Source organism: Mytilus trossulus, chromosome 10, assembly GCF_036588685.1.
Source record: "Mytilus trossulus isolate FHL-02 chromosome 10, PNRI_Mtr1.1.1.hap1, whole genome shotgun sequence".
Classification (NCBI taxonomy): Eukaryota; Metazoa; Mollusca; class Bivalvia; order Mytilida; family Mytilidae; genus Mytilus; species Mytilus trossulus.
In genome coordinates, this window is record NC_086382.1 from 46427210 (window position 1) to 46499298 (window position 72089).

General features: G+C 31.9%; 3 protein-coding genes across 3 annotated transcripts in view; 2 read left to right on the plus strand and 1 right to left on the minus strand.

Moving 5' to 3' along the window:
- The first annotated feature begins 13634 nt into the window (after positions 1-13634).
- On the plus strand, positions 13635-56842 carry LOC134687941 (protein mono-ADP-ribosyltransferase PARP14-like). The gene is made up of 21 exons (XM_063548403.1): positions 13635-13850; positions 21608-21683; positions 22685-22855; positions 23774-24037; positions 25965-26207; positions 27174-27410; positions 28666-30405; positions 31389-31865; positions 32416-32510; positions 33199-33429; positions 34061-34282; positions 36906-36993; positions 38508-38669; positions 39223-39288; positions 41274-41447; positions 42806-43021; positions 47498-47709; positions 48021-48444; positions 48817-48965; positions 50885-51062; positions 51803-56842. Exons 2-21 carry the CDS (start codon positions 21653-21655, stop codon positions 52081-52083), a joined length of 5661 nt encoding a protein of 1886 aa, XP_063404473.1. The 5' UTR covers positions 13635-13850; positions 21608-21652; the 3' UTR covers positions 52084-56842.
- Positions 56843-60762: 3920 nt separating this feature from the next.
- Positions 60763-64877, minus strand: LOC134687474 (short-chain collagen C4-like). Its single transcript, XM_063547804.1, has 3 exons — positions 64434-64877; positions 63073-63135; positions 60763-61815 (listed from the first exon to the last, which is right to left on the minus strand). The coding sequence occupies exons 1-3, from the start codon at positions 64828-64830 to the stop codon at positions 61358-61360; spliced, it is 918 nt and encodes a 305-aa protein (XP_063403874.1). The 5' UTR covers positions 64831-64877; the 3' UTR covers positions 60763-61357.
- Positions 64878-68550: 3673 nt separating this feature from the next.
- LOC134687475 (uncharacterized) overlaps positions 68551-72089 on the plus strand; it is a 5158-nt gene continuing 1619 nt past the window's right edge. The window contains exons 1-3 of the mRNA XM_063547805.1: positions 68551-68728; positions 69911-70067; positions 71815-71947. Coding sequence (XP_063403875.1) covers positions 68620-68728; positions 69911-70067; positions 71815-71947 — 399 coding nt within the window. The 5' untranslated portion in view covers positions 68551-68619. The remainder of the gene's footprint in view (positions 68729-69910; positions 70068-71814; positions 71948-72089) is intronic.

Consider the following 72089-nt stretch of genomic DNA (forward strand, 5'->3'; position numbering starts at 1 on the left):
GATAAATCTCTACAATAGACCAAATGACGCAAACACATAGATAGGTCTTCAACAATGAATCTAGCCGTTTTTGATTTCGGATCTGCCAGAAACGAAATACTTTTTCGACTGCAGTCCATCAGCTGACACAGGAACACTCAGTTCAGCTCCTTCTGGGGTTAAAGCAATTGTAATTTATGTTTTTCTGTGTTACCTTGATTTTTCGCCAATCGATTTATGAGATTTGAACTTCTGTACAATAGTGCTGCATAAATTTATGAACTTTTGCCCAGGTATTCATTCGGCGTTTTCTCCTGGTATAATCAGACTAGTAGTGATTTGTTCACTCATTAAACATCCGATGTAGAAAAAATCTTGTCTTGTATGTGCTCACATAACCCTTTCAGTTTTCGGTCTTTCCATTTATTAATGTACTTTAAAGAGCTGGTAAATTTACAGTGATTATTTCTTTTCATTATTCATTAAAATAATGACAACGCGTTCGTTAAAGAGTAATTGGAAATTCAATTAAACATCATCATCTCGAGCCAGCTGCAGATTGAGATATTATTACTTCCTGTTGCATGCAAATGTGACTGCAGTTTGATATTTGGAATGAAGCCTTGATTTGAAACCAAGAAATTAACTTCATTATATTTTCTGTCAAGACATTTTCGGAATGAGGTGTTGATATTTTAAATGACATCATAGAATGAAAGTACTTTTCAAGTTAAATAAAAAGTTGAGAAACAGTAGAACGGACATTTTTATTTTATTTAAAAAAAAATATAAATGAACGTTTTCACTGTGCTGTTAGTAAATTAGTATCAGTTCACTTTTTTACTAGTATTTATTTTTAATTTTTGGGATTTGTGCATCACTGGACAGATATTAATTGTTGAAAATCGCATCTTAATTTGTTTTGTTTCCCTTCTTAACTTTTCTATTTAAGCTTTTCACACGAACGTGCGTCTGGCGTAAGAACTGCAAAGCCTGGTAAAATTGTATGCTGAGTTTAAAACACAAAACAAAATTATTTAGAATGTTTGAACTAAGAATTTTTAGAATTTTGTATACATACTTATTGTATAAGAAATGATAATGTTTAGTTTGAAATAATTTTCCGAGCTCACACATGAATGTTACCCGATTTTTAATAACATGTCAAGAGGAACAACTCAAGTTTTACTTATAATTTGAAATGATTTCCTTCTTTTCATAAAAGACTGCAGATAGCTAGACGATTATTTTAAATGTGACACAGGTATTTTAGAAATCTCTTCATCGGCTTTCTTTCTGAATTATATTGTTGCTACAAATGCATATAGAACGTGACAAAGAGACAAACTGTTCATAGCCTTACAATAATTTTTTTCTCGGAAAAGACATCGTATAGCGATAAATCTTTCTTTAAATGAAGCACATCTGATCTGCATACATCACAATATTTGCTTTCTTTCTGAATTATTTTTTTCACAATAAAAGTTCCATCCCGCTCTAAAAATGTAAAATTAAAAAAAAAAATACTGATCTCCAAGTAAAATTCAAAATGGAAAATGGACAACAACTGTAATATACCTAACTTGGTACAGACATTTTCTTATTTGGATTAAACCTGGTTTTTATAGCTAGCTAAACCTCTCACTTATATGAAAGTTGCATACAATTCGACCATATTGACAAAATGTGTGAACAAAACAAACAGACATACTAAAAATGCAATTGTTCATGACCAACTGAAAGGTCTTTCCTTTTTTCTTTTATTAATTGCCTTTTTAGTTAAAAAATATATGATTTCTAAGGACTTTCATGTTCATAACAAGTGGTTGCTAAGGACAAAAATAATTCCTAAGGATAAAAATACCAGTATTAAAATATCATATGTACTATTCATAGTATTTGAAGTTTAAAAAAAATAAGTGATTGCTAAGGACTTATATGTCGTTGCTAGGAACAAAAATGTCATTTCCAATATTAAAAACTTCATATTTATATTACAAAAATGTATTCATAGCCTTCTAAGTTAAAAAATATATTGTTGCTAAGGTGTTTTATGTCGTTGCTAGGGACTTGACCTCTGACCTTGACCTAATTTTGTAGATCTTATTATGCTGAACATTTTTGCGTTTTAAAGTTTCTTTCTTTCTCTAACCACTTTTGAGTTATAAGCAAACAATCATCATGTCGAACCCCAAAAACAGTTTTGGTGCCCTAGTTCAATAGCGGCTGGTCCAATAATTTTGAATGGACATAACAAATATAGATCGCAACAAGACACACATTTTCTCCGTTACATTTATAAGCAATCTTTTACGGTTATTGAGTAAATCCGATAACAAGCTAAGGTCAAAATCTAGGTCATGACTCTGACCTTTGATCTTAGGTCAATTTTCATGGTCACGTGAATTGATGAGCATTGGTGATGATCCTAACTGGCTACAACTTAAGGTTTCTGAGTTTAAGTGGCAAACCGACATTGGTTAATTTTCGAAGGGACATAACCCTACCAATGAGTCGTTTAATCTTTTCAATCCAAATGTAACGAAGAACCAGGGTCTGTTCCTGAACAAAATCCACCCTTTGTTTTTCTACCTATTATGGTTATGGAGTTAGAATGGTAATAAGGTTTTCGGTGTTAGGGGAGATAACCGCTATAAAGGAAATGTTACAGGGTCGTTCCCTTACCACAAGATAGCTTTTGGTCAACCGATACTTGATACCTAATATCATTTCAACGTGTCGCGAACTTTTTTGGGGGAAATTTCGTTAAAGTTTGGCGGAAATAATATTAATAATCAGAAGAAATACAGTAAGGTCTCTCCTTATAGAAAAGGGAAAGATCTTAATTTATTAAAAATGTAAAAGAAAAAAGGTACAACAGTCAACATTGTGTTATTGTCTAAACATTATAAAAACAAACAAATATCTAAAAAAACTTTACCATGCTAATAAATACCTATGAAGGGATTTATTATAAGTAAAGCGCCACGACATATATTAGAAGAAAAAAACCGCAAAAAGGCATTTAGGCAAAGCATATTGGCAAAATTGAAAGACAAGAAAACACAATGTCGGTATGTATAAGAATAGTACAACGTGAAATGAATACTACCAAAAAACAGTTTAGCAGTGAAAGTAATATTCATAAAGACACAAAAATAATACTGAAGCATGTTATTAAGATGATTAACCCAGAATCTATACCATCTAGACCATCGTGTATATATGCATATAAAACTAGACAAAGACGCCAACTATCAACACCCTCAGAATAAGAACCCGAAATCACTTCTGAGTTCCTCTTCGATTCTGAATTTAGAAATGGAATCGTTAGAACAATAACATCACTTAATGAAATATCATATGAATTGACTTTGGATATAAACAAATGGTAACCAATAAAAGCATAATAACAAGTATATATAGAATTAATAACTTGAGCATATATATAGTTGTACATTGATATTTGTGGTTCTATTCTTGTCTCTCTAAAAGATGACAATTTATTCAGATATAAACATAAGGATATAAACTAATGATTCAGGTTTCGGACCATCAATTCACATCAATAAAGGCATAGTATACCGCTGTTCAAAATTCATAAATCGATTGAAAAAATTTGGGTAACACACCAAAACTGAGAGAAACACATCAAATATAAGAGGGGAACAACGACACAACACTTAAATGAAGCACACATATAAACGAACTATAATATAATAGTGGCTTTTTTCCTGACTTTGTACAGGACATTTAAAGAAAATATGGTGGTTATGTTGGTACCCAAACCTCACATTTTTATAGCAACGTTAAATATAACATTAAAATGACAACATTACATGACAGGACTACAAGACTAAAATATTACTTCCATGACAAAAAATTGCTTGTTTACATAAACATCCAACAAAATGGCAGAAAACGTTTATTAAAAGAAAAATATACGTAGGCCGTTCTGAGCAAAACATTAACTTGTTCGTGAGTTTGTATTAAAAGAAAATTATTGCGCACCATAGTATACTTCTTCAAGATTTCCAGCAAACCAAGGGTTAATTTTAACAGTACTTGTCTATCGGGCGTTAGTTTTTCACTACAGGACTTTTTGCATAGGTTTAAAATTGGCACGTAGAACCCTGTTTTCTATGAAGTTCAGATTAAGGTAGACTACAAACACATTGATCTGAAGGTTTATCGGAATACTGCAACTCAGTATATACAGGCCTATGGTAGTCAGCACTTCTGTGTTGACATAATTTATCATTGAAATGGTCATAATTATAAATCAACTGTTTACAAAAATTTGAGTTTTTAAAATAATAAGGCTTTCTACCTCAGGAACAGATTACCATAGCTGTATTTGACAAACTTTTAGGAATTTTGTTATCCTCAATGCTTTTCAACTTCATACTTTTTTAAATTCGAGTATCACTGATGAGTCTTTTGTAGACGAAACACGATTCTGGTGCAAATGAAAAATTCCGATCCTGGTATCTATTATGAGTTTATTCACTTGGTTTGCTAAAGTGTAACAATATCTTGTGTTTCGGTTTTTCGCATCAACCTATTTATTTTTGGTTGTACCTATTCCTTTACCATAATAAACTTTCGATATTATCGTAAAAATATTTACATATTGAAGAACCCTATATATAATCTAATTCCAACTCATATGCAAAAAAAACGAAATTAAATATCAATCCATATGTCCTGTATGTTTACCATGTTAATAGGTGTGTGACCTACCTTCATTATCATTCCAAAGTCTTATCTGTGTTTCTTGTGAAACAATGTATATACAAGTAAACACGTAGATACCTGTGTCACATAATCAATTTTATCGACACTTAGTATGAAAATAACTATTGCTTTTCTTCTAGCTCTTGCAGGTATGTATTTCTGTGGGTTTTCCACAAAATTACATTTATTCTAAAATATCGATATTTCTTGAGATTTCATTTTCCTCTTAAATTATATGCATCTTTAATTATTTTAGCACACTTTATAAAATCGAATAATAAAATTCATGATTGGATTTATTGTGTTACAGCTGTTGCTTTTGGCAAGCATTGCTCAACTAATCATGATTGCACACATGTATGTCATGGTGGTTACCATGGACACTGTAAAATAACTGATGGTCTTGGCAAATGTAATTGTCCAGAACGTAAGTTTACGTAAATATTTTCTAGTTAGGAATGGATCTTACATAAAAAAAAATACATTTAATTGTAAATATTCATTTATTCATTTTGATTTTGTATTGAACAAGCAGTGCTACATGTCAAAAACACAAACAAACCCGTTATGGTTGCATTCATAAAATGGTATATGTAAACCGTATGTATTCTTCACTAACATTAAAAATATCAAGAATACCAAGTAATAACTTTGTACTGACAGTCTAGCAGTTCATAAGACCCTCGAAATCATTCATATTGTTTACGCATCGTGTATTTATTTTGGCCACGAGCATCACTGAAGAGATATGTATTGTCGAAATGCGCATCTGGTGCAACAAAATTGGTACCGTTGATTTTTTTACTACCACTGGGTCGATGCCTCTGCTGGTGGACTATTAGTCCCCGAGGGTATCACCAGCCCAGTAGCCAGTACTTCGGTACTGGCATGAAAATATGGATTTTTTGTGTTATTAAAATTTGCTGTTACAAAATATTAGAAATAATTATAAATTAAGGAATTTATCTCCCTCATGCAAAGCTCTGATTCCTTTCACGAATTTGGTTATACTTTTTGGACCTTTTGGATTATAGCTCTTCATTTTTATATATGCTTTGAATTTCAAATATTTTGGCCACGAGCATCACTGAAGAGACATGTATTGTCGAAATGCGCATCTGGTGCAACAAAATTGGTACCGTTGATTTTTTACTACCACTGGGTCGATGCCTCTGCTGGTGGACTATTAGTCCCCGAGGGTATCACCAGCCCAGTAGCCAGTACTTCGGTACTGGCATGAAAATATGGATTTTTTGTGTTATTAAAATTTGCTGTTACAAAATATTAGAAATAATTATAAATTAAGGAATTTATCTCCCTCATGCAAAGCTCTGATTCCTTTCACGAATTTGGTTATACTTTTTGGACCTTTTGGATTATAGCTCTTCATTTTTATATATGCTTTGGATTTCAAATATTTTGGCCACGAGCATCACTGAAGAGACATATATTGTCGAAATGCGCATCTGGTGCAACAAAATTGGTACCGTTGATTTTTTTAGTAGCACATTACATTATAATATTTGTAATATTGATATTTACACAACTCACGTGCAATACTGCCTTTCAACGAACTAATAAAGGAAGTAGAATATGTTTATGGTAAATGGAACATACTTTTAATGTGTCATGTCACTGGTATTCCAGTGAACAAACAAAACCATCCAAAAATGATGGATTATATCATTTGGAAGAATTTAGATATATTTAATTCCGAAAAAGTAGTAAGCATTAAGAACAAAAGGAAAACGACAAAAACAAAATAAAAGACAGAGTACCCTCAATATTAATGTAAAGACCTGATGAAAAATTATGATTTAGAAGATTGTTCATTCCTGCTTTTTTTGGTAGAACCAATAGTATTACTTAATTTTCACACGAAAATCCAGGTAACGTGTAACATTTTGGTAATTTAAGGTAGATGGGGTGTCTTAATCATAGTCCATGGAAATTTTTTATAATTTGCCAAAACGTAGTTTATGTCATATAACATTTTTTAACAATGCTTTTCCTATCTCTTTTAGATAAATGTCAGCAGAAAAGCGACTGTCCAACAGGTCATGGTGTTGGATGTCCTGATGGTCATGCCGACTGCATAAACTTTGTCTGCCAGTGCAATAATTGAAATAAATTATTTATGATATTCAAATCAACCATATAAAAAACACACATTAACATGTAAAAAGGATATTATTACTATTTTGTTCATGCTTTTTACTTCCTTACACAATCTGCATATGGTTTTGTTGAACTGATGTCAATATGAATTGAAGCAGAAATAAAAATATGACTGATTGAAATTGAAATATCTTGGACTGTCGGTCTTAGTTGTATCCGTCAAACAGTGCAGCAACAAAACAAAAATTTAACCAAAAAAGAAGTTTCTGTAATTCTAAATACAACTTTTAACAATAGATCAATGTCTACAAAGTATTTCAAGTTGCTGTGTTGGTTATGCCGATAACGTCTTGTTAGCCTTAAACTATTACATTTAAGATTGAATAACGGTATTATAAAACTCCCTGTGTTGTTTCCATCTAAATCATGATTTTTCGGTCATTAGCGTATCAGCGTCTCAAGTCATTCATCCCACTTCTTCTATATTTTAAAACAAATTGACCACCAACATAAATTCATTATAAAGATACAAATCAAGGTAAGACAAAAACTGCGGGAATTGCAAAAACTCTAAAACGCGAAAGATTGGGTGCGAGGCCGGCTCAGCAATTTTGGTTATGCAAGGATCACCGTCATGCGAATCCCTACTCAATCAAAATGTCGCATGAATATGAAATATTCTGAAAATTGTAGAACTGGTGACAACTTTTGTATTCTTGTATTTAGATTTCAAAGACCGCGAAAGCATTAACCAATGGTTTATATTATAATTCGTAAATAAAGGCAACAGTAGTATACCGCTGTTCGAAATTCATAAATTGTTTGAGGAAAAATAACGAATTCGGGTCCATCAAATTATCCAGTGCACGTACCGGTTCATGAAGTTTGTATAGTGTAACATGAACATCGTAACATATGAATTGAGATATTTAAAGACACGTTGTGCCAAAGGGTATGTAACGAATGAGAAACGAACAGTTCACAATTAAAAACGTTGAAATCATCACGTTTGTAACAGAGTGTTCAAAGTTGAAATTATTTGACACCTGGAGAAGATCAAGATATGGAGCAGACCGTCTTGCTCCAGCAGTAGTTTTAATATCAGGTTCACTCATATACATAAATGTAAGCACTTATGCATGAATAAAATGCTCTTTAACTTCGTACTTTATTTGGCATTTTAAACTTTTTTGGATTCGAGCGCCACTGATGAGTCTTTTATAGACGAAACGCGCGTCTGGGGTATATACAAAATTTAGTCCTGGTACCTATGATGAGTTTATTTAAAACCACTGGGTCGACGCCACTGCTGGTGGAGATTTATTTTCCCGAGGGTATCAGAAGCCCAGTAGTCAGCACTTTTTGTGCTGACATGAATTGTCATTGATATGGTTATATTTAAAAATTTACTGTTAACAAATTTTTGAATTTTTTGAAATACTCAGGCTTTTCTACCTCAGGCAAAGATTACCTTTAAGTTAGCTGTATTTGGCAAAATTTTTGGGAATTTTGGTCCTCAACGCTCTTCAACTTTGTACTTTATTTGGCCTTTTTATAAACAAAAAAAAAGGGGGTAGAAAAGCCTTAGTATTTCAAACATTCAAAATTTGGTAAACAATATAACCATAATCAATGATAATTCATGTCAGCACAAAAGTGCTGACTACGGGGCTAATAATACCCTCGGTGAAATAAATCTCCACCAGCAGTGGCATCGACCCAGTGGTTGTTAATAAACTCATCATAGATACCAGGACTAAATTTTGTATATACGCCAGACGCGCGTTTCGTCTTCAAAAGACTTATCAGTGACGTTCGAATCAAAAAAAGTTTAAAAGGCCAAAGGAAGTACGAAGTTGATGAGCATTGAGGACCGAAATTAAACTAAGGTTACAAATTCTTTCAGGCAAAGTTTATCTTAGATGGATTTGGCTACATTTTAAAGTCCTTTTTGGTTAGAAAAAAAGTTCGATAAGTGCTTCTGACGTTTAAAATTTATATCATGTTGCTTGCATTTTTGGAGAAATTGGCAATGGAAACAGGCAACGTTTCAAAGGTAAATAACCCGGCCAAAGAGCAGAAAACAGAACATGGCCACCAATCGGTCTCCTGCAACACACAACCGAAGGTTGGATGCAGTTTGTCCCTTGACAAAAATGTACACTTGTTCAGCGAAACTGGATGTCACAATTAACTCCGAAACATGTACTAGTAAATGAATCAACATTTATGAAATATACAAGACTAAAGAAGGACAGAGGTGGAACAGGCGCAAACATGTGGTTGTGTTAAGCACGTTTTGTAAGACATCAAACCCTCCCCTATTCCTCTATCCAAAGTGAAATAAATAAACACATAGCAATTAGCACGGTAAACCTTAGCTTTAAATGAGCAAAAGGACATTGATACATAAAATAACAAGGGACTTCTAGACGTTAGGCTACGCGTCTCTGGGAAAATTCAATTTGCGACGGTAAAATCTACGTTCTTCTTCTTCCAATACAGTGCAGTCCTCTAATTGATTATTATCGCACTATTGCCCATTCTGGGTGTGACAACACAATTGCAATAAAATATTTACGGGTGCAGGTTAAAAACAGTTTGATGGTGCGATTAAGGGATATTGCAGCTCAGTATCCCCTTCTTGAAAGCATCTTGTGAGGTACTGTCCACCAAAGGTTGTGGAAGGCTGTTCCATATCCGTATGCTCTCTGGAAAGAATTAATGCCTGTATGTTGAAGTTCTGGCATACGGTATGGGAAATCGTGCTGTGTGTCCTCTAGCTACGGACGATGTATTGCTCTTGCGTTGGTATTGCTACAAGGTTACAAGTATGTTCTATTCTGTACATCATTACTCTTTGCAGTTGGTTCTCCTCTCGGCTAGTGGTTTCCACTGTAGATTTTTAGCATTGATGTTACACTGCTGGTTTGTTTGTAGTTGTTCAATACAAACCGGGCTGATTTTCTTTGTACACTTTCTAATATCTGTGTGTCAATGTTGGTGAACGGGTCCCAGACTGGGAATGCATACTCAAGCATTGTCTTGCTAGCGTTGTGTAGCATACAGCTTTTCTTGTTGGGGACAGTGCTGAAGATTCCTTTGGATGAAGGCTCTGGTTGAGTTAGCCTATTTAGCTATGCTCTCTACGTGGTTGTTCCAAATAGTTTAGCGGAGTGTTACGCCTAGATATTTTGACGAGTCAACTAGTTCTATATTGTGCCCACGAATGTTGTTGCTTTTGAGATGTAGTTTGCGCTTGTTGGTTACGCGTAGCAGTTTGCATTTGTTGGGATGAAATTCCATTTGCCAATCAGATTCCTATCTTACCAAGTTGTTCGTGTCTTCTTACAGTAGCTGTGAGTCTGTAGGGTACCATTTTGAATCCTTCTGTACAGTACGCAGTCATCTGCAAATAAACGAACTGTTGATAACTGTACATAGTCTGGTAGGTCGTTAATGAACAAAAGGATCATGAGTGGTCCAATTAAGCTGCCCTGTGATACTCCTGATTGAACTGGTGCAGTGTGAGATGTTTACCATCCACACCGACTCTCTGATTTCTGGAGCTTAGGGAGTCCCTGATCACCTAGAGTTTTGGTCCGTTGATACCATCGTACTTTGCTTTGTATAAAAATCTCTCATGGGGGACTTTATCGAATGCCTCGGAAAAAAGCAAGATAAGGTCAATTTGTTCACCGAGATCTAGGTTTTTAGCCAGGTCCTGTATTGTAAGTAAAAATTGTAACTCGCAGGAACGGTTCTTTCTGAATCCATGTTGAGTGTCGTTTAGGATGCCGTGGATATCAAGATGTGTTGGAATACTACTGCATAGTATGTGCTCTATGATCTTGCATGTGACAACAGTCAATGAAACTGGACGGTAGTTTCTGGCACGTAATTTATCTCCTTTCTTGAAAATTGTAACAACGAAGGCTTCTTTCCATTCTGGAGGTATGGTACCTTGATTAATTGATGCTTGAAAGAAAGTAGTAAATGTTTCTGTTAGGTATGGTGCAAGCTCCTAGAGAAGTCTTTTTTTTTTATCTAATCTGGACCAGCTGCTTTGTGGATATGGAAGTTGCTTAACAATTTTTGTACCCCATTTTCAGTTACATGTATTTTGTTCATTTTTGGATGTAGACTCTGTCCTTTATTATATATGGTTTTGATATCCTCACTGGTGTTGAATACAGATAAAAATTAATCATTCAGAACATTTTCCTTCTTTTCACTTTCTGAGTAATTGAGTCCATCTGTATCTTTGAAAGGTGAAACTCCAACTGAATCGCCTTCTTTTCACTTTCTGAGTAATTGAGTCTATCTGTATCTTTGAGAGGCGAAATTCCAACTGATTCGCATTTCTTACCTTTAACAAATCCCCAGAATCTTTTAGGGTTTGTTTACAATTTAGGATTACTGTCGTTAATGTATTCTCTATAATGATAATCCTTCCTACATTCTTTCTCATCTGTGTTGAGGTTTTTAATCGATGGTATCTGTCAATATGAGATTTTCTTTTTGTCTTTCTTGCTTTTTCGAATCTCCTTTATTCTGTCTTTTTATTTTTTTATTTTCTGGTTGATCCATGGTTGATTGGATCTTGAGGATGACATTTTTTATGGTACTGTTTGTTCAAGTATGGTAAGTAAGTTGAATTTTATAAATTCCCACATTACGATTATAGAGTTGTCCAGGTTAAATTTCTTCTCAAAGTCTGCATTTAATTTCATAGCCTTTTCAAATTGTTCCTTGTCATCCGCCTTTTTTCTCTTTACAGGTTTGTTTATTTTAGCTGTTATGTCAGTGTCGATGTATACGATGTCATGGTCACCAATGCCTGGTAATGGCTCGCATCGATTCACTAAATAATGAAGGCCGATTTAATGAAATATGTCTAACATGTGTTTTGTTCTTGTCAAAAAAGAGTCTATCTGTTCCAGGTGTTTGTCTTGTACTAGGTCGAGGAAAGTACTTTTTATTCGTATTGGAGTTTGATGGTCAGTGATAGATTGTGTTTTTCAACATATATCGGGTAAATCTATATTCCCCCAAGCAAAACAAGGGAGGGACGAAAGATACCAAAGTGACAGTTAAACTCATAAATCGAAAAAAAAAACTGACAACGACATAGCTAAAAATGAAAAAGACAAACAGACAAACAATAGTGCACATGACACAACATAGAAAACTAAAGAATAAACAACACGAACCCCACCAAAAACTAGGGGTGATCTCATGTGCTCCGGAAGGGTAAGCATATCCTGCTATATGTGGCACTCGTCGTGTTACTTATTTGATAACAAATCCGGTAAATAGTCTTATTCGGTAGGTCACATTCATGCAAGGGAAGGGGGTTGTAGTTACGACGTAAAAAAACATATCCGATATCATTTGTGAAACGGTAATTCCATAACGGTCAACCAACTCGTGATGGCGTCTGTAAAATTTACGAAGGGATTATTTCAACTACACCATTTGGAAGTCTTGGTTTAATAGCTTCCTTGTGAGCAGCAACCCTCTATCAAGAAAATCATGATCATAGGAAATGCAAGCACGGGGATATCGTATCAATTGGGAGATGTATGCATGTGCTGCTGAATTGTTGCTACTTATAAATGGAAAGTTCACAATTAGAAAGCTGAAATTATCTCTTTTGTTGTAAAGTTTTGTTTTCAACTTGCCCTCATGGTCAATTTCTAGATGTAAGTCAATATATGAGTTAATTGTATCTGTAGTTCGATGGGATAGATGCGTTCCACCTAGTCACCAAATTTTGAATTATTTAGTGAAAGAACATCGTCTATATAGCAGAAAGTAGATTTAATGATATCGCTAACTTCTTATCTTTCTTTATCAGAAGTTTCTACATGAAGTCAGCCTCATAATATTAAACAAACAAGTCGGCAAGTAGAGGGGCACAATTTGTTCCCATTGAAATACCGACAGTCTGTTTAAAAACACGTCCTCCGAACGTAACAAATATGTTGTCAATCAAGAAATCAAGCATCTTGGTAATATCAGTTTCAGAGAATTTTTTGTTTGAATCAGAGTGATCCTTTATTAAAGTAGGATTTATCCCAAACAACTATAAGATCTGTTCTTTCTTATCAAGTGTTCCACTGTAATTTCGCCATGATGCCACGTACGGTCTGAAATGGTCTACAAGTTCACTGATGAAGTCTGATGTTACTGCTGCAAGAACCCCCCCCCCCCCTAAGCCATCTCATCTATCATTCCTTTCTACAGAAAGGCCAAGCTTAGAATACAAAACAGTTATCTTATTTTATCTCCTACTGAGTGACTCAAGTTGATTTGGATCCAGATTGTGTACATGTCACACGTAATATTTAAATCATTGATAGGCACTTGTTTCAGATCCCCCCCCCCCCCCCCCCCATATATACCTTAATGTTATATTAGGGTATATGGGAATACTTTTTCTGAGACAAGCGCCTGTGCTCAAAATAAATTTGTCACAGTTTGTTTTCAAATATTTACTGTACATTTTACATTGATTTCTCCTTATAGTTTATATTTGAACTTTGTTAGTAATAAATGTTTTATAATATATATTTTCTTTTGAAATACTGTTCATAATACCAGAGACCTATAAATTGTATTATATGTCTCTAGAGCTCGTCTCTGATAATACCAAACTAACTCGAATAGTTATATTTACGTTGTTGTATGTTGTAAATTAAATATATGATACTGTTATTCAGATTAAATTTTTAGAGATTCCCACCGAGTACAATCTGACAGAAACTTATCCGTAAATGTTTTGCAATCGTATTTTCTACTTTCTGTTTGACATTTCTGGAAAGTCCTTACCTGACAAAGCTTGTTTCTCAGTAATAAGAGGAAGTGATTGGTTGTCGCGATAAACAATGAAGAAACAACGAGAAAATGAATACGTTGGTTGGTGGAATGCGAGCATCATAATACTATTATGCCTATTGGTGTTGTAATTGAACTGAGACTACAATAACAAGTCTCAGGTTTGAAGTACCCAAGTAGGTTCCTTTAATTACATTTTTTTACTTTCATGCCTTACAATCGTTGAGGAGGACCACGATGAATTAAATGGCAAAATAACCCCATTCAATTGGGCAATGGGGTTCTCATTGGGGGGGGGATTCTGATCCCAGATCCTGCTTACTGATTTGTGAAATACCCGTATCCCGCTTGCGCTATGTACATAAGCAATTCTCATTTTTGTCGAGCCTGCAACTTTTGTTGCAGAAAGCTCGACATAGGGATAGTGATCCGGCGCCGGCTACGGCGGCAGCGGCGGTGTTAGTTCACTTCTTAAAAGCTTTATATTTTAGAAGGTAGAAAACCTGGATGCTTCATACTTTGTATATAGATGCCTCATGTTACGAACTTTCTGTCAGTCACATGTCCAATGTCCTTGACCTTATTTTCATGGTTCAGTGACTACTTGAAAAAAAAGTTAAGTTTTTTTGTAATGTTAAATTCTCTCTTATTATAAGTAATTGGATAACCATATGTGGTATGTGCGTACCTTGCAAGGTCCTCATGCCTGTCAGACAGTTTTCACTTGACCTCGACCTCATTTCATGGATCAGTGAACAAGGTTAAGTTTTCGTGGTCAAGTCCATATCTCCAGTCAGAGCTCAGACATAAACAAGTCGATTTTTGTTTTTGACTTAAATAAGTCAAAACATGTATTTATTATAAAAATGTAGTTTCAATTTTAGACTTATCTAAGTCAGAAAATGACAGACTTGTTTAGGTCTATTTAAGTTGGTGAAAAAACTTAATGTTATTTTGTGGCCAAACTACACCACCAATGACAGCAAAAACCTGTATGAGAGTTCACAAGGACTTGAGCTATCTATATTTAATTACCTTATTGCACATCCTTACTAAACACAGATGTTTAACCTCATTAAGTGTGATTCCAGGTGGTTGCATTGAAAGGTTAATTAACATTATCTCCGATTTTTTAGACTCTCATTCATATTTTTCTATAGAAGACAAAGTATTGGCTTTCAATATTGTCATTATTTGATTTAGATGCATGACCTCCTTATAAATATGCGTGGGTCTTGAAGTTAACCAATTTTGATCACTCATCGACTTGTAGGAGTCGATATTTGCAACTTTTTGATTCTGGTCAATTATTTCTTGTTTAACAATATTGGACTTATTCAAGTCGTATCTCGTCTTACATTAAAGGGAGACAAATCCTATAACTTACAAATTTAGACCTCTATAAGTCAAAAGCAGAATAAGACTTATCTATGTCTGAGCTCTGACTGATCTCAGATACTATTAGCAATATGTCTAGTATATTCCTTGTATGGAAGGACTGTAAGGTGTACATTGTATTCAGATATCGCAGATCAAATTTATTCGTTCATTGTGTAATCATACGTTTTTTGATTGAGTTAAGTCTGCCAATTGATATTTTATCGTATGTTTTTCTATGTTGTGATGTTATGCTATTGTTTCAGAAAAAGGGAGAAGGTTTGGATCCATTAAAACGTTTAATCCCGCTGCAAATGTTTGCACCTGTCCTAAGTCAGGAATCTGATGTACAGTAGTTGTCGTTTGTTTATGTAATATATATGTGTTTCTCGTTTCTTGTTTTGTTTAAATAGATTAGACCGTTGGTTTTCCCGTTTGAATGGTTTTACACTAGTAATCTTTGGGCCCTTTATAGCTTGTTGTTCGGTGTGAGCCAAGGCTCCGTGTTGAAGGCCGTACTTTAACCTATAATGGTTTAATTTTTAAATTGTTATTTGGATGGAGAGTTGTCTCATTGGCACTCACACCACATCTTCCTATATCTATGTCCAACTGGCAGGTGTCATCTGACCTTGACCTCATTTTCATGGTTCAGTGGTTATAGTTAAGTTTTTGTGTTTTGGTCTGTTTTTCTTATACAATATATATGCAATAGGTCTACTATAATTGGTGTATGGAATGACTGTAAAGTGTACATGTCTAGCTGACAGGTGTCATCTGACCTTGACCTCATTTTCATGGTTCAGTGGTCAAAGTTAAGTTTTTTAGTTTTGGTCTATTTTTCTAATACTTTATGATTAGGTCAACTATATTTGGTGTATCTGTCACCGAGGGCCAGTGTGGCATGCTTTTTGCTAGGGGGGACTAACTGTGCATGCTTGACCCAAGGGACAGGGGGTCAGTCCATAAATAGACTTACGACAGACAAGTGGCAAAGTTAATACTCTAAAACGTTTAACAATTTAATAAATAACAATATATGCCAAAGATAATTCCAAATAATTAAAACAAATGCACTAAAGAATTTAAATGTCACTGTTCGTAAGAATTGTCTAATCACTGTTGTATAATCACTAGCTGGTATTGTCCGAAATGCACTTGTAAGATGAAATTGTCCAAATAGTTATATTCCTAAGTTAGAACTTGCTCCAGGGTTGAAGGTCTTGATCCGATGAGTTGTTGGTCTTTCCTTTGTTGTCGGGTTGATGGCATTCCAATGTTTCAGATGAACGCTAGGCAATCTGTTGTTACTGATCGTTGAATAACCAAGACTGGAACAAGACGGTACTCTGCAGGATCACTCCAACTCCTTCGCGCTTCTAACTGTTGTAACGGTGACTGTGACTTAGTTGTTGTATAGTTAAGTTTGAGTCTGTTCTAGTTGTTGGGTCTGAAACCACATCCTTGATAGCTAATGAATATCCTGAGTTGCCACGTCGGTTGGATACTGAAGAGCGAACTGTTTGGTTACAGTTGTGAAGCTAACTTCGTTTCTCCTACTTGACTTTAGGTACTCTGTTCCTGGAACTCACTTACTGTCGTTACTGGATGGTCACCTAAGTGACTATGGTGTTACGGTTTCTACATGATGTTTCCCTACTGTGACTGTGACTAATAGTGCCGTATCAAAATTTCTATGAACTATTTATACCAAAACTGAAAAGAACTCAAGCTGAGACATAAATTTCAAATTAATCCGAGTAATAATGATTTTGTATACAAAATGTCAAATGTAAAAATATGAATAGTGAAATTAAGATCAAATGCAATTAAAGGATTAAACTCTAATTATCAAATGACATGTGTCTGCCTAATTAACAAGATTTACAATTACAATGAAAAAGATACTCAAAGACATTTGTGACATATACAAATGTTTCTAATTAGCCGTATGTGATTTAATTAAACTACAATTTGATTAGAAAACTGAAAAATAAACTTAATTCCTCAATAAAGCCAACTTTTGACAATAAACATATAATTCTAAAATTATCTAACATATAGAAAAATAGATCTAAAATACTGAAAAATACTAAAAATTATGTTTAATACACTGGGAGGGAAAATGCACCTATGACATATTCCCCCACGCTCAAATATGTTTGTCCTCAAACATTACATGAATAAATATTCTATACATGAACTAAAAAGATATGGAGACAAAATAAAAAATATATACAGTCATAAAATGTAAAACCAAAGTCTTTAATTATGTGAAACGCAATTTTGAAAGGAGGTTTATGAAACCTAATTTGTAAGTACATTGTACTAAAGTAAGTTCATCAGGCTTACTTAATACATGACATAGACATTTTTGAAGTACTGAAATAAGTTCATCACACTTACTTAGCACAGGATCATTTACAAAGTCTGGGTGATGAGACCCTACTTTATATCTGATCAACCCAAAAGTTAAACAACAAATTGACCAATACAAAATATATAGACTTGGTGATACATGTATATTATATTGATTATCAATCTAAGTACTATTTACATGGACGTCTAATAATAAATTCATTGTAGAACTGAAATACATATATATGACATTTGACAAAATACAAAAAATAATAATATATTCTCTGAGATAAAATGAACAAAGATGAGAGGTAATCTCCACTAATAAGACAATGAGGAGAACTGACCTCCGGTACTACAATGTAAAACAATGAGGAGCTTATCTCCGGTACTAATAAAACAATGAGGAGCTGATCTCCGGTACTAATAAAACAATGAGGAGCTGATCTCCGGTACTAATAAAACACTGAGGAGCTTATCTCCGGTACTAATAAAACACTGAGGAGCTTATCTCCGGTACTAATAAAACAATGATGGTCTTTAAATGTTATCATTAGGTTTAACTTGCTTGAGCACATGTTTGCTGATGCAGCCGAAAGCAGTGCCACTGTCTTTTAAACACTTTTTTGATTGATCTTCCTTTCTTAGATTAATCAGATTTCTTCCCAATGAGGCTCTTGATCTGTGATAGGTGATAAGGCAGCACATCTTGGTTTTCAACAGCACCATCCTTTCTTTAATTTTCAATGGAGCCATTGTTTCACCATGTACATAACAGATCTGAAACTAAATGAATATTTGATAAGCCTAATATGCTTAAATAATACAAATAGCCATTCTTTACAATTAAGAAATAAAAATTATGATACAAAATGAGCTCCGAAAGCTGACTCTAGTAAATAGCAGTTCTTGAATGTCTGCTTTTTAAACAAATATAAATCTGACTAAAAAAATAAGACTAATGTACTTATCTTATGACAATTCTGTTATAGAATTTGATCTTTTCCATTAGACTGGTCCTTATGTTGAAGCTGGTTCACATAATTTGTTTAATTTTGATTGGATTAAAAATTTTGAATTTTTGTTTTAAAACATAACTATGCCACTGTCATAAAAGTCAAATAGAACTTGCCCGAGTCACTCCGCCATATCTGTCACCGAGGGCCAGTGTGGCATGCTTTTTGCTAGGGGGGACTAACTGTGCATGCTTGACCCAAGGGACAGGGGGTCAGTCCATAAATAGACTTACGACAGACAAGTGGCAAAGTTAATACTCTAAAACGTTTAACAATTTAATAAATAACAATATATGCCAAAGATAATTCCAAATAATTAAAACAAATGCACTAAAGAATTTAAATGTCACTGTTCGTAAGAATTGTCTAATCACTGTTGTATAATCACTAGCTGGTATTGTCCGAAATGCACTTGTAAGATGAAATTGTCCAAATAGTTATATTCCTAAGTTAGAACTTGCTCCAGGGTTGAAGGTCTTGATCCGATGAGTTGTTGGTCTTTCCTTTGTTGTCGGGTTGATGGCATTCCAATGTTTCAGATGAACGCTAGGCAATCTGTTGTTACTGATCGTTGAATAACCAAGACTGGAACAAGACGGTACTCTGCAGGATCACTCCAACTCCTTCGCGCTTCTAACTGTTGTAACGGTGACTGTGACTTAGTTGTTGTATAGTTAAGTTTGAGTCTGTTCTAGTTGTTGGGTCTGAAACCACATCCTTGATAGCTAATGAATATCCTGAGTTGCCACGTCGGTTGGATACTGAAGAGCGAACTGTTTGGTTACAGTTGTGAAGCTAACTTCGTTTCTCCTACTTGACTTTAGGTACTCTGTTCCTGGAACTCACTTACTGTCGTTACTGGATGGTCACCTAAGTGACTATGGTGTTACGGTTTCTACATGATGTTTCCCTACTGTGACTGTGACTAATAGTGCCGTATCAAAATTTCTATGAACTATTTATACCAAAACTGAAAAGAACTCAAGCTGAGACATAAATTTCAAATTAATCCGAGTAATAATGATTTTGTATACAAAATGTCAAATGTAAAAATATGAATAGTGAAATTAAGATCAAATGCAATTAAAGGATTAAACTCTAATTATCAAATGACATGTGTCTGCCTAATTAACAAGATTTACAATTACAATGAAAAAGATACTCAAAGACATTTGTGACATATACAAATGTTTCTAATTAGCCGTATGTGATTTAATTAAACTACAATTTGATTAGAAAACTGAAAAATAAACTTAATTCCTCAATAAAGCCAACTTTTGACAATAAACATATAATTCTAAAATTATCTAACATATAGAAAAATAGATCTAAAATACTGAAAAATACTAAAAATTATGTTTAATACACTGGGAGGGAAAATGCACCTATGACATATGGAAATATTTTATGATCTATATGTCGGTTACACAGGTTTTATTTGACCTTGACCTCATTTTCATGGTCCATTGCTAAGTTTTAAGTGTGTGTGTTTTGGTCTGTTTTTATTTATTTATAAGCAATAAGTCAACTATATTTGTTGTATTGAAGAATTGTTAGCTGTTGTTGTGTAAAGTAGATAAAATGCGTTGTGTATAGATCGTGTTTATTCTAACGTCTAGCCATTGCTATTAGTAACGTCATAATATACATAAGTCAAGTAGCAACGTTAACATGTATATATTCGCGCTAAATTCCCGACATTCTCGGGGCCGGCAAAAGTTAAAATATGAAATTATTAAATGTCAATCGAATAGATATTACTGAAAATTAAATAATTAATTGTCTTTCTAAAACAAATTCAAATTATTCACTTATTAAATTAACTTTTAACGAAGTCTTTCACTTTTAACGAAGTCTATCACTTTTGGGTAGTCCATTTCTTGATGTTCTCTCGAGCTCGGACAGATGCCTCTCGTTTTGGTAGAACTCTTGTCAATCCCTCTGTTGAAGTATCATCATTCTTGTCATCTAAATTGTTAATGTTTGTTCGGATTTCGAGCGGGTGCTATAGTCCTCTGTTTCTTTTCAACTGCATCCGAAATTAGTTTCACATCTTCTTTGTCTAAGTCCGAATTCTTTTCAATCTCATCTAATTTCTTGAATAACTTTGTAACTTGTCCTCTGTGTCCTCTACGTACTGCTTTTAACTTCGATTCCATTGTTTCCGACAGTCACGGCACCATAAATGTTGTGTAAAGTAGATAAAATGCGTTGTGTATAGATCGTGTTTATTCTAACGTCTAGCCATTGCTATAAGTAACGTCATAATATACATAAGTCAAGTAGCAACGTTAACATGTATATATTCGCGCTAAATTCCCGACAGCTGTACATGTCTGCCTGGCATGGTTCATCTGACCTTGACCTCATTTTCATGGTTCATTGATCAATGTTTCATTTTCTTGGTTAATGTTGAGTTTATGTGACAGTTGTAATTAAGCTTTATATTTAGGTCTATCAAGATAGTATCAAGGATTAGTAAAGAATGCGAGACATTTCAGTGTGTGCACTCTTGTTTGGTAATTTCCCGAGTTCTGCTAGACTTCATTTCCGGTTTTCATGTAACAATAATTTGACTTTTACATGTCATGCTTACAAAAAAATTGGCAATCCCACATAATCGTTAGGCCATTTATAGAACCCCAGCTCAACATGCTCAAGAAGTTGTTAAATGTATTCTTCAATATGTATATACATAGTAGTACTTGACTTGTGTCAGTTGCTAGATAATTAGTTTACAATTCAATGAACAATGTATGAGTTTTTATGTCCCATTTATGGGCATTATGTTTTCTGGTCTGTACGTCTGTTCTTCTGTTCATTCGTATGTTCTTGGTTAAAGTTTTTTGTTGAGGTATTTTTGATGAAGTTGAGGTCCAATCAACTTGAAACTTAATACACATGTTCCCCAAATGATATGATCTTTCTATTTTTAATGCCAAATTAGAGTTTTTACCCCCTTTTCAGGGTCCACTGAACATAGAAAACGATAGTGTAGATGGGGCATCCATGTACCATGGACACATTTTTGTTAACTGTACATGTAAAATAACCATTGAGTTCAATTGCCTAGTTTAACATTATTGTTTTTTACTTTTCAGTTTTTTCTTATTTGTTGTAAGTTCTAACATTTATTATTTTATATAAATCCACTGTCTGCATGGATTTTTTTTCTTTTTCAGATTATAGAATTTAAATATTTTTGAAAAGGGACTAAAATCGACACAATGGATTCAAATGGGAAAGACAATATTGATGGTAGGGTTTTTATATATTTATTACATGTACAATTAAGTTTTAAAAAAGTAAAACGTCATAAATATATATCCCGTGCATTGCCATTGCATGTATTCATTTGAAAAAAAATTTGCTTTGAATTAATTGTTGAAGTTTTAACTGCTGTTGTTTAAAACATCTTTATTTTATTAATTACCAATCCTTAGCATCTTAGACAACATTTCATCATTTTTATAATGTTCTGGTATTCTGATACATTTTAAGTAAATAATTTGTGTGCAAGTTATTTAGAAGAAAATAGCCTCTTTGTGTGAATTTTGTGCTAATAGAATGCAGTAATAAAGATTTTATAAATAGACTGGAGATCATAATTTGTTTAAAAGTTATGCATTTACATAAAATGTTGACAACACTGTAGAACATATATTGCACTCGCAAGCTCGTTCAATATAAAATTCTACTCGGGACAATATTCCCCAATATTCATGCAATAACCCTATATTATTATCTCATCCTTTTCAAGTCTGTTTAAATTGAAGTTTATTTTCATGTTGTCATAAGTTATATGTTTTGGCCAGTAAGTTGAACGAATTATGTTTTGACACGAAAGTTGAACAAAGTGGGTTTTGAGAAGAAAATTTAACAAATTGCGTTTGATAGACCCTCATTGAAACAAAAATTGACATTAGGAACTGTCTATCAAGAACGAACAAGTTCAAAAACGTGAATAATTATTTCATTTAATTATTGTACATATTATTAGTAATTTTTCGTAGTGTAATATAAAGGCATTTCTGTGACCTATAGTTTTTAAAACCATTGGTCTCTGATGGTTTGTTGTCTGTACTACAGTCATACTAAATTTAGACTTATATTTTATACTTATGAGTTTTGTACAGAATATTCTTATAACAGACTTTCTTTGCATATAAAAGAAGATGTGGTATGATTGCCAATGAGACAACTATCCACTTCATTCTACTCTTCTAATATTGGTTTGAATTTTTATATATTTATTTTAGAAGATATTCCTACTAACAGAATAAAAGTATCCAATCTACCAAGCAATGTCACAGAAGATGAAATTCAGCATTTCTTTGAAAACCGTAAAGTGTCTGGAGGTCGTGATGTGGAATTTGTTGACTATGAGAAGGAATCGAACACTGCATTTGTTATATTTAAGGAAGTAGAAGGTTTGCTCAGTACTTTATTTTGATACTTATTCCTTGTTTTTTATATTTATTTTTTTAAAGTTTTGAATAAGTCGAACAAATATAAAAAAAAAGATGTGGTATGATTGCCAATGAGACAACTATCCACAAAAGACCAAAATGACACAACCATTAACAATTACAGGTCACCATATGGCCGTCAACAATGAGAAAAGCCCATACCGCATATAGTCAGCTATAAAAGACCCTGATAAGACAATGTAAAACAATTGAAACGAGAAAACTAACGGCCTTATTTATGTAAAAAAAAATAAAAAAATATGTAACACATAAACAAACAACAACCACTGAATTACAGGCTCCTGAAGACTATTTAAGATCCATCATCCACACCAAACTTCCCCCCAAAAAATTAAGATATAACAGAAGACAACCAATTACAATGTTCATGACCAGGACAATGACATGAACATGTGGTGGGGGTTACTGCTTTTGTTATAGTTTGATAATTGTTATAAATTTGATCTGGCCTAAATGGCCATGTAGCTTTACCATCACTTTGGATCCCTCATTATCATACTTTATTCACCATCCTTCCTTCCCTTATTTGGTCTGTTGTAGTAAGTTTTAATAAGATTCTTCTCCTTTTTAACTGCTGGGCCAAATATAACCAATCTTGAGCAGGATATTTCTTAGAGAATTTACATTGAAAATCTGTCGAGGGATTTGATCCACCATCATTTATGGTGCTGTTGCAAAAATTTAAATGTTCTATCAACAAAACAATGCTAGAACCTATAAAATCTTACACAATCTCAAAAAGAACTTACTTTTATTTATTTCAGAACTGTCTTTGAATATTGAATAGTAATGCCTGTCATGTTGTATTGAGATTTTTCGTTTAACACTAACAAATACAAGTATTTATGTTTGTTGTAGCTGTAGAAGCAGTTATATCCAAAACGCCTTTGTTATTTGATGACAAGACAACAATAAAAATAGAAAAGATATATCTTGAGGATGAGCCAGATGTTGAGGAATACAACAGATGCACTATTGAAGTGACAGGAATGAGCCAGTCCTCTACTAAAAATGGTGTCAAGTTATATTTTGAGTCTAAAAAAGGTGGTAATGCAGATGTATTGAGTTTAGACTATGTTGAAGAAGAGGAAATGTATCTTATTAGATTTGAAAGTGAAGGAGGTATGTACTCTTCAAATGGTTAAGCTATATATAGCTAGGATAATAATATTAAAATATTTGAAGACTTAATTAATTAATTAATGTTCTGGCTTGGAAAATTCTTAGCATGGTATCTTTGATGTTTTATTGTTTATTAAATTGAGAATGGAATAAAGTAAAGTTTGCTGTGAGTTTTGAAAACCAAATTATGAGCTCCTAAATGTAGGGAAACCATCAGTACTGCTACACTCTCATTTTTGTCAAGCTTTTGACTTAAGTCGAAAAAGCTGGACATAATGATCCTACATTTCAGTGGCGGCGCATCCACATATATTCACTTTGTGATTAAAGTTTTTAAAATTTTAATATCTTTCTTAAACTATCCTGGATTTGTACCAAACTTTGACAGAAGTTTTTTATGATCATAAGATAGTATCCAGAAGAAAAGTTTTTAAAAAAAATATGTTTTTTCTGTATTTTACTTATACTTATAAATGGACTTAGTTTTTTCTGCCAGAAACATTACATTCACTCTGTGAATAAAGGTTTTGAAATTTTAATATCTTTCTTAAACTATCATGGATTTTTACCAAACTTGAACAGAAGGTTGTTTATGATTATAAGATAGTATCCAGAAGTAAATTTTCTCAAAAAAAAATTACTGTTTTCTGTATTTTACTTACAAATGGACTTAAATTAGTTTTTCTACCAGAAACATTACATTCCCTCTGTGATTAAAGTTTTCAAATTTTAATAACTTTCTTAAACTATCCTGGATTTGTACCAAACTTGGTCAGAAGCTTGTTTATGATCATAAGATTGTATTCAGAAGTAAATTTTGTAAAAAAAAATTCCATTTGTTCCATAATTTATCACATAAGATAGTATTCAAAAGTCAATTTAAAAAAAAAAAACATTTTTCCGTAGATTGCTTATAAATGGACTTAGTTTTTCTGCCAGGAAACATTACATTCACTCTGTGGTTAAAATTTTGAAATTTTAATTACTTTCTTAAACTATCCTTTATTTACACCAAACTTGGACAGAAGCTTGTTAATGATCATAAGATTGTATTCAAAAGTAAATTTTGTAAAAAAAAAATCCATTTGTTCCATAATTTACATAAAAATGGATTTTGTTTTTCTGCTGAGAAACATTACATTCACTCTGTGGTTAATTTTTTTTTTTTAAAATAACTTTCTTAAACTATCCTGGATTTGTACCACACTTGGTCAGAAGCTTGTTTATGATCAATGAGATAGTATTCAAAAGTAAATTTTGAAAAAAAAGTGCTGTTTTTCTGTATTTTACTTAAAAATGGACTTAATTTTTCTGAGGAAAATATTAAATTTACTCTGTGGTTAAAATTTTAAAATTTTAATAACTTTCTTAAACTATCCTTGATTTATACCAAACTTGGACAGAAGCTTGTTTATGCTCAAGAGCTAGTATCTTGAATAAAATTTTTGTAATTTTTTTTACCTGTTTATCCGTATTTTACTTATAAATGGACTTAGTTTTTCTTCCAATTAATATAACACATGGTCTGCAGTTTAAGTTTTTAAAACATTAATTAGATTCAGAAACTATTCTGGATTTTTAACAAATTTAGACAGAAGCTTCTTACCATTAAAAGATAGTATGGAAAGGAATGTTTTGATTGATTTTCCCCCAAATTTTTGTTGCACCTATGATTAACAGCAAAAGTAGGCGAGACAATGGGTTTGGCGGAACCCATACAATTTTTTATGAATAAAATGGCATACATGCTATAAAAAAATGTTTCATTGTGACAATGGGCTGCACATTTCTTGGTAACATGAATCAGGAATTAACATGTAACAAACTGATAAAATTAAAATGTTCAATAAGTTTCTGGTAGATCTGCATTTTCAATATCCATTTTCACTTTGAATATTTGAAAGATTTTAAATATTTTCCATTTCAGTGGTTGATGAATGTCTGACGAAGACTCACAGATTTGATAAGACTGATTTATATGTTAGAAAACATATCCCTCTTCAACCAGATGCTACCTATCCAAAACAAGCTTTTATTTCTGGCTTCAATATGAAAACTTCAGAGGAAGCTTTAAGAAACTACCTTGAGGCCAGATCTAAAACTGATGTTAACAAGTTTATATTTGGAGATATTGAAGGCACAGCTATTGTTGAATTCAAAACACAACCAGGTATAATATTGTTCATTATTATAAGTTGATCACAGCGAGGGAACATATATGGAATTGATGTAAAATTTTCAAATTAAGTGATTTACTGATTTGCATTAAGTTCTGAACATGCAAAAAATATTTAGTACTTCATACAGTAAAGGTGAAATTTCAAGACATCATAATCTAATCTTATTTGAAAAAAAAATTACATTTTTCAGAGCTCCATGTATTTTTCTCAATATTTTTTGATTTGAACAATTTGTAATTATGTCAATTTTCTATATCTTCACTGATTTGATTATACCAATGAAATTCTGCAATAGTTATCTCCCTTGCTCATCACATATATATTTTTATTCATTAAAAGTCACTACTTCTTTTATGTATATCTTGGTAATATTTCTTTTGGAACATGGAAAACCAGTAGGAAATTGCATTGCTTTTCAGATAAAAAATGATATTTAAGTTTGTCTTGATGTTTGCAAATTTTAAAAGCAATTCTTACTACTGACTCATAAAACCATAGCAAGATCTATCTTCTAAAATAAGTTTATTTGTACAGATACTGATTTGATATTTCTTGTCAAAGCAAAGCTCCATTGACTTTCATTTTTTTGTTAAATTTTGTAAACTTGAATGAAATTATTACTCCAAAGTGATTGTTCTTATTCTCTTTAATTTGCATTAAATTATTTGATTTAAAACAACCAATAAAATTCTGCAATAGTTATCTCCCTTGCTCGTCACAGATTAATTGTTACTCATTAAAGATTGTGCTTATTCTCTTTTATTTGCGATAAAAAGAAATTATAATTCCATTTTTTTGTTTGTTTTCAGTTTAGAAACAAAAGTTAATTATATCTTCTTAGCAAATATTTACACAGACCAAGTATTATGTTTATAAACTTGCTCTTTTAAGGTTCACCAATGTTCATAAGACAATATAATTATGCACTACTTAAGTTTTTCTTTTATTTTCTTCAGACATAGAAAAGCTTACTAGTGAATGCAAGAAGAGACAACTTAATGGATGTTTTCTGAAAGTCGAGTCTGTACCTGTATCAAAGTCAATTGTTGTATCAAAGATTAAACCAGGGACGACTAAGGATGCTGTAATGTTCTACTTCGACAACGAGAGAAGGTCAGGTGTCACAGGAGTAGAGGAAGTTGACCTTGACAATACAAATAATACCTGTATAGTTGATTTTGTGGATTGTGAAGGTGAGTTCAAGGGTAACTTTTCAGTATGTATTTTTTAAATACAAAAGACCTTATTAAGGAAACACTACAGGGAGATAACTCGGATGAACACTTTAATCATGTTTTATATTTAAGAAAATATAAAGCTTCTCAATGATCAAAATAAGTGTTAGTCAAAATGCTTTATATCCAATGATTTTTTTTTTGCGATAATAAGCGTGTGGTTCAAGTTTTGTGAGTTTTTTAATTTTTGCCAAAAGGTCAAGGTAAATATTTTGTCAAAGTTTTATGAATCACCTGATTCTTAGCTGCAAAATTGCATTTTATCCATTTTCTTATTAGACAATTAAATCATCAAACGTTATAATTTCTGCAAAAACCCAATAAAAAATTAAACAATGAAAGCGTCATCAGCTATCTATGGGGAAATAAGACAATAATTTATAAAAAGAGATGTCAATGAGACAGGTAGTAAACCATTAACATGACATGACTTATCAACCTCTAACTTGTTTTGAGTCTTATCTGTAAAAGTTGTACACAATCTTAATAGATAATATGTAATACTTTCAATCTACAAGTTCGTCAAATGAGGAATACCAATTTTATATAAGTATAAAGTCAATTACTGCCAAAACTCAAAACTATTGATAAGAACATGCTCAAACCACAAATTTAAGCTACATTTTTGGGGAAAAGATGGCTGTTAAAACCTAATCAAAGATATATTTGGTATGTGAGATTGACATTTCATCTACATAAAACTCTGTGACTTTTAAATTAAACATTTGGAAGGAAGAATCAAATATGACATCATTTACACCATCTGACGTGAGATAAATCATTCATAAAAGCATATGACAAGGAGTAAGATTGGAACAGCCCAAACTAATCAAAACTTTGCCTATAAGCTGACTTATCAATATAATAGAATTTTACCACAGGTGTGTACTCAAAGCGTTTAAAGAACATTATAATTGAATAAGAGTTATAAAAGTTAATATTTGTTTGGTAAATATTGTCAGACAATTACTGAGATTGTAATGTTTTCTTGCACAGGTTGTAACATTTAAGATATTTGAGTAACTAAATTCAGTCATGTTCCTCTGAAAATTTCACAATCTTGAACTCAATTAGACAACTCTAAATCATTTAGATATTTCAGAAGAAAAAGTGCTTAAACTTTTGTTGAATCTTAGATTAATTACTTACATTTGTATGGCCAAAATCAAAATTGCATTTAGAATTTCAGGTAATGTTTTAATTATCATTTCAGCCCCTGTAACAGCCTGTAAAAAAGAACACAAAATAGAAGGAAGTGTTGTCAAAGTTGATATATACCATAAATGTCTTGGTGGCACTGCAAGTGGTGATGGACCAAAATTTAAATCACTGGATCCACTGAGTGTAGACCTTGGTGTCAAAATAGTCCAGTTCCTTTCTAATTCTGAAACAGCAAAAGAGGAGGTGAACAAAGTTCTAAAACCATACTATGCATGCATTCGGAAGTGGCCTGCAGATAAAAGTCCTACAATAATTATTGAATGTACTCTTACTGCAGATACAAAAGACTGCAAGAAACTTGTCAAAACTTGGGAAGATGATGTTGGAAAGTGCTTAAAAACATTTGTGGCTTCTCTACATGTAGAAAAATGTGAAATGTTGCAGGATGCATGGACACCAGTGATTGATAGACTAAGGAGTGTTAGTATAGACAAACCTGATTTAGTGGCTCTGAGTGTTGAGAAAAAGGAATTTGAAATTTATATAATGGGATACAAAAAGCAAGTGACTGAGCTTTCAAAGCAAGTCAAATCAATCATAGCTGAGGTCTCCGCTGATATAGAGAAAAAGAAACAGCAAGTCAAAGAAAAGGCGTCTTTGAAATATCATCAAATTGCCATTTTGGTTTTACGTGATTTTCCTACCAAGATGATGAAATCCTGTAAAGAACTAAAGGTAGAAGTAGATTGGGATAGACTTGTTGTCACATTTGAAGGTTTAGGAAAAGATGTCATGGCAGCCAAGCTAAAGATGTTTGAAGAAACTCAGGATCTTGCTGCTGTATCTATGGGGTCATTATCAAAGCAAATGGTAGAATTTGTAGAATCATCTGAAGTTTCAAATTTTATTAAAGAGCAGTTTAAGAAAAAGAAGAAAATCGGTGTTTGGGAAAAATCTGACGGAAGTTTAACAATGTATGCAATGTCTGACAAGGATGCCCATGAATGTATAAAAATATGCAAAAACTGTGTGGTAGAGTCCTTTGTTAGTATTGAAGATGCTCAAAGTTCTTTCATGAAAACTGACAAGTGGCGGGAAGCAGTTGATAAAATTAAAGGTAAATGTCAAAATCAAATAGTTGAAATTTTTCATGACCCAAGTGGAAAAATAGTCATTTTGTGTACCCTTGAAAGCAAAATTGGCATGATAAGAGAGGATATTGAGGATTTTCTAAGGGATAATACAGTAGAGAATGTATCGTTGGAGTTGTCACCAGGAGAAATGAAAGTGATCAATTTACATTTTAAATCCAAGTTTGAAGGCATTGAAAAAGAATTTCAGAAAGATAAAGTTCAAATCAGTCTCGCAGCAAAATCAGTTATCATTACTGGGAATTCTAAAGGAATTAAAGCAGCAAAAATAAAAGTTGAAAATATCATTAAAGAAATTTCAACTCAAGAACATACAGTATCTAAACCTGGTGTCTTCAAATTTATGAAAACTGATCAAGGTAGACGAACAGTCACTACAACTGAAAAGGAAGTGGGAGTCATCATCCAACCCTTAATTGATGGCGAAAATGACATGACCAAAGATGAAGATACTGTAATGTTTAAACAGCCATTTATTAACCCTTCTGGTATAACACAGATAGCACAGAGTAATGTGGCAGGCAGGTTGGTTGTTGCTGTTCTAGGGGACATAACTCAGTTAGAAGTAGATGTTATAGTTAATGCTGCCAATGAAGATCTAGATCACAGGGGAGGACTAGCTAAAGTTATTGTCAATAAAGGTAATAATGAAGCGATAACAAATTTTCAACTTTTTAACCTAAAGTTTTGGACAACTGTTACTACATTTTTTTCAACTGAACAGGAACAGTCAATACTAACAAAAAGTCCCTCAACAATATTGATTGTCCTAAATATGTATTCATGATAATCATTTGTAGTCCTGAATTTGAATGCATTATTTACTATTATAAGATTGAATTTAAAACTTCTTCATATTTAACCAATTATTCAATAATGAACCTAGAAGACTATGGCTTGATTGAGACACAATTGAAAATATATGGTAACAAAAAAAAAACAACCAAGAAACACATATTGAAAGTTATATATACCGGTGAATGATCTTAATTATATGTGAACAGTTAGCTCAGTTTAACTCACACATTAGCTTCACACTTAATCTGCATAATACATTGTTATTAACAGTCATGTGACAGTTCAAAATATTGTGACTGTGCAGAGATAAAGTACAATGTTTGAGAAGTTAAAACTGATGAATTCAATATTTGGAATTTGAGTACTTGTTTTTGATACATAAACATCCTTGTACTCGACAGTATCAGTAATACAATTATGTATGGTTATTTATATTACCATACAACAACACAACTGATATTTTTAAGGAATGACTGTAATATTTTTTCTGTCTGAGAAGAAATAACATAAAAAAATATGGTGCACACTGAACAACCAGTGTAGCCGGTTATTTTAAAGTGTGCACCACATTTTTTATGTTATTGCCAATAGACAGATAAAATATTACAGTTATTATTTCTCATAATTTAATTCTAAATTCCATTTAAACTGAAGTAAACCATGAAAAAATGTTGATGACATCACATGCACGGTCACATGACTAAATTATGTCTATGAGCTGATAAACAAAACGACGTCAGCCAATCAGAAGGTCAGTGACATCCAAAATTAAATCTAATACCTTATACTATTAATTGCAGTTTTTATATTTCATTTTTTTCTACAGGTGGAAAGGACATACAGACAGAATGTACAAAGCATGTAAAACAGAAGGGAAAGTTATCTGAAGGTGAAGTCTTTTGTAGTAAAGCTGGAAAATTGAAATGTAAAATGATAGCTCATGCTTTTGGACCTGTCTGGAAAAATGGCAGAAGTAATGAAGAGGACCGTCTGCGAGATTGTGTTATTACAAGCATGGATGAATCACACGACCGTTCAATGTCATCCATCGCCATTCCAGCCATATCTACAGGTATCTTTGGTTACCCTACAGATAAAGCCACTAAGGTTATTGTAGAAGCTGTGCAGGACTATTTTAAACAGAATTCAAACAGTAAAATAAAGAAAGTTTATCTGTGTGATGTCAAAGATTGTACAGTTAAGCTTTTTGTTGATGGGATGAAGAAATATCTTGGAACTGCCAAGCTCCTTGCTGACCCAGAGGAAACAGTTAGCCCTTGGAAGAACCATGTGCAACCTTCAGGTAATGAAGAGTAAAATTTTGTTTTAACCACCCTAAAAAGTATTAAACAAATGATCACTTTGTAAAGGGTTAATATAGGTTACCAATTAAAAAGCAAACTTTTGTTCTCCACCAGAATAGTCTCCCTGTTTTCAAGTAAATGTAAAGCTTATTCATATATTTTCTGGTCCTCTCTCGTTTCACAACTTACAACTGCTACATTGTTTAATCATACCTTAAAAAAGGGTGAACTTATTGATCCAATAGGTACCATAGTTTCTATGAAAACTCTGTAATAAAATGAAGACTTATTTTTCTTAACCAAGGACATTAGAAATTATAAATATTGCATAAAACTTTGAAATACAGTTTAACACTGTAAGGGACATAGGGTTCATTAAAAAAAAAGTGAATGACAATTTACTAAAAAAACATATTTTTTTTATAAAAATTTACTCCTTTCATAAATAAAAGCAACCAAACAAAACAAAACTCAACATACTGTCTTCAACAACAGATAACTGGTGATCCCATATATGTCATAGATAAATCAGAATTGACTACATTGTAGAACCAGGTCGTCATGGTAACAAAGGTAGAGAAGGAACTGTTCAGTTTGGGAGCATTTCAGTGAGAGTTGTGAAAGGACAGTTGGCTCAACAAAAGGTAACATAGATAGAACAAACTAAATTTATATTTTTATCATTATTTTTTATGAAATTATCCTTTGATCTTACTGACTGATAACTTCCTTTCTCAGTGCAGTAGAGTGATATGAAAAATTATTAGAAACTAAGGGTGCATGTGCCATTTTTAATCAAATTAACATTTGTGATTATAGGTATAATAGAGATAAACAGATTATCATTGGTCATCTCAAATCAATTGCTCTTCTCACTTTCGCTGGACCAGCTCAAGCGAGAAAATCAATCTTGTTGAGTTGACCTATGATAATCTATAAATAGAGTGGGCATGATTGTCAGAACCTAGTAAAGATTGTCAGATCAGCATGTAACTAGTAAAGAAGTTCAAAGTCAAATGACAGAGTATAGATATAGGAGTATGCACAATTGCTTAAAATCAGTTAAAAGTTACCTAAAACTAATAAATAAATCATGTTGTCATTAGCTTAAATATCAATCAATATACATTTATTGTCTAATTGAATATATATCAGGTAATGGGATATTTTTTGCTGACATTTTGGGTATCATATTTCTCTGAGTCTACTGTAATACAATAATTTTTTTATTTATCTTTTGCACATTTGATATGGAAGAAACCAAGTTTTGTTGAAATATGTGAAAACATTATCACAAAAATATAAATATAAGTCTTTCTTTATCTAATACAGGTTGATGTCATAGTAAACTCCACTTCAAGCAATCTGAATTTAGAAAATGGTATGTTGTCACAATCTGTGCTGAGGGCTGGAGGTCAGAGGTTACAGAATGAATGTACACAGAATTATCCCAATGGTATTAAAGAAGGAGAAGTTGCTATAACAACAGGTGGAAAGCTATCATGTAAAAACGTGCTCCATGGATGTCTACCAAGCTGGCATCATGACCAGTCATCCATTAAGGTACTGCAGAAAATGTGATTGTTAAAGTTATTAGTTATAGACATACATACCAATATTATTTATGTAATTAGTTTAAAAGTGAGCTAGTGAGTAAATCAAGTGGTTGTTTAGATTTCAATTTCAAATTGCATTGTGATAAAATTTTATAACTATATAGAATTTATTAAAGATAAAAAGAAGAGCTGTAAAAAGTTAAACATGAAATCCCGAAATCCCTAATTTAAATAAAGTAAATCCTGCCGTCCCGGAAGGGTCAATTCCGAAATCCTGAGCTTAAAAACACCCGATCCCAGAGTCTCGATAAAGGTCCTATCCCCCCTCATTGCTGAAAATATTATTATTAAAGTTATTAGTTATAGACATGGCATACAAATATTATCCATGTTAATAGTTAAAAGTGTGCTAGTGAGTAAATGAAGTGGTTGGTTAGATTTTAATTTTTAATTGCATTGATAGAATATAGAATTTATTAAAGATAAAAAAGAGCTGTAAAAAGTTAAACAAAGGGAGATAACTCTATTTTTATATAAATTGTATTTACTTTAATGTAGTGTGAAAAATTTTAATGATTAGAAGAACAAATACAAACAATGCATGGCTATGTTTTCAATGCTGTATATATTTTTTACAGATTCTGGAAACTTTCATAACAGAGTGTCTAAATGTTTCAACCAAGAAACAACACAAATCTATAGCCTTTCCATCTCTTGGTACTGGCAAACTTGGTTATCCTGTTGATCAAGTAGCCAAACACATGTTTTCATGTATAGAAAGTTTCACAGAAAGTGCACCAAAGTCTACAATCACTGAAGTCTTGCTTGTTGTATATGATCAAGACTATAAAAGTATAAAGGTTTGTATGGGGATTTATTAATATTTTATATTATTGGCATAGCACTCATAACTTGCACTATTCAAATAAGGATATACTGGATTTAGACATACCTGTCAACTAATTAATATTCTGCGAGTGTGTCCCGAGATTTTCACAGTTATGAGGGATCACCTGGGACACCCGCCGGGTCATTGAATAACCCTGGAATTTCCGAGGGCTTGATATGAGTTGTGGGCTGATACCACAGACCATATGGAAAATGACATGTAATAATCTATTTATCACATATTTTCAAGCAAGAGAAAAAAGATAGCCTATACCAATTTATTTTTGATATTTTCAACAAAAATTCAAAAAACCATTTAATGAACAAAATTTTAAAATTGTTTTAGTGTGAGTTAACAAAGTTCGTATCACAGTAAGTCAACAACTGTTTTGCGAAAAATTTAAAAGAAAATTAACAATAAATATATTAATTCTCAGAATTGCAACTATTAAAGACTCTTAGAAAGTGATTTGGAATATGTTCAGCTTGAACTTTCCATGTCATACAACAATCACTTTTCCAGCATGGCTTCATTTATTTTTTTAAATTCTTTATGACGCTAAAATTTTAGTGGTATTTTTTGTGATTTTCACTACTGATTTTTTTCTTCTTTTTTTCTACTTTTTCTACTTACAGCAGATTTGTAACTTTCTAAATTTCTTTTTCATTGTGTTCTCATTTTTCATTTTTTTGTATATAAGTTTTCATGCTTGTTCACAAATTCTTTTTGATTGACATGTTACTGGAAGTTAAACTCAGGGGCTCGATATGGATTTCGAGGGCTTATATCAATATCAGCCCTCGGGGCTGATAACCTTGACTTCCCACTATTATTGTCCATGCAAAAACGTACATATCAGTACAAAATATGTGATAATGTATGTTAAATACTTCCATTTGTAGTATATAAACTGAGAAATGATATTAGAGGGTGAAGTTGGTATCATACATGTAATGATAATCAAATGTAGTACATTGTATGAAATATAATGAATATCAATAAGAAAAGGAATTAAGGCAGTGTTTCACAGATTTATCAAACACAGTGCAATGAAATTAAGAAATAATTCATGGGGGCTTGAATATATCGTGATTTTACCACAGGTTGGCCCTTTATGACAAATATTTTACCCTGAGCAATAGCGAGGGGTAAAATATCGGCATAAAGGGACAACACGTGGTAAAATCTAGATATATTTAAGCCCCCATGAATTATTTCGATTCCAATAGGTCAAATACGGCAATTATTTTGGATTGAAACGCTCTGAGGTGGAGGCAAATATTTGCCATTCCCAGAAATAAACACACCATTAAATTGGCGTAAAAGAACGGAGCAAACTGAATATTAGTGACATGCTTCAACTATTTAAAATAAAGTATATAGTTTTGAATTAATTTAAATGATAATTTACTTATATGTCTTAAATGTTTTAACAAATATGGCTTATAACACATTTTAGCATTTTTTGTTTACGTTTCCATGTTGTGATGATTTTCGGTAATACAAGCGTGTATTTTCCCGTAAAATGCTCATATTCTAACATCATCATTTTATGATGTCACAAACTCATTCATAAAAAAGCATATGACGTGGGAGTACGATCGGAACAGCCCATGCAATATATTCAAATTTTACCACGGGTGTGTACTCAAAGCATTTGAAGGACATCATGTTAGAATAATAATTTATAATAATGTAAATTCAGAAATTATTGCGTGCATTTATTATTGCGATTTTGTCATTTTAGACTTAAATGCGATTTTAATTCTTCCGATTTTGAGAAAAATCCTGTTAAATTCATATAAAATATTTCAAAATGCGAGTTTAAATTATTGCGTTTACAACTCAGTAGCAATTTTCGCAATAATAAAAACCTCGCATTAATTTCTGAATTTACAGTATTTTAAATTACTTAACCATGTGAACATGTTATGGAAACTTTGATTTTAATTATGTCCCCTAAATACTGAAATTCAGCTTGAAAAAGTTTGTAGCGTTATGACCCGAGATTTCATTCAATTTGCATTGTGACAGGTTGACAGGTATGATTTAGCTACTTGTATGACATTTTCCAACAAGTTAAAGAACCAGTGCAATTATCAAAAAGAGTAAATTTTTTATTGATTTTTCTACTAAATTCTCAAGAAAATTATATCTTTTGCTGCTTACCAGAATGATTGTAGCCTGATTACGTACTGTATCTGGAATAAAGAAGCTTAAAAAAGGTCTAAGCCCCTATATATTTTTTTTTATAGTGATTCACATATTTGTGTACTAAATTGTTAATGCATTTTTGCATTTTTATTCCAGTCTGCTTATTTTTTTAGCTTTCCTAGACCTGCTAAATAAAACATGTTATAATGAAAACAATAAATAGAAATTTGCTCATTTGTGTAGAAAATGCTTTTTTGACAACAGACATGCATTGTAAACCTTGTCCTCTCCAGTTTCTTCCACTCATACAAAAATATTCAATTGATATATTTCTGACAGTGACCAAATGTTGTATGTTTATTGAAATTTGTTTTCAATATTGAAGAATTATAAAAAGAGCTATAAATTTCAGGAAAATAAATTCATGCTTTGCATTTCAGGGATTTGATGATGAATTTAATAGAAGGGTGGTCTATACTGGGAGGTCTAAAGAGCGGTTTAGCAAAGAGAGACAGCCTCCACAAGAAGGTTACTAATAGACTTTTTATTGATAAAATAGCATTTAAGTAACCTGTACAGGGGACTTTACTGTCCTGCTGCACACAAAGTGATTTCACACCTAACAATTTCTTTTATGTAACATTGTAAATAACAATGGATAAATCTAATTGAGTAAAATCTGCTTTTAAAAGTGAAATAACACAAATACCGAACTCTAAGGAAAATTCAAACTGGAATTAGTCTCACATCAAATGGCAAATGGCAAAATCAAAAGCTAAAAAACATCAAACGAATGAAAAAAAACTGTCATATTCCTGACTTGGTACAGGTATTTCCTGACGTAGAATTTGGTGGATTAAACCTAGTTTTATAGCTAGCTAAACACTTGTATGACAGTCGCATAAAATTCAACTTTATGATCACAATTTTATTTTAAATCTTTTTGTCAGTTAACTCTCTTCTTTTTCCACTGTAGTAATACCCATGAATTTTGAACCTCAATTAAAAACAAAATTTGCATGTCAAAATTTTACTTTTGGCTGAATTAGCACATTATTTTTCTGACTAATCAAATGGAATTTAGCATTGTAGATACAGAAAAAAAAGGAAAATGGTTAAAAATTATAACAAAATTATGAACATGAATAAAAAGTGATCATGCACAGTGGTGGACAACCTTTGAGTTAATTTTTTCAACACCATTAAATAATTCATGTTCTAAGAAAAAAACATTACATGTATCTATAATACTAAAATAACTAGGTCCAATTTGTCAGCCGTCATGACATAAAAACGAGGAATCAAAGAATTAAGCTTTACATATAACTGATATATTATAATGCTGTTGATTTAAAATTACAGCACTCCAGGCCCCTTTGTTTTCCACGTAATTGATATTGCCAATAATTAAGAAGTTCCGGATCCAGTCCAATACCGATACCTATAGTATATTCACCTGCTACCTATTACCTTATCTGTACGTTCCGCATCTGACAGGCGCACCACCCAATGGTGTATTTAGATTTTTGCTGTATACTGTTGAGTAAAAAATACTCCATTCCAGGCCCTTTTGTTTTCCAAATGATTAATATTACCAATAATTGATAGGTTCCAGGTCGACAGGTTCAAGCAGAAGGATTTTGAATACAGAGAAAACTGTGCATCTTATAATCGGCATAAATTTACCAGATGACAATACCAATATTAAAATAAGACATACGCATAGTTATATACTTTAATTCAGTCACGGACCCAAGATATCACGGGTGTGTTCTAGTAAAGCTATAAATTAATGGGTCAAATTATTTCTTTTGTATCCAATTATCTTAACTTTGCTAGTTATATCAATTAAAAGTGAATGGTAACAAATTAGTCAAATGTGAATATGTAGTAATGTTATAAACTCAGCAGAAATATTGTGGCAGTACTAGCTATAGTCAACAGAGACAAATTAACCCTCATAGGATGCCTGATGAAATATGAATTAAATTCAGAGTAATATTAGATCAGTATAAAAAGAACGTATTAAATATTTCTTATAGAGAGATACAGACCTAGAACTGCAAGACCAACTACGTCACATGGAAGACCGCATATAATTAACTTTGGAAAAATTGAGCTGAAAATCTACCAAGGGGACATAACTGTAGTTGGAGTTGATGTTCTTGTATACAGTAGTAATACAGAATGTGACTTGTCTAGAGGTATGAGTAATTCTTCTTGAAGTAAATTCATTGGACCCATTTATGGAATTAATGAGAAGTAAATATTTAGTTATTTGAATATAGATTTGGGTTATTCTTGAAAACCTAAGGAGGAGGATTACCAATGTATTGAAATCTTATTAGAAATAATATTCACAAAAATGGAAGCCCTTCTCTACATAATTGCAATTTTCTCCAATTTCCACTTTGAAATTTGAATTTGGGCTCAAAATGTACCTAATCTTAGGAACACAATAATGTTTGAATAGTTTCATTTGAAGGGGACATTCCTAAATTTTATAAATTAATTTTGAACAGCTTGTTTTAAACTGTTAACAAATTATTGTTTGATTTGTGTCAAGTTTTGTTCAGCATTTACTAGTCTGTAAAAAAACTGTTTGGCTCAAGAGTCAGGATTTGTCCTGTAAGGTAATAGCCTTCCTCCATTAATAAAAATGAATTTCTAATGCTCCTAGTTTTGAATTACTTCCCTTAGGAATGTGGACAATTTATATGGCAATGTAATGTTGCCTAATCTGATTTATAATTTCAGGTGCAGTTGCCAGGGCTATACTGAAGAAAGGAGGAAGCGATGTCACTACAGAGTTGAATAAACAAAGTAAATTTAATTCCTTGTATTATAAAATAATTGCTCGTTATTTACACAGAATTTAAAGGAGTAGGTCCGGTAAGGACCGATTTTGGCCTCAAATTTCAGTTTCATCTGACGAAAGATTTTGACCACTTTTTACACACTTAAGTGTCTATTTCATATGATTCAATTAATTTATGTGAAAGATTTTAACTTATTCAGTCATTAAAAACGATCCGATTCAAGCTAAAATATGAAAAATCTACCAAACATGCGAAAAAATGTCACTTTTCAGATGGTTTTTGTCAAAAACGAAAGTGGCCACATCCGTGTTCATCCTCAATCTTTATATATGTTATGTATTATCATAAAATACAACTTCCATTTCAATATTATGGATGAACACAGATGCGGCCACTTTTGTTTTACACGGAAGCCGTCTAAAATTTAAGTAAAAGGCTGGAATTGTTAAGATTTCAGTAATTTAGCATGACTTAATGATGCTAGTACCCAATATATGTGCATTGTATTGACAAAAACAGCCCATTTTTATGTAGCAAAACCGTACTACTATCCAATAAATAACTAAAAGTTTACATTATAACAATTTTGTAAAATTGCTATATTTTGGGGCCAAAAAAGGGTCTTAATGAACCTACTCCTTTACCAATTTATTTTACCAAACTTGTTTGAAATGTTTTATTTTCTCAAAAAAGACTCATATATCTGGACCCAGACTCTGATGAATTTTGAATATAAAGTTAATAAGCAGGGATATTTCTTTCAACTTATCTTCATCTCAAAATTGTCAAAAATAAACCTCTTATGAAATTATACACCTATTTTTTTTTTTATTTAGAAAGACATTTACAAACTAAAGATCACCAACAATTGCACAAAATAAAACAATTTTAGAAATAAACAATTCATACATTTGATTTTCATTCTACATATGTTTGTCTCATTAGCATTAAACCCCAAATAAACACAGAAAAAATTCTCATAACTTCTTACTTGAGGAAGACTTAAATTTAAATTTCTATGGAGATTTGCATTGAAAAAGGGAGATAACTCTGTCAAAAAGACAGAAATGTCAATAAAAATTGATTCAAAGTTAAACTTTACCGCTTCTATTCAACAGAGTTTAATTATTCTTGATATTTTAGCTGTCTTTAGAACATAACAAAAAGCTTTCTAGGTAGTTTCATATCTTTTATAAGTCTACAATCTAGATTTGGTAATTCTTTAGCTAGATGACCATTTTTAAAAGTTTTCAACATGTCAAGGAAAAGAATCTCAATTTAAAAAAAAATATAATCAAGCATATATTCTTCTTTTTGTGGTTTAAAGTTTCTTTAATTAAGGTAGATGTTGAACAAATATAATACACAGATATAAACAATACCAAATTTTCACATTATATTTTCAAAATGGTCACAAAGCCACAAAAAAAAAATACACACAACACTTCGGTTAAGAACATTTTATGAGTAGAAGATTGTATAATATAGTCCAATATAAACTTATAACCCCATAAAAGTATCCTACTTTACTTAAATTTTAAGAAAATAAACCAAAAACTGACCAAAAAAGACTCATATTTGCAGAGTTATCTCCCCTTCCGATGTTAATTTCCATAGGAATTTAAAAATGCTGATTTTCAGTTTTCCTCAAGCTAGAATTTATGGCACTTTTTACTGTGTATATTAAGGGCTTAATGCTACAGATTAAAACTAAAACATTTTCTGTTGCAATTAGTTTGAGGTTTAAAAACTTAGTTTAACTGGCCAAATACAAAATAAAAAGAGAATATACACAAAATGTGTTATCACCATGCATCCTTTACATTTTTTTTTTAAATTCCAATTTCTCAAATGATTATTAAATCTGCTTATAGTAAACTTAAAAATAAAAATAACTGTAATAATTACAAGTTTTAAATAGACAATACAAGCTGCTTACAATTTAGACTTTAAATATAGAAGTCATCAATGTCACCTTGATATTTACAGAAGACAAAATGAAGAAAGATCTGCTTGTAGTGACATCTGGAGGAAACTTACCATGTGATAAAATTATTCACTTAGATATGCTAAATACCTCAAAAGATCTAAAGTGGAAAATATTCCAGGTTCTCAAGAAAACTGATGATCTACAAAAACATAAAGTAGCAATTCCAGCTCTGGGTAATACTTGTTTCTGTATGACTTGAAAATTACGTAAATTAATCACTGATACAAATTGCAGATATATTTTCTGATCCTTCCTTGAAAACTTTGTTAAGCTATAAATATTTATTTAATGAAAAAGACATTGTAAAATCCCATTATCTTGTATTGAGCTACTTTAATACAACAAACATTAGAGGGAAGTTTTTGGTTCTTCCGATAAATAAAAATATGCCCATTACAAGGTTCAGATTTGAAATTTTAAAGACAATAAAAAAAATAAAGAGATTTTGTGTAATTGCCAATGATAAAACTATCCAGTAATAACCAAAGGACAAGGATATAAACTGCATAGTAAAGCTTTAATAGGTCCCCAGATAACAAGATGTGAAAATATTCAACTGTCTGATTCTAAACCAATGATACCAAACATAAAACAAGGCAGAGGGCACTCAATGATCACAGGTTACAGATTATGGAGGCACTCATTAAAATTGATGTGGCTAAATGCTTTTCATATTAATGCTATGTTTGTGACAATGTTGGCGGCAAAATAATACATATATACAAAGCTCAAAATTTCAGGTCAATTTTTCATGTATCTCTTTTTCAATTACAGGAGTTATTTTTCTTACTTATATTTTATTCATAGTGAGCAATAACATTTTAGAAATTATTATGAATTTTAACAGCTTAACTGAATATAGTACACAAAGAAAGATGTTTAATAAAACTCTTATTACAGACTTTAAGCTTTGTATTACCAGTATAAAATACCACATTTTAATGCCCCACTTAAGGGAGTTCGCTTCTGAGCTTCAAAGTTATCAACTTTTCAAAACACTAGTTTATATTGATAGAGAATTAATAAAGGAATCTAAAGAGCAAAAAAAATGTATAGGTCACCATACTTGTTTGTGAGATATTAGCCATTTTGGCGGGAAAATATTCTCACTTCAATTTTCATAGCTTTATCATTGACAAGTTGAAGTGCTCAAAAACTGTTAAAAAGTAATTAAAATTTTATGCGACTTTTACAGATGGCTTATCATCATACATGTAAAAGATTTTTAAAAAGAAAAAGGGGGTCACCGGACAAATTTTTTCAAGGTATTCAAATAGATAAAACCAGAGGGTTCCGAAAATTTGACAAAAAATCCAAACAAGGCTTTATGTTTTTTGTTCCGTGCCTCTGTTTGTTCCTTCATCCGTCTTTCAAGCAAGTGGGACATCATGTGTACTATGGCCATATTCTTGTTTTCTTTTTGTATGAAAGCAGGTTATAAATAAGTCAAAGCCTTTTAAAGAAGGATGTATTGATTTCTCTGTCTTACATGCAATATTTACTAATATTATCTTTACAAATTTTTTTTCAGGGACAGCCAATGCCAATGTATCTGTTTATCAGGTAGCTACAGACATGTTAGGTGTAATAAGTCAATACCGTCCACAACATGTACAAGAAGTACATGTAGTGATATATGAAAATAGTATGCTGAAATCATTTATTGATGCCACAGGAAAATGTAGAGATCAGATTAAAGCAGAGCCTGCTCAGTATGGAGATAAAGTTGTGGCAGATATGGGATTAGGTAAATTTAAATAGATTTTCAACAGATATTTTAAATTGATTTTGAAATTTCACCAACACTATAATCAACCTCATGAAATTGAATAAGACCAATGTTTCCCTAGAAAAATGTTTTGGTCCTCTGTGAAAGTGGTGCAGGGGACATAGAAGTACTGGGTGTCTGTCTGTCCATTAATATTGTCTTGTTAAATAAGTACTCTCACAAGTACAATTCTTGCCAAATTTTTATTAAAGTTATATCAAATTTTTATATCAGCAACTGTCTTTGACTAGTTGGAAAATCATTATTAGTGATACAGATTGATATTTTCTAAAGAGTTTTTCCCCTTGAAAATATCCATATTTTGGAAAATTGGCTTTAAGTTGTATTATAGATATATATCATCAATGTCTTTAAAAAGTTTAAATATCAGTGCCAATGAATTATTTTTTAAAGAGTTAGGCCCCTTGGAAACATTGATTATATAACAAATTACATTGTAAGTTTTCTCCTGTGTACAATTATTGCAGAGTTTTATGAAATTTATATCATGTCTAATTCAGCAAAGTCTTTGACAGCTTGGAAATAAGGGCTGAACAAATATTTTCGTAGAGTTATGCCCCCTTTAGATATCAATCACATTGCATGAGCTCTAAAAATATTTATAAAAGGTTTAAAGAATGAACAACCTTTTCGCTATTTGTATTTGGACAGATGAAATAGTTGTGCAAGGCTGGGAACATTGTAACATAGGGTCTTCTTATAGGGAAATCTACGGTCAACATGTTGGTTTTTGGGATACGATTGCTGTCAAGCAATCTGTAGACTTTTACAGTTGACCCTATGATACACTCCCTCACGTCATTCGTTTTATTCTAAACATTCAGCAACATCTCAGATTCTTATGATTGTCTTGCTTTAAAAGGTAAAAACAAGCAAAACAATTGAACATAAACAACTTTCCTGTAATGTTTTACTCATAATCTTCATGTGTGATATTTTCCTTGACTTATATGCGTGTTTGTAACAATATGGAAAACAGAATTAAACAGTATTTATATTTAGTGTTTTTATAAATTTAGAAACACGTCAGAGGGAATTCCCAAATTTTGATAACTTGCGAGAGTTCTCTGAAAGCCGATCGATAATTCTATTTCTGTCATAAGAACTGAAGAGGAGTATTTCTATATTTTACCGTTATGAAACTGATATTTGATACTGTACTCTCATAAAGAAATGCAGAACCATTCATCATATCATTTAATAAACGTTCTTGTTCCAAATCGCAAGTCGCGGATTGTTTATGTATAAATGCCCATGCGTGGTCTCACTAATTAGAGACAAAAAGCGTCAAGAAGCGACAAGAAGAATAATATTAGCAACCCGAAACTATTTAGCGACAAGAAAACATTTTTTTATTTATATTACTTATTCGAAATAAATATTAAAAAAATATGCAAAAGAAAACAATTTCAACGACAGGAAAGTTAATTTTGATAGGGGAAAAAATGAAATTCAGTTGCTACATTTATTTACATGATATTTTATAAGGTATCACAGGAAGTATTACCTTTACCCTGTCGTTTTATGGTATTACTTTTACTTGTGTTTTAGAACAATAATATATTTTGTCTTTTTATTTGTTTTTAAAACTATTTTTTGTACAATATATGCTTAACTTGCAAAATGCATTATTTGTGCATAATTGTCCAGAAAATACATACACAAATTGTGAAATACAAATTAAGAACTGAAATCAAACAAGAGGAAAACATAATTAAAATGTGAATATTTTTCATCATTTTTATAGTGTATTGTCTCATTTATCATGTTTATGCATATAGATTGAAGATTAAAGGAAACTGATGACAATCTTGAGTTTTCAACAGGTGGCTCCACTATTCGGTACAATAATTGTATATTCTGGTAATTGATGAAGGTGTTAATGGATGTTATTGTAGCAATAAAACAAAGGACACGCACCTAGTTAATCTCATTTGTTGCTCTTAATTGTATATTACCTTAGAGTGAAGCCACAGCTAATGTTGGTCCTATGATCAGGAACAAATAATTGTACAGTTAGGAAGGAAATAATATGTCATGTTTTTGTTTTATTAAATCCTTCAAAAGGAAGGTGACAAATCTTTGTTTTTATTTTCATTTTATAGCGTTTACATTTCCTTTGCTCTTACACATGTTTAATTTCTTCATCTATCAATATGATAATAAAAAGTACACAATCTCTTCCTCGAAATTTTTTTTATTTCTTCATCTTTCAATGTAATCCTAAAAAAATATTTTGATGTATGTGATGACAAAATTTATTCTTGTCGCTAAATAGCTTCTTGTTGCTTTTTGTCACTTATATTATTTTTCTTCTTGTCGCTTCTTGACGCTTTTTGTCGCTAATTAGTGAGACCGGCCCACATGCGTGTAGTTTTCCTGATTTCAAGGGGTATCAGATTGAGTGTTTCTCCGCTTCATTGATTAATTTGAAACTCATGAGATTCTTTCTATGTCTGTCTGCGTATGGAGGGCTATTGTTGTTGCATAATTTTAAATCATATGCATAATTTAAATTAAAATAAATGTTTCATCGTAAAAATTACCTATAACACCCCTTCAGCAGAAATGGAATCTTCCATATTATCGTTTGGAGTTGTCTCCCTTTTCGAAGTATTCGTCAAGAAGAATTAACTCGTAAATGCCGATAAACGTCGTATTATATTAAGAACGATCTCAATGTAAACAGAGGAGTGTGTACCGAAAGGAGTCATGCCCTCTGACCCAAAGGAACTTCAATAATTAAGGAGTAAGAAATGGGGTTCCTCCTAAACTGGTCCGCCGTTCTATATATAGCTTTGCACCGAAGTTCAGTGTAGCGATAAGTGAACACAACAGGGGTCCAGTTTAGGGTTCCTCCTAGAATTACGGTGATAAGATATGGAAGCAAGTTAACTCGTACCACGGCATTGGAACCAAAAAAGTTAACTTGTACTACTGGGAAGTCGTACCATTCAGAAAAATATATTAAAAAATATGATGTTTTATGGGTTTCTGTTTGTAAACTTAATAGAAATAAAGTTGAATTACTTGAATTTTACACAGGAGTTAAATGAAAACTTAGACAAAAATAAAGAATGTTTTAAAGCATTAATGTTTTAACTGATCTTTCAAACTAGAACATAGGCGGATCCAGGGCCCCCCCTTTTTCGTGGAAAAAATTTGGTTGATTATAAAGGGAATCATTGAAGCATGACTGGAGCGGCCCCCTCTTAGGTTAGTCAGCAGGCTCCCCCTTAGAAAAAGTTCTGGATCCGCCACTGCAGAACTTAATCCAGAGGAAAGTTAAAACATTGCTTTAACTGTACCTTATTAAAATTGAACATGTTGAATATATATATATCCAATTTAAGTTAATTAAAGCTGTAATCCATGATCACAAATTGAATGCTATGTTTACAATTCTTGAAAGCCATGTGTTTTTTTTGCGGGGAGAAAATGCGGACCCCCTTAACAGGAATCACTTACATTTCTTTGCTACATTTATTTATAGACAGTAAAAATAATTTTGGCAATCATTTGGACTAACTACTAAGACTGAATCATTCATAAAAAATTTTCTTCGGGTGAAACTGTTTATACTTTAATTATCTACATCTGCCACAGTATTTTCTATCCAATATACAAGGAACATTAGCTACAAATTGGTCATTGTACTTTCAAATTATATACATTTTACAGACTTAAGAGGTATTGGGTGAAAGTAACGTATATCATGTATATTCATCATTTAACATCATTTTAATGCATTTAAATAAGTTGGTACGAGTGAGCAATGGTACGAGTTTGCATTGGTACAAGTTTTTTTTAGTGGTACGAGTTTACAATGGTACAGGATAACTATAATTTGATAAAACACAATAAGTACATGGCTCATACACTTGTAACGGGGATTGGCTATTCTTTAAGTTGAGTGACTATTCAGATTGTTACATTTTGCATGTGCAGTTGAATTAGTTTAGAGAATAATACTATCCAGCTGTACCAGGGTTACCAGCCAAAAATGCTTGAGACTCACGCATGTTCATGCTTTTTTGCGGCAGTATTCTTGGATCTATTTTTTTCCTCTTTGATCTTTTCAATTTTGGCCAAATCTCCTGCATTTGTTTAATGAAAATTTGGCAGAACTGCTATACATGTGTCAATGAAAACTATGGCAATCGTATCCCTCAGAGCATTCTGCTCTTTGATTTTTCAGTGAAATTGATTACAAAAATAGTCAAAAATCGATCTTAAAGGAAAATATTACTCTAAAATTTGGTATTGATGTTTTAAAAGGAAGGGGAAAAAATGCTGGAATACAGCTAAAGGAAATACAGTTTGAAGATTAAACTGGAAATGAAATTTAGAACGCAGTCAAGTTATAAATATATTAGCAATTTTGTACAGATTTTAGATATTTCTGATTTTCACACAGTAAAATATATCTTAAAGGTCCTCGGAGTAAGACTAGAATAGAAAGAGAATTGAAGGAAACAGATACAGGGAAGACTCCTGCATTATCAGAAGTCAAGTGTGTTATATTTGGTAAAGTGAAGTCAGATACAGACAAGGCAGTTAAAGTTCTGGAGAAAAATATTTCTGCTGAGATCAAGGACAAGGAAATCAAAGCTGGAAAAGTACTAAAAGAATTCAGAAAAGATCAGGTAAACTAAAACTTAATAAATGTGTTTAAAGGTCATTTTTGCCAATGAGACACATACACAGCATAGTCAAAGGAAGCAAGTTGAGAATTATTTGTTTCCACAAAATAATATAAATTCACAAATTGAAAAAGATAAGATGATTTTAAAATTTTGGAGACAATTTCTCTCCTGTTTTTTCTTTTCAGTTGAAAATTGTTTAGCAAAAAAAAAATCTCTGAAAGGATTGTTGTGCAATTGGTTACGTAAATTGTAGTATAAAATTGTTGTTTGTTTTGATATAATGAAAAACTCTTTTCTTTTCTTTTCTTTAGGAGGATGAATTAAAGAAAATAGAAGCTTTGTGCGGTGTTGAAATCAAGATTGATAAAAAATCAGAAAAAATTGTATTGAAAGGTTTCACAGTTAATTTATCAATAGCTTTGGAAAAGGCTAACATGATTGTTAAAGATGCAGAACAAGATAGACTAGCAGGTCTTAAAGCTAACTTAGTTTCTGAGAGTGTGCAGTGGTACTACATATGCAGCAAGAAAGGAGATAAGGATGAGTTAGTGGAATACCCTTCAAAAACCAATCTGCAGCTTGAACAGGACTTTGAGAGCCTGAAGCCTTCATCAAGCATCATAGATAAAGATGGGAATAAGTTTATCATTGACTTTACTGATATGGAGGAGTATGCACACAATGATAAGAATGATCGAGTAAAGGTTCTCAGGAAGTCGAAAATCAGTGGAAAAGGTGGGATTTTAAATTGTTTTTCAATTCTTTTCAGAAATACCAGTATCTCCCCAATTGTTTAAAATTAGAAAATGTGCCAAATTAGGTTTTTACAAAAATGACCAGTTAAATCATATAATTTTTGAATAAAAAAGATTTTTGTTTGTTCCTTTTTACCTTTTTAAAAGCAAAACAATTTATGTTATTGGATCTGTACTAATTGTTGAAATACAAAAAACAATTTTAATGTTGTGTGCAAAAGATGTTCATGTTTTGAATACTATACTGGGAAGTACCATCAATTTAAAGTGTGATTATTCTTGAAAATATGGTCAATCAATTTTTATTAGGACTTTGAGTACAATATTTTGAAATTTCCGTTAATTTTTTCAGACACTACCTTTAAGATTCCAGATGATTGGGAAATCATGGATGATAAAGAGAACTGCAAAGTTGTTATCCTGAGTCCAAGTACATCTGAATTCCAGACAGTGTCCAAGAAATTCATTTCAAGTGTAGGAAGTCAAAGACAAATTGTTGAGGTAAAAATATGTTTAGGGTATTCCTACTTTCTTTGTTAAAATTGGAAAAATATACACATATGATCCTAATGAAATATGATTGTAAATGATCCCCAGTGAATGGTCTTAAAAGATTGTGACAGTACAAGAAATAAAAAAAGTGGACAAATATTTTATGATTTAGAAATGCCTCACCTTTAAACATGTTGCAAGACATAAGGACTAGGACCAGTAAGACCCATTTTTGTTAAAATTTTAGATATTAGTTAGAAAGAAAAATATTTCTGTTTCATAACCATAGGCTGTTTTTAACAATGTAAATCACATGCATCAAGAACTAAAATCAATATTTCATGCAAAATTACTGAAATCTTCACAATTTTAGCATTTGTGCTTATATGTAGACAGATTTTGTCTTGGATAGAAGTTGCACACTGTGTCAGTCTTAATATTTAAATATATGTTGTATGACGATAAATAATATTTATCGCTATTATCTGTATGTTTCCTTTGATGTTTTTTTGTGATAATTTTCATATCACTTGTGTAGAGTGAGAATGAAAATTATCGCTAGTTTCTAAGGTCCTTAGCAACAGCGTATTAATCTAATTAATTAGAAAAGATTGAAAAGATTAGCCGGAACTATACAAAAAAATGTTATCTGACTGCGCTGAAATGTCAACAATAAAAGATGATTTCTTGTTTTAATATTTTACTGTGGATTTCGCTGTTAAATAATTTATTGGAAGTTAATAAAAGTAATCAAATCATGTTTTTAACAAAAAAAAATGTCCTTGTTTTTACGCAAGTCTACTTGAAATCATCGTAGGTCTGTCTGCATGTATATTTCTTCGTCTGCTTTGAAAATACATTATAACGTCAACCGTTCACTTCATTTTGATACGTAGAAACACCAAATTACAGCTTATCAACAGTGAAAATGGTGTTCGCCATATTTGAACACGCCGGATGGTCAGATGAGACATCTTTTTTCAAATGAATAAACTACCTGAGTGACTACATATTTATATCAAATAAGCCTACACTAAAAAAAATAGTACCACAAAAGAAAATGCATTTTCATCGGATAAGATACTTTTTTTTACTGAAATTTAGATTAAAATGATATTCGAAAATACAAATAATAGCGATAAATAGATTATTTTGGTTTTTTAAAACTCGATGCATTTTCTCATTCTCATCTCATCTCAGGGCTCTGGCCTTCGATGAGATGAGAATGAGAAAATGCATCTCGTTTAAAAAACCATAAATAATCTATAAATATAAAGATTGAGACTGAACACGAATGTGGGAACATTCATTTTAGACAAAAACCATCTGTAAAGTGGCATATTTGATAGATTTATCATAGTCAAACTTGAATTTATGCATCTTTGATTTTTAAGATATGTTTCGAAAAACATGTTAAATCTATTTTTCAAATGATTTGATTAATTGAAATGTTCACCATGTATGCACATTAGTGTTAAATTTCTTGTATCCAAAGAAAGGTTTATTGTGGAGATATAGTTGATACAGAAATATATATATAGTTACAAATTTACAGAAATATACAAAAATAAGTAATATGAATTTAGAAAAATTAGTGAAACAAGAAAATATATGGTGATGCCCTACCTTAGATAAAATGAATAATTATGTTTGCTGCCTGATTCTTGTCCATTTGTGGATCCTGTATCAGATTTGAAGTAGTTTTTATTCTGTTCTCAATTTTACTGTGAATTTGGGGTCACGCATCAACTTGTACTTTGGTTTTCATGTTCATTATGATGTAAAGCAACTTGTGTTGGTTAAAGGTTTATGACAGTTAAGCCTTGATTTTGCAGTGATGTGATATAAATGTGAGCTGGACATTGCATCCATGGGATGCATATTTTTTTCTTCAATTTTTTATTTCCCATTAATTGATTTTTTTTCAGATTCACAGAATTCAAAACAAAACTCTTTATCAACAATATGTAGCCAAGAAGAAATCTATTGATAGTACCAATCCACCTGGTCATCAGAATGAAAATTCACTGTGGCACGGATTTGCCAAGGATGCTATGGACAGTATCAATAAGTTTGGCTTTAATAGAAGCTATTGTGGTAAAAATGGTAAGTATTTTCCTGTAAAGCAAGTTTGTTGGCTCATATGCTTATAACTTTACTTAATCAAATGGAAATATACATGCTATGACTACTAAAATACACAGACCAAAATCTGCGGTGAATTTGACAGTGCTACAAAATTGTCGCCAGTACTTGTTTCATTTGGTTCTCATAGTAAGTGTATAGTCGGTGATCATATATTATATTAAAGATCTGTCTTAACATTGACCTTAGATGGTCTATATTTCAGATGCTTTCTTTCTGATTGCAGATCTGAAACGATTTTTGCATTGAAACTTTTACATTGTTTGCAATTTACTTGCAAGATACACATGTAGGTATCATTTCACTCTGATCTATTTCATGAACATTTGTCTTTTCATTATCAAGATGGGATATGAAGTATAGTTCCATCATTCCATGGGTAAGCACATGTTGATAAAATGAATTCTCATTAACCTATACTTAAAAGCTATGATAAAGTTCATTGTTCAAATAAGAATTCAATATATGTATCACTACTTTTAGGAAATATGATCAAGTAATTAGTTGATTACTGAATTAAATAGCTTAATCTATCAACATGCTCTCTCGTGCATCTTTTTGTGGCTTTTTATGTACCATTAAACATTGTCCACTAAACACCTCAAAAACAACATAACACGCACACCTGGCACTTGTAGAACTTCCCAAGTCAATAACTATGAACATATCTTGAGTACATTATATGTTGTATATTCCTATAGCTACAGCATATGGTGACGGTGTGTATTTTGCTAGTGCTGCCAACTATTCTGCATCAAACACATATTCAGTTCCAGACTCTAATGGAAACAAAAGAATGTACCTATGTAAAGTGTTGACTGGAGAATATACCTATGGACAAGGAGGTATGAGAATGCCTCCTACAAAGGCTGGAACTCATATATTATATGATTGTGTTGTGGACAACCCTGCAAATCCAGGCATGTTTATTATTTTCCATGATGCTCAGGCCTATCCAGAATACATGATCATGTTCAAATGAGGCATGTAAAAGTGTTTTTTTACGATTCATATTTTTTGAATGTTGAATTTTTTGCCTACAAAAATCAAAATATTGATTGTTTGCTTTGAAACACCTCAGCAAAGATTACAGCATGTTAAAGTCATTTTACAAAGATATCTGTGGATTTGATTTGTTAGTGAACCAGATATATGTCAATAAATGGAGTCCGTGAATATTGATCTATATGTTGTCCTTTATCTTAAAGAAGTGAAACTATCAAAAGATTTTTATGGTTTATGGCTGATATAACATATATATTACAATTTTGTTTTTGTTTTATTTTTATTTGGTTTAGCTCTTGCCTTTCAATACAATATATAACCTTAACAAGTTGCTACAATGTACTAACTACATTAGTTTTTTTATCATTATGCTACAATTTATGTTGTGTCTGTTGGATCTGATTAGAATTATTTTCGAAAATGTATTTTTTGTATTTATTTTGCACTGGAGATTTCAGATATATACTCCAAATATGTGGTCCGAGATCACCATTGTCGTCCCTTGATTTTTGTTGTTCACAAATATAGTCCCTAGTGTTGACAGTGTGTTACTTGCCATTAATTTTTATACCCCTTCCAAATTTATTTCTCCATGTTCAATGCCTCAAATTGCAAGTAGGGGGATGAAATTACACTGTAAAAAAATTTGGGTCCAGAATTTTAAAGGAAAGTAGTGATTTGGTCCAGCTGAAAAAGGTTGAAAATGAGCACTTCGGAAGCTGTCAAAAGATTTCAAGACGCCCTAAACATAAAATTGTCCATATTTTGAGTTAGAGGCGATGAAGTTTTCTATAAATTTGATATAATTTGTCCCAAAAGTAGTACAACACACTGTAAAAGTTTCTTTGAAAAAGCGCAGGTGGGATTTTTTTTATTTTCATTTATGTTCTAAAAGAAATGCACTACGAATTAATTGTGTTCTCAGACCTAAGAGTTTGTCTATTGAATATGGCATTTAAAATGATATGTATGTTTATTTAGTTGTTTTGTTTAAAAGATGTACTTGATTTTTCATAATGTACTTTTAATTTCTTTATTTGTAGAGTTATTTAGACAGTCAGTTTTTTATGCTTTGTATTTATTGTTCTACATTCAGTAAATCAAAACATATTGCAAAATTAATTTTCATTTATTTCAACTGTATAATGTACATAAAATACTTACACAAACTTATGCCAGATATAAAGTGGATAGGGGCGATCTTGCTACAAACAACTCTCTTTTTGGGAGATTTTGCATGATATTTTATAAAATGGTTCATTATAACTTAATATTATGGTTTATGGTGATCAATGAATAAGAAGTGTATCCTTCAAGAGACCTGTTATAAGGGGAATTTCCACTTCAAATAGGTGACACTTTTTCTCTTAATTGAGAACTGTTAACAGATATGGTAACACATAGATCTGAAACTCAATAAGACACTTTCTTCTTAGAGGGGTAGATTCAGTAAATAAATATACGTCATCAGGGACCGCCCTTTAGGGGAGAGCTTTCTGTATAACACTGAAGTCATTATGCTCTTCTGATTGGTAGATAATGTTTGTAATAAATATTTTTTGGAAGATGGATCAAAACTAGAGTTGAAAAAAAATAAAAAGTAAATGCTTAAGGTACAATTTTTTTTTACTACAGTGTTGAAAAGTAATTGGGGTCAGTATAGGATTTCAGTGCGAATCTACATTGTTTGTAAACAAGGCCATGTGAATGCCCAAAAATGCCGCATGACCCTATGTTTTTATTGTTGCAAAAGATAGGGCTACATTTGTACTTTCATGAATGTTATATGAAAGATTCCAATTTCTAAAGGTAAATCAGGTATAAATTAAATTCCATACATAGATTAGCATTAAAGTCAATGGGAGATTTTTTACTGAATTTACCCCTAGACAGATTTCACATTTCAAAGTTTGCTTTTGGTTGTATGTACTGGATCTTCAAATGATGGCATGCAGTCATTTATGATATTTATATTTTCTTTGTATTTATTGTGGGTGTTGTTTTTCTTCATCTACAACAAGTTATTTTTACAAAGATCTGTGATATATTTTTTTATTCCTTTTAAAGATCAAACAGCCACCTCAGCTCTGCATCGGATTTTTTATTAAATTTTTTGTGTCGATGTTTTTCACAATTTGAGCAAAAAAGTATACAATCTAATCAAACTGTGATTTATAATAGGGGTTAATGACTTCATTGTGTCTCTGTATCAACCTCAATATTGTTTTTCCAAAAAAATAAGAGTTACTTACTTTTTTTTTACTTAATATGTAAAAAAAATCTATAGAAATTAAACAAGAACCATAATTCTTTTTTGAAATTGAATCAAAGATCTTTTACATTTTTAAATGATTTAATTTTGTTATAAGCCCATAGACATAATTTAGTCATGTGACCATGACAACATCAACGCTTTTTCATGGTATTCTATGGTTTAAAATGGAATTTAGTATTAAATTATAAGAAATGACTAATTATTTTTCTGTCTATTTGAAATAACATAAAAAATGTGGTGCACACTGTTAAATAGCCTGCTACACGCTATTCAGTGTGCACCAAATTTTTTATGTTATTTCTTCATAGACAGAAAGAATATTACAGTCATTCCTTAAGTGTTTTCATTAATCTTTTAAAATTATGGTTTATTTCATTCCCACCAAAGGTGAAAACATTCCAAGTACAATCAAAATTTTCTGAAAAGATGATATATGTTTTATATCATTTGTTTACCCCTGTGACGTCCATAATTGTCTGTCAGTCAGTCCCTTCATCCATCCATCCGGTGTAATTAGTGCTCTCACATGCACAATTCTTGAGATATTTTTTTGAACTCTATATGAGGGCTTGGATGGGATTAAATGATTAAAGAATAATGCCCTTAACCCTGGTCGTGCAGGGGCTGTAATATTACTGCCGTACCCAGATCACAGTTATTTTGCATCAATGGGGCTCCATACATTTAGAGGTCATTGTGATGCCATTTAATAAGCTCAAAAACAAACTTCAAAATTTGAGATCGGACCAAATTGTTTTTTTTTAGAGGGGTGGGCTCACCTTTAAGGTCTGAAACACAGAGTTAAAAAGACTGAAACCTTGTCAAATACTGTTGACCTAAAGGCAAATAACCACTGATTGTGTTTATTATTAGAATACGCTGAGGAAACGACTACTTCAGGTCGCAAGTCCAGTTAAAGTTCAAAATCGGAAAAAATCGAAAATTAGGAGAATTTTGGTGCAAATGACATTCTTTACACTGATGAACCCAGATCAGTTTCACTCGGACCTAACAACTGTTGTGATAAAAGTGTTCACTAGTGTCAACCCTACATGAAAACTACAGATGGATGCATCTTTTAGCCTCTGTCGTATTTACAGGTCGAGAAAAAGAATGAAAAAACGTCATAAATGACGCTTTTTGCACCTGAGGACCAACTTTGGAGCAAATGTTTACAGAATAACAGACCCCCCTCCAGACCCTCCTATATTCCAGATTTATATCAGTATAATATCTCAGAGGAGTTGGAAAATTAGTAAGGATTAATCATTTTGAAAAAAAGTTATGCCTCTTTGAAACATTAATTTTATGGAAAATTTCATTATAATTAGTGCTCTCAATTGTACAATTCTTGCCAGACTTTATGAAACTTTACTCATATCATAGGTTTATATCGACAATATATCAGATGAGTTTGAAATCATTGCCAATCTATCAATTTCAAAAGAGTTAAGCCCCTTGGAAACATTATATGGAAAATAGTATCATTGGTGCTCTCATGTGTACAATTCTTGTCAGATAGTTTTGAAATTTATACTATTAGATGATATTAGCAATGTCTTGGACGCGTTTGAACCATCAGAGCATTTCAAAAATTTTTGAAGGAGTTATGCCCTTGGAAATGTTGATTGTATGTAAAATTGCAGTATTAACGCTCTCATTTGTACAATTCTTGCCTAATTTTTATGAATATTACTTATATCATAGATTTGTATAAACAATGTCTCAGACCAGTTGTTAAGGCTCTCCTGTGTTACACATATATTTTTTATATCCCTTGCCTTTGTAGCTTGGACAGATAAAATAAGTACCATTGAAACTGTGTTATTCTTTCATCAGAACAATTTATCTGAGCTCAAAATTCCTATATTTTTAAAACAATTATTCAGGAATGATAATTGTATTTGGCCATAAACTGTAAATTTAAGTTTATTGTGTGTTTGAGTAAAAATAATATCATCCATTTCGCGCAAATCATCTCTGTTTTCTTGCCTAAAGTGTTGAGGAAAATCATATTAGAAACTAATTTAAAGTGCACAACTCGACAAGATAATCTGATGCTTGTTTGCTTTTTTGGTGAGCTAAACAAAAAACAAACAAATTTTAAAAGTCTTAACAATTTAAGTGGTGCTGCTTCCAAAAGCCCTTAAATAATATGCTGTTTGGTCTTTAAGGGATTTTTGTTATGACTATATTATTTATATTTTTGAATATTTATACTTTATTCTTTATATTGATTTTAAAGTTTTACATATCATAAATGTTTGTCTTAAATTATCCTTTGTTCATTTTCTTTTATTCAGAATTGGTTTGATATACCAAAAGTTGTTTAAACTTTCACTTTTTTTATTTTGGTAGGTAAGTTGCCAAATTTTAAATCAGTTTTCATATAAAATATCATAACTAACAGGCCCTGCTTTTATTTAGAGAAATCTGCTGACTATATATGAAATCATTATGGTCAATATATATATAGTATTGGAGAAATATATGACAAAAATATTAATTATAGTATAACTAATCGCCGTATTTGAATATAAAAAAATAAGACAACGCGTGACTGAACGACGCATGGATTTAACAAGTGCGCAGCACGAGTTTAATCCATAGCGACGTTCGGTCACAAGTTTTCTTATTTTTTATATTAAAATACGGCGATTAGTTATACTTTTTATTACATTGTCAAATTGCTTTTTTATGAAATTAATGTAGAAAATGTAAGGAACTATATGTTTTTCCTACGCATGTTTTGTTTCGACATTATCGACGTCTTGACAATGCCTATTGTTGTATGACGTCAGAGAGTGAAATAACCACGTTTATTTCACATGTGAAATTATTGGTTTTTATCTAACTGGAAAATCAATGTAATTCATTGCAACTAATGTAATAAATTTGTTAAACATATTCAAAAACCAAAGTAACTGCAAACAGGAAGTGGTGCCTGAAAGATAGAACAATAAAAGCTAGAACAAACTAGCTTAGTAATTCGTATTCAAACAATTTAGCATCTTTTCCCCTGGAATATGCTTTTATAGCTGACTATACAGTTGAGGTTTTCATCATTGTTGAAGGCTGTACAGTGACCTATAGTTTATTTCTGTGTCATTTGGTCTCTTGTGGCGAGTTGTCAAATTGGCAATCAAACCACATCCTCTAATTTTGATATTGAAAGATTACACAGTCAAGTTTGGTCTTGAGATTCCATCCGTCCTATCATAGATTACCTCACATGTTTTTACTACTATGAACATTTAGAAGGTACTCTTTTAATTTATAGAAGTAAAACTTTGAGACTGATTCTATGTTTTATTGTTATTTTACATTATAATTTTTTTTTTTATATTATTGTTTTGTTATTTATTCTTCTAAAGTTTTGAAGCTTTTTTAAAAGTCCATATACATCTATTTGACTTGTGTTGTGTTGCATTGGTAAAAATATGTACTTCGCATTTTTACTGATATTATGTCAACTGGTAGTATATTAACATGGACTTTGGGGATGCCTTTTTGATTTTCTGGAAGGAATCAGGAGAAATTTGAAAATAAATATTCTGACATTGTAAAAGAATTGAAATAAATATTCTTGCCAAGGACAGGATAAAAATGAATAAATTTGAAACACAAAATGCAGGAATATAAATATCCAATCTGCAAAAAAAATTCTTCTGCCCCCATCAGATCATAAAACGGACCTTCACCATTGCTGTGTATATTATGCTGAACCTTAAGGTGACATTTGTCATTGTTTTATTGTCATTTGATATCTATATTTTACTATGCTCTATGCATTTATTTACTCAGATGCTGTGAGATTCTGGTGGTTGACTTTTAATATCAAATAAACGATTTAAATCAAATTGACTTGATAAATGTTCCTTTATTACATCATACCACATTATTTCAAATTATTTTAATACTCATTCCAATTTGTATGTTTGTTCCCAACTGTTACAGATTGGCACAACTAAGGTACAACTTTTTGGTGAAATTTATGGCTTTTACAATCCTAAATACATGTATACAGGTTTATGTTATCCAATCTTTTACAGAGTTAAAAAAAATGGTCTATAAAAGCAATGTTTTTTCCTTGAAAACTAGAAAAAAACGATAGGTCAGTAAGGACCCAACACATTTTGTTTGAGGAAAGAAACAGATGATCAAAATGTATGTTTATGAAAATATTTAGTGTTCGAATCATGGTACCATGTTGTTTACCTCAGCCTTGTCGTTGTCCAAAAACATTGAGTTTCCAGACAAAAACTTTAGTTTTAGTAAATGGATCTCTATGAAATTTTACCAGAAGGTTCGATACTACAAAAGGAAAGTTGGGATTGATATTTTGTGGTTATGGTACTAACAGTTTAGGAATTAATAGTCAAAAGGGACCAAAAACAAGCATATTTGTCTTTTCTGGACAATAACCTGTAATTATAAGTACTAGTGTAGGTATCTCTTAAAATTGTACATAAACCACAAGGTTCCATATCATACAAATGGAAGGCTTGACCATTATGGAATAAACATTTCACAGATGATACAGGATATATTCCTGATGTCGTAACTACAATCCTCTTTCATTTTCATGAATGTGACCTCCTGAATTAGACTATTTACCGAACTTGTTATCACATAAGCAACACGATAGGTGCCACATGCAGAACAGCAACTGCTTACCCTTTCGGAGCACCTGAGATTACCCCCAGTTTTGGTGGAGTTCGTGTTGCTTGGGTTTGTCAGATTATTGTTGATCTATGAGTTTGACTGTCCCTATGGTATCTTTCTCTTGAATTTAGTTATGGGGTAATTGCCCTAAACCTTAAAGACTTTTATACAATAACTTGTGTTTACGTGTATGGATCTCTGACTCTCTGAATTTGTAACAGTATAGATTTTCAGGGTAATTACTCCAAAAAGGGGAAGGGGGCAAAAAGGTTATAGGGGAATTCTTTTTCTAAATTTTTGGGAGTTCCATATTTTTTATGGAGGAGGATGGATTTTTTTCATAATTGTTTTAGTTTTTTTCTTAAAATTTTCAATTTTTCTTTGATTATTTCTGATTTATTTATAAAAGCAACACCTTCTGATATGGCAGGAGATACACACTAAACAAAGTGAAAGGGTCGAAAATTAAAATAAAACTTTTTGCATTTTTTTATGTGCTGAATATAACCATGTTGTTAAATTTTGGATATCAGACCATATGAGGTAAATTAAATATTTCATTTCAATTTTGAGCTCACCTGGCCCAAAGGGTCAAGTGAGCTTTTCTCATCACTTGGGGTCCGTCGTCCGTCGTCGTTCGTCGTTAGCTTTTACAAAAATCTTCTCCTTTGAAACTACTGGGCCAGATTAAACCAAACTTGGCCACAATCATCATTGGGGTATCTAGTTAAAAAAATGCGTGGCGTGACCCGGCCAACCAACCAAGATGGCCGCCACAGCTAAAAATAGAACATAGGGGTAAAATGTAGTTTTTGGCCCATAACTCAAAAACCAAAGCATTTAGAGCAAATCTGACGTGAGTAAAATTGTTTTTAGGCCAAGATCTATCTGCCCTGAAATTTTCAGATAATTCAGACAACCCGTTGTTGGGTTGCTGCCTTTTAAGGAAACTAAGTTTTGTCCGTTTTAGCTTATTATCTTGAAAATTATTATAGATAGAACTTGTTTATTTAGTAAATATCTATCTGCCCTTAAATTTTCAGATGAATTGAACAACTGGTTGTTGGATTGCTGCCCCCCAATTGGCAATTTGTAAAGAAATTTATCTGTTTTTGATCATTTAATTTATCTTGAATACTATTATAGATAGAGATAAACTGTAAACAGCAATAATGTTCAGCAAAATAAGAACTACAAATAGGTCAACATGACCAAGATGGTCAGTTGACCCCTTAAGAAGTTATTGCTCTTTATAGTCAACTTTTAACTATTTCCATGAATTTGGTAAATTTTGGTTTTTACAAAATATTTTCCTCTATAACTAAAGGGCCAAGTTTATTACAGATAGAGAAAATTGTAAGTGGCAAGAATGATCAGTAAAGTATAATCTAAAAACAAATCAAATGTTGTCTTTAATCCATCTGTTTCCTTTGTTTAATGTACACATACACCAAGGTGAGTGACACAGGCTCTTAAGAGGCTCTAGTTTATTTTGTGTCAGAAATATATGTTATGTTAAATAGTTTTGTTAAATCACATCTCTATAAATTTTGGTGGCCTTTCAGTCGTGATTTTTGTGAAACCTATATTTTTATAAACAGGGAATGAATTTGTCAATACAAATTATACCTATACATATCACATGTATCAATGAATTCCTATTAAAACTATTATTACATGGCTTTTTTTTTATTTCTTAATCTTTGTGATAGTTCAAAAGATTGTCAAAGTGCAAATATTAAAATGATTAATCTTTTTAGATAAGAGCAGGATAAATTTCAAAGCGACTGAAAACAAAAGATTATAAGACATAATATGTTATAGCCTAAACAAAAACGATATGGTGTATCCATTCATGACATCATCTTATCGTGAGTGCTATCTTAATTAAATATCATGCATGAACTATTTGACACTGGACTTCAGCAAACAACAATTGATTAATCAATCAATCTGTTCATAACACAAAATCACTACATAAACATTGAAAATTAGCAAAGACACAGCGCATGGATTGTTATTTTCATAAAAAGTACAATGAGGCCTTCAATATAGACCCAAAAAGAAGTCTAAGGTCAATGAAAGTCCAAGACGGATACCTAACAATAGAGCGGAAGTCTTTGTTAGATGCCAATCACGTTTCATCACTGTATTGAAAAACTAAAATATATGGCCAATTACAGAAACAACTTATTATAGTATAGTTGTTAGATAATTGCCCTTCTCAACATTGGTTTATTAAACGTGTATATTTATAGTATGTGTAGTTTAACTGAACACTAGCATAGTCCAACTACATTTACAAACTCAATCAACGTGAACAAACCACGCATGTCAATAGTTTACCATTGATATAAGGTGGACACGGAAGTGAACCACACATTCCTTTAGTAAAATACCAAACTGAATTGTCATTATTTGTAGTCCCATAGTGCTCCCATTCGTTGTCTACACACACGTATTCAGTACTCATTCTGTTCTTGTGCACGGATGACTCTGACATCAGATATCCCCAGTATTCAACGGTCCAATCCTTAGGGCATGTTTTCCGTCCAGGGATCATCACTAATGAGAACCGAAATAAAAGTCGACAAACAGAACAAGGAACTTCTAAACTGTCTGCTACATCAGGAGCATCTATCTCTACCCCATACAGCTCACTTATAGTACCTCTTGGACTTTGTAGATCTCCCCATTCTGGAGTTTTCGTTAGACACAAATAGTTTGCGCCCGAACCATATTTATCCCATTTCTTCCCTGCTGAGTAACCTACAGATACAAATAAGATAATGTAAATAAAACTACTTTCACTTGACTTGACTATTATTGTAATATTATCATGTTTTGAAAATTTTGCATTTCATTTGGGCATGTTGTCACTGTCCTCGGGATCGTGAGGACACATTTCGTTTATTTTTTGTTGTTGAAATATATGCACTAAGTCTGATTTTAGGAACGATTTGTTTAATGAAAATTGGATATTTTATCCCCCCCCCCCCCCCCTTTGTATTGATGGTGTTGTTTTTTCTTTCACATTGTGTGGTATTGCAATTTAAAGTAGATATTCTCAACTGTGGATGTTTTCAGTGTGATTATTATAAAATGTATATATGTTACATTGTGTAAAGGAGAAGACTTTATACGTTGGTAAAACTTCTGTCAAATCTTATTTGCCTTTTTCAGAAAAATAAATTATATATACTTGTAGACCAAACCGATACACTTGAAAATGAATCAGGTTATTGGTCTTATCTAACATAGGAAAACTGCATGGGTTTCAATCAGTAGTTTTATTGTAGAGAAACATACCCCATGACATAAATTATATGGTATATAAGTTCAATCACAGCTCCTTAAAAAGGAAATGTAATTGAAATAATGAAAGGCGCTATAAGGACTCGGAAGTCATTAAGAAATTAAAATTAAGTTTACGTGGTTTCATTTAATACGTGTTAACCTATATCTTTTTGAACTCAGGGAAGTACATCTCCAGTATGCATAGGGAATTTCAAATCATTGAACACATAGCTTGTATTCACTTTGTCCAACTTATTTCTTTTGGCAAATTGAGTAGTAGCTTTAAGCTTTACGCTTTATGCAGTGTTGGCAAGGTATATACAAACAGCGACAACATAAGCTCTTTGAGCTTTAAACCGACACAGAAGTACACTTAAAACCCGTCCAAATTGTCTCTTGGTAGCATGTCGCCTTTGAACGCACGAGGGTGTAGTCGATATAAATTAGCACTTTCGGATGTTTTCTGTTTTTCCATCAAGCACGTCTACGCAATTAGTGGAAATGGCAAGATAGTTTAACGACGAGTGTCGGCTATTAACTAAATAAGGAGCTTACACGTAAGAATCCGACTCAAAATACAAACTGAGTCTTCTAAAATAATATCTTACATTTAGTGCTCTGAAATTGCATAAAATGTTAGTCACTAGCATCAATCCGTTTTCACCACTTAAAAATACACATTGGCGCAACACTGGACAAGGTTAAAATAATGTAGTTAAAACAACTTACCATCGTAAACTAATTCGGTGTCATTCCTGCAGATTGTTCTCCCCCATCTTATATATGTCGGACCTAGAACCACATAGAAAATATACAATAAGTAAAGTCAAATGTATATTGAAACAATGAAAGTGTATTGTATATAAGGTCTCATGTTTCGTGATTTAACCCCGAGCGGTTAACTTGAATGACAGTTCCTTGACTTCCTCCATCCACCACTTTTACCACTACTTTGTACCATCCGATTAGCTGTGCAGGATGCTTGAATACGTGCCACGAATGGTCGGAATGGGTACGTATAATTCAGCGGCCTCATGATGGAAGGGTGCTTCGATCTGGGAAGGTAAATATACCTTGCAACAACTTAAACATGGTTCAATATGTGATCTGTTGCAAGGCAAATTTCAATCCCTATACCCAACATACCACCATTTACCGGTTGCAACTTTTGTCCCTGTCGAATCACTTTGCAGAATCTGGTAAATCTACTATGCAGTTGTTTTCGTTTTAAATATGCATTGTTCCACCTAACAATAAGCAATGTTTAAAAAAATCAATCATTTATTCCTTTATGTTGTATATACATGCATGTTTTGGTGTGTCATTCAGGGAACAATTGGTTCTTCGCTCAATATGTGTTCTATCGTAATTTGATTGACATATTTATGCTTCTTTTGTAATTTTTGTTTGCAGCGTGAGGTGAATATTTTAATTGAAATTCTGCTTGGTATGGGTATCTTTCGCCATCTTGGATTGTAAAAAACGGAAAATCTAAGGTCCACTTTCAATCGAGTTAGCAAAATTTGATGCTGGAATGCAGATAACTAATTTGAATTTGCATTTAAAAGAACAAATTTATAAGATTATAACTTATAAATATTGATATTTGTACAAGTGGTGATAAGTTCTGCTAGAATTTTAATATTTTCAAATTGGCTTTTAAGGAGAGGTAACTCTAAACTAGTGCATTTTCTGAAGGAATCTACATGGAAATTTGCTATTTTGTATTTTAGCCGGAAAAACACACGGTGACCCTATCTTTTCTTTTGATATTCTCAAAGCATTTAAGGAATGCTATCTTCTCATATTTTATTTTACAATTCTATCATTTAGTTTAGCTTCTAATCACATAATGGTGCTTTTTCCTGTATAATTCAAACAAAATGTGTCATTTTATCACGACTTGTAGCTTGAGAAAATGCGCGGTGACCTATCAATTTTATGATATTTTTGAACATTTATCAATATATACTACATTTTGGCTAAGTATGAACAAATTCTATCATTTCTTATTTAGACTTCCATACCACCTTGGTTTTAAAATTCATTTCATTAGTTTTAATTTCCTTGCAAAATGATGATGAGCTTACCTCCGATTGTTCTGGTCGAGGGAGCGTCTCGGTTTGTATCACGTGTCGTACTTTCAAATCCAGTATCTACTTCACTTTCCGAAGTAGACCCTTTGGCTCTGTCTGAATTATCAGGCGGCTCCTGGTTCAGTTCTACCATCATCTGTCTCAGTTGAGTATCTGTCAACGTAGTACCATGGCATTTCCCAGAATAGTATATGACTATTCCTATTGCTAAGAAGAAGACCAATATCATTAATATTCCAACACTAATACCAATGCATAATAACTTTTCAACAGGTTTGGCTTGAAGAAATGCTGTTCCAAACTTCAGCTTATTTATTTTCTCTTCGTTTGTTTTGATAACTTGTAAATTACAGCCTTCTTGTTGAGTGTTATGTAGAATATTATATTCCATAGTTCAGAGATGAAAATTATAACTAGTTTACTGCATGTAGTACTAATAGTCAGAGTTCATAACTGTTAAATTGTCTTTTCCTGTTTATTTTGATGGTTGTATCATATTCTTTGAGTGGTACTTAAATCAATTCAAAATTGTACTAATTGAATTTAAAATAACATACTTCTCATATTCGTTAAAAAAAATTGAAATGCAATGATGTATTAAAATACTACAAGAGAAATGCCATCGTAGCATTAATACTACTATTTAAGCATTTCTATATACTTTTAGGTTACACATATCTAATGCTGAGTACAAAAAAGAAAAGGACACACGTTCTCCCAACTTTAATCAATCAATATTAAAATAAAACCTCAACAGCAACTACACTGTAAACTATTGCGCTGCCTGTTGATCTTTTGTACTTTTATACTGCATTTCAGAAGGGTGGTGTTATGCAACTAAACGCACTTAGATTATACGGTTTATCTCATTTATAAGATAAACCAATTTAATTAAAGAGAAATGATTATTGCCTCATTCGGATCCGGTTCTTGTTTCCCGCCAATCAACGTTATATGACTCGTCAGCATTACATTGCATTACATTGTACTAGCCAATCTTGTAGATATGTAAAAGTTTCATTATCCAAAGCAAGTTATACCATCAAAAGAAAACACAGGTTGACATGTCTGACTTACTTGGCCAGAATGGTCAAGTTTTTTTTATATTTGTGTGAAAACACACTCTAAATGAAAATGTTACTCAGTTAATGGCACTTTATTCTTCAGCGGAGTAAAGGTGTTTGTAAACATCTTCAATGTATGTAAAACGGCCTCGTAAATTTCATAATTAATGTCTACATCATTTTGCATAACATAACGTACAAAGGGATTGTGATCATACTTGCGGTATGCGTTTGCTCATTATTGAAGGTCGTGTGGTGAACTATGGTTGTAAACTTTTATATCATTTGTCTCTCGTCAGAACTGTCTTCTTGGTGCGATCATATGAAATCTTATAATTTAGATATTGATAGGGTTTTTCGTCTACGAAATATGCGTTTGGTTAACCGTTCTACAGTATATTAAACTATTTTCCTTGATTCTTCTCCAAGTTTTATTTTTACGTGACTGCAATTGCTCATTTTGTGCGTTTTGGGTTTGATGTATTATAAAATTGTAACACATGTCGTTTGGATTATTATGTTCAAAAATTCGTAAGCCATACTGTCTACCAAAAAAAATGAATTGAGCTATTAAAACTCTGTATAAGGGTCTGTAGGTGACCGGTTGTAACTTTATCTTTTTTTTTAGTGTTCTTATCCATCAAAAATATATATGTAACAAGAACACTAAAAGAACAGCAGTCGTCAAATAACTACACAGAAAACAAATAGGTGGCAACAGGAACCCCACAAACACTTTTGACAGCTAAGCAGCCTCTGCTCATTTATTGGCATCATTCGTGCTGAAGAAGGCTAGACTCATTATGGTGATAAGTAGCAGTCCTTAATAGCACAACTGTTTAAAGAAAATCCATAACTGTTGTTTCGTCCAGAGGAGTTAAGCCGTTATCTATAACACAAATATCCCATATCGGTAAATCAAATTCCAAAAAATGACACAAACATTAACAACTATAGGTCACCGTACGGCCTTCAACAATGAGCAAAGCCCATACCGCATAGTCAGCTATAAAAGGCCCCGATAAGACAATGTAAAACAATTCAAACGGGAAAACTAACAGCCTTACATGTATCTATGTTGGTCGTAGTCCTCTGTCTTTTGATTGTTTGAATGTTGTCACTTCTTTTGCTGCTTACCCTTTCACTAGATAGTTGACGATAGATGTTCAGATGTGGTAGTACTTGTGTTATTTTAGTAATAGTGCAGTGGTATGCTTCGGGGTACTTTGCTGTCATTGGCCCTTTTATAATCAAATACATGAATGTTGGATAAGAAATACCGTCACTAGTCTTATAGCAATGGAAATTAACATAAAAAAGACGTAAATGGTAAAAGTTGTTTTGAAAAGTGATTCCATAGTTAAAATTGAGAATGAAAATGGGGAATGTGTCAAAGAGACAATCACTCAACAATAGAAAAAAACAACAGCAGAAGGTCACCAACAGGTCTTCAATGTAGTGAGAAATTCCCGCACCAGGAGGCTTCCTTCAGCTGGCCCCTTAACAAATATATACTAGTTCAGTGATAATGAACGCCATACCAATTTCCAAATTGTACACAAGAAACTAAAATTAAAATAATACAAGACTAACAAAGGCCAGAGGCTCCTGACTTGGGACAGGCGCAAAATGCGGTGCCTGTTGATTCTGATCAGAATAAGGAGGTGAGAAATATGATGTCCACCAAAGTCCAAAATTAAGTAGATGTGAGCAATAATTGGCAACCGAATGGCCTTACACAATGAGAAAAAACCCATACTGTATATTTGGCTTTAAAAGTCCCCAATAAGAAAAACTGTAAAACATTTCAAATGAGTATACTAGAAAACTAACGGCCTAGTGAGATTTTTTACTAGATGCATGTGATGACGTAGTCCGTATAAGAAATGAAGTTGACTATTTCAGGCCGCGATTGTTCATGTTCTACAAGCATAAAGTTAGTCGTCTTTAATTGCCATGTGGTATAAATAAAGTTTTGCTGCCCTTCATACGATTTTGTTAATATCTGTCTTTTGATGATTGGCGACGATTCCTGTTAATTTTCCGTAGTGGACATAATGGAAAAATATATCATTTAATTTTACTCCTCGATGTGATTGATTGTGGGCTGCTTAATGTCCAGTGGCAACTATGTCAATGCATGTTCATGATGATCCTTGATGGAACACACTGAGGCATTATAATTCTAAACATCAGGTATGTTACCAATGGAGTTGGTAGTGTGAATATTTAATTTAGTGTTTGACCGAAGATGACATAAATGTGATTAATATTGAAATGTATATATAAAAAAACACCTTATAATATATATTAAACAAACATTACATTGTCAGTCATACCACATGTCCTAATTTTTATATTATTTATTTTTTAAGGGACTAAGAAATGTTACATTTATTATTTTAAATGTATCTAACAGTTGATTTTTTTAAACACATCATTTTTGCATACATCATCTAAACTGATATCAACTACTATACTTTATATGGTCAGGCCAATAATTAATACTGATTTAATATTGCAGAACCAACTACAGTTACTTTATTTATTTAAAAAAAAAAATTCATCTGTGAACAGTATATCTAACAATATGTATATACGTCCCTGATCTCATCAAAACATAAAATAAAGGGGGATAATCGGGAATAAAGCTTTATCAAGAATACGGTCAGAAAAAGATTGGTATGAAAGTGTGAATGGCCGTATTAAATTTTGTAATGCATAAAAGGGCACTATGATTAGGAAATAAATAATTTGAATTTGAATTTAAAGACTCGCAATAAAAATAGTATTACGTAACGTAAATACTTTCAAATATTTAATAAAGGGAGATAATTGACATGAACAAAGTATTATAGAATATTATTCAATAGGTCTCTATGGTCAAATTCCATATATCTCCATGTTTACCTATTATACTGTTTATATCAACAACTTTACAAAAAATGTGTTAGATAATACCGTTTAATGAGATTTAGATAACGATATTAAGAAGGATTAGTATTACTTGACAATAGAAGTTGTAATTATTCAATGTATTGTAATTAAATTAACCCACTTTTAAATGTTTTCAACGTTTTATTTGACAAAATTAACAATTCCTAAATAACGAAAAAATGACCACGGAAGCAAGTACAGTGGTTAAGAAAAAGAAAACATCTTCAAAATTGGCGGATGCAGGTCAAATGCAGGCAATACTAAATAGTTTCTGCAAGTCACAATATGGTAGGGTATTTTTTTGTTGCACATTTTGTTATAGTTTTAAATACTTGTAGATATTATAGTTTATATCATCATAATCTAAGTCATTCTTGTAGGGTCTAGTTTTGCTATGCTATATTTGTATGAAACTGAATTATCCTAGTTGTAGGGTTTAGTTTTGTTTTCGATACATTTAAAGAAATTTAGCTGATCAAGTTCACCGATTGCATACATATTAAGATAAAAATCATAATTTTCGCAGGATCAGTTTAGTATTTTTAAAACTTGAATTCGTAATTTGATGTCTCAAGAATTGTATATGCTCACTTTTAAAAGCATTGTTTTAAATTTTAACTTTTCTGTTCTCTCCGTCTACATACTGATTCCAAAAGATCCTTGTTGTACTAATTTATTATAAAATATTGTGTGTTTCACATTGTTGTAGCCTACATTGTTATTCCCTATCTATACATTATGATAGTGCTGTAAGAAACTAATTAAAAGCATTTTTTTCTAACTTATAATTGTCAAACCAATATTAATGAATATTTTATTTATCATATATGACATGCTATGGCAATACATTTCATACATAATATATACATAATGTGACAAAAGACTGATTACAGAAAACAATATAATAAGAACATACAGGTACATGTGGTAACTAACCAAATTGAATACTATCAGATCTAATTTTCCATGCACTCTTCAAATAGTTACAGTTTCTGAGCTTTATTGTTAGATATCTAGATTACGCTTTCAACAAACAAGATTGTTTAACAATATTAGGCCATGAACAATAATAGCGTGGCAACAAAAAAATCTTTATGCTGGACATACCAATGCAAATTGGAAGTCATTCTCAATTAACACATTGCATATTACAACATACACAAAGACGCATTTATCTTGGTATATCAGAGAAGCGACCAACTTCAACATTCAGTTTCAATGTACCTCTCCGTTGTTTTGTAAAAATGTTAATATTATCAATGTAGCTAAAATAAGGAACATAACGTAATCATGGTAATGACTTGTTGTATCTTGCACTCTCATTTAATGTTCACAATAGATGTCAATTAACTAATTGGTTTTTTTTTTATCTATTAATTAAATATTTTGATTATTAAGCAACTCTATGTCTAATTGCCGTCTGTTATTTGTATATGCACGTCACATTTCTTACACGACTTTTCTTTGTAGGAAATGCTATCACAAATAAAAATCCGTTCGATGATAAAACGTTGGAGAAGAAATTGAAAAAGTTAGATAAGGAACAAAAACTACGGGCTTCAGAAATGTTCTGGAAACAGCGCAAATTCTTCATTGAGAAGGCTTTTGATGACAACGACGAATTAAGGTAAATAAATGCTCTATAATTTTCGTGCTTTAAATATGAATATTCATTTAGTATATGCATAGATATGCGCTATTGGAATATCCACTGATTTCGTCATCTAATTGTCCTACTACATGTATATACATGGAAGAGGGTTTGTTTTTATAAAGTTTTTAAATATTTTTTGATTAAATGCGGAATAAAAGAACAAATTTTAAGTTAAAATAAAAGCTTTTTAAAAATGTGTAAATACTAGTTACTTTTTAATCCGTCTCTCATTACCCTTTTTAGAAAGGCATTAATTTTTTTTTTAAAGTTTACTTTTACAATGTTAATTGTGTTTACTGTATGATTGATGGTGAGACGTAAATAAATTATTATTGTAATGTATTGTAATTTACGATGAGTAAAAAACAGAAGCTGTATTTTTTCATATTACAATTTCAATTCGTTATCACTACATATACTCTTTCATACTATAGCATTGAAGAGAAATAGTGAATCTGTCTTTGAGTTTTAAACACTATTTACAAACAAGTCCCTATACATCAGTCACTAATTTGAATCATACCCGGCACATTTTCTTATTTTATATTTACACGTATAGGACTTCAAACACATTGTTATTTACACGTATAGGACTTCGAACACATTGTGACAACTTAGAATTTAAAAGTTGATGTGATTCAAAAGTTATACATGACATAACAGTTCTTCCGAGACAAAATACACCTCCTTTATAATTGTTTTTTGTAAATTCAACAATTTTGTCGTAGTTATCTCTCTTTCACCACTTATCATTAAAATTGAGAATGGAAATGGGGAATGTGTCAAAAAGACAACAACCCGACCAAAAAAAAAAAAAAAAAAAAAAAAACAGCAGAAGGTCACCAACAGGTCTTCAATGTAGCGAGAAATTCCCGCACCCGGAGGCGTCCTTCAGCTGGCCCCTAAACAAATATATACTAGTTCAGTGATAATGAACGCTATACTAATTTCCAAATTGTGCACAAGAAACTAAAATTAAAATAATACAAGACTAACAAAGACTCCTGACTTGGGACAGGCGCAAAAATGCGGCGGGTTTAAACATGTTTGTGAGATCTCACCCCCCCCCCCCTTTACCTCTAACCAATGTAGAAAAGTAAACGCATAACAATACGCACATTAAAATTCAGTTCAAGAGAAGTCCGAGTCTGATGTCAGAAGATGTAACCAAAGAAAATAAACAAAATGACAATAATACATAAATAACAACAGACTACTAGCAGTTAACTGACATGCCAGCTCCAGACTTCAATTAAACTGACTGAAAGATTATGATTTCATCATTAACTTCATTGTTCAGAAACATGTATTTCATGTAGATCCGTTGATTGTTGAGTTAATTTGAATGATGCTTTACGTCAGCTACAAAACTTAGCATTTTATTTCAAGGAAAGTTCACCACTTTGTACCTACTTGCTGATGATAATGTTTTTTGTGGTGCGTGTCTTTTCCCCTTAGAATGTTTCCAAACTGTGGCATGAGGCAAGCCCAACAATAAAAGATATCGCTATTATTTTAAACGCGACGTGCTCGATGGATTAGCAGCAAAACACACTTTACAGCATTCGACACAAGATACAAATGTCACAAAAAAGCACTGCAATGCAGAGTTTTAGTATTTTCCGTCTTAAATTTAAAAGATATTTTGAGTTGTACATTTAACCCTTTCCATGTTAATTCTCGTTTTCTAGAAAACTGCAATTTTGATGAAATATTGTAGGTTTGCTAAACTAAGAAATGAGAAAGAAAGCCCAAGAAAAGAGAAAACATGTTCACTGCCAGAAATACCTTCGTCTTCAAATACTCCAACATCAAAATCCAGATCTGTTAACCAACCCAACAGTAACAACAAGGTTTGTAGCTAGTCAATTGACATTCAATACAAGGATATTATATATTATGATTTAATGACAAACTTAAAATTACAAAAACATATTGTATGAACAGAGTATATTAAAATTCCAGTATAAAATAAAACAGAGAATACACAAACAA

Excerpts from the sequence above, each read along its gene's own strand:
- LOC134687474 (XM_063547804.1), bottom strand. The coding sequence starts at position 64,830 with ATGGAATATAATATTCTACATAACACTCAACAAGAAGGCTGTAATTTA. Across the intron at positions 63,136-64,433 it reads CTCGACCAGAACAATCGGAG|GTCCGACATATATAAGATGG; the intron begins GTAAGCTCATCA and ends ATGTGGTTCTAG. Across the intron at positions 61,816-63,072 it reads CACCGAATTAGTTTACGATG|GTTACTCAGCAGGGAAGAAA; the intron begins GTAAGTTGTTTT and ends TTGTATCTGTAG.
- LOC134687941 (XM_063548403.1), top strand. The coding sequence starts at position 21,653 with ATGGATTCAAATGGGAAAGACAATATTGATG. Across the intron at positions 26,208-27,173 it reads TGAATTCAAAACACAACCAG|ACATAGAAAAGCTTACTAGT; the intron begins GTATAATATTGT and ends TATTTTCTTCAG. Across the intron at positions 34,283-36,905 it reads AAGACTATAAAAGTATAAAG|GGATTTGATGATGAATTTAA; the intron begins GTTTGTATGGGG and ends TTTGCATTTCAG.